The sequence below is a fragment of the Ylistrum balloti genome, unplaced genomic scaffold (assembly GCF_031769215.1).
Source record: "Ylistrum balloti isolate Yb309-2 unplaced genomic scaffold, AGI_CSIRO_Ybal_v1 Utg370386, whole genome shotgun sequence".
Lineage (NCBI taxonomy): Eukaryota > Metazoa > Mollusca > Bivalvia > Pectinida > Pectinidae > Ylistrum > Ylistrum balloti.
This window is the reverse complement of record NW_026782268.1, coordinates 63,779-135,867: the sequence shown is the minus strand read 5'-3', so window position 1 is coordinate 135,867 and position 72,089 is coordinate 63,779. Positions and strand designations below refer to the sequence as shown.

The 72,089-nt window shown below is 34.6% G+C and overlaps 2 protein-coding genes across 2 annotated transcripts; one reads left to right on the top strand and one right to left on the bottom strand.

Moving 5' to 3' along the window:
- Positions 1-23,291: 23,291 nt before the first annotated feature.
- LOC132554144 (uncharacterized) lies at positions 23,292-25,367 on the top strand. Its single transcript, XM_060218446.1, has 3 exons — positions 23,292-23,306; positions 23,908-24,093; positions 24,822-25,367. Exons 1-3 carry the CDS (start codon positions 23,292-23,294, stop codon positions 25,365-25,367), a joined length of 747 nt encoding a protein of 248 aa, XP_060074429.1.
- A 17,688-nt stretch (positions 25,368-43,055) lies between these two features.
- On the bottom strand, positions 43,056-58,606 carry LOC132554138 (homeobox protein DBX1-A-like). The gene is made up of 4 exons (XM_060218439.1): positions 58,294-58,606; positions 56,181-56,369; positions 46,762-46,961; positions 43,056-43,343 (listed from the first exon to the last, which is right to left on the bottom strand). Exons 1-4 carry the CDS (start codon positions 58,604-58,606, stop codon positions 43,056-43,058), a joined length of 990 nt encoding a protein of 329 aa, XP_060074422.1.
- Between the last annotated feature and the right edge of the window lie 13,483 nt (positions 58,607-72,089).

Sequence of the window (72,089 nt, the reverse complement as noted above, 5' to 3'; positions counted from 1 at the left end):
GTAAATAAGAGACAAGAAGGGAAATTAAACTAGTATTTAAATTGTACATACATTATCAGTTTTGCAAAAACATAACTCTTTTAGCATATGGATTATAGAAAATTACATACATGTCTTTCTGTCTGAAAACAAGTACAGTTAATGCCAGGCATAGCTTGAATGGCGTAAAAAGCACGACAGAAGTTGAAAAGAAACAGCCGGAAGTACTTCAATGCAATTACAGGTAATTAATGTCCATATTTGCTATCTATTATGCTTTACTACTGGACGTATGCTTTGTGTCTGACCTGTTGATCAGACCTTCACTGATAAACTGTGAGGGCTGACGTTTCTGTACTCGTGTTTCTTACAGAATATATCGCTCCATCTACAGTTCCTAAAATACGGGATCAACTCTATGAAATACAGCAATGTGTTCTCTTATAACCGCCCAATATTCTAAACAACGTGGATTCTCGATCTGTTAATGATATAAAAATAATTTTAGATTGACTTTTTATTTATACTGTTGGAAGTATTTATTATGCAGTATATTTGATCCTATGTGATTTAAATGAGCGAGGCATAATCCTGCAAGAAAGTGTAACTAATTAACTCATTAAGCGTTATCATCATAGCTTAAAAAATGAATATTAAACTATCGACCAACAAACAATACGGATTCAGTTGTGTCTCGCTCAATTAATGCGCGACAGGTCGTACATATGGTGTATAAGCTATAGCTTTCTTTATTGAATCAATAACAAATTTTTTAAAAGAAATTCACACCAATCTGGAGTTAGAGGTGTAAAACATGTACATTTTGTTTATGTAGATTTGATACGAGCAACCGAAACCAGCAATATTCTGGAATCATTAAAACTAGTCAAAGATATCAATGTATTCATAAATGGGTTGGTAGGTTTTGTTTGCTTTGAAGCGTTTTCTGCATATGGTGTTATTCACGCGTGCTTTGTGAATAAAACATTCTAAATATAAATGCAAAGTTAGATACAGTGGAATCAAACAAATAATTAAACTACGTCATACAGCTGTTTGTTCCTTTCAGGATTCGTCAATGACGGTGAATGCGTAAATTTCAAAGCGTCAGCGGTGACTGCGAAACATCCGAAGAGATCGATTTTTTTTTCAACTAATAATCTGATCCATATCACTATCGGAAAGAATAAGATGAGAGATACAGTGTGTGGTATATATGCTTATTTTCATGTGTGCTTATATCAACTTAAACGTTTTAATCTGTTGAACGCATTAATGTCTATGACATTAAACAATCAGCTATATTGTCATTTGATTACTTACCTTCTCTGTGTTGACGACCTGTTAGGAATATATAAGTAAATATACTTATACCATTCTGTATATCGATTATTAAAAATATACATCAGATCATTTAATCAAGACGTGTTATCTCTATATTGAAGATTTATCCGTTTGTGCAAGCATTATAATTACGTGTTGATCTATGTAAACCGTTTAACGTTAGACATGCTTGTCAATTACCCATTTCGATCGAAATCGTTAAATGTCCTGTTATCAGAATAGTCAGAGTACAGCATTGGAAGTAATACACCCCGCTCCCACAGCGACTCAGCATGAATGACCTAGTACAACACAATAGCTGGATTACCATTACTGAATCAAAATTATTCAATACTTCGTTCAATCAAAGTTACAAAGACACCTCGTTATGACCGTGACCTGTATATAAAACTACCAGCCATAACAGTAGTGAAGTATTCTAAAAGCTTTATTATAAATCCTTTAAGTCAATTCCCTCGATGAGGGGTTCCATAGAGGATATATGTTTTTGTAGTTAAATATTAACTTCAATTTATACATATTAATTCCAATAACGTGACTGAGTGGTGATGCCAGGTGTTTGGTTCTGTCGTAGATTCAATTCATTTTTATACTTTTATTTTTCATTTATTTATCAATTTATTTTATATCTTCTATAAAGTCAGCATACATAGAAACATAAAGGGTATTTGTGTAGTTTGTGTATAGCGCTGGTATATCATAATGACACACTGCCTGCGTATTGGGTTCGCCCCTTTGATACCCCTATACAATTTGAATAACAATTATAGTCTACATTCATATCATAACAATTCAAAGATCTGATATACAATGTATATATCTAACTGACGTAAAACGAGATATCGATACCAAATACCCGGAGACGAAGCCCCTTAGTTTAATTGGAAACTATCTCGAGACAAAGTGGACACAGCATTGATAAACGAGGTGAGATGACCGTTATTTAAAGGGACTTTATTTGTCTATTTAAATGTTTATTGTTGTCACATTGTCGGCTACTGATGTGTTTGGACTATGTTTTTTGTGTGCGGACAAACAAATTTGAGTACATTTTTAAAAGTGAGCTATGATATTAAATATATATGTCTGTATGATTTTATCTAGGTAGTGTACACCGCGGTATGTGTGTATACATTACGTATGTACGAATGTTCTTACATAATGTGTCCGTATGTATGTATGTATGTATGTATGTATGTGTGTGTGTGTGTGTGTGTGTGTGTGTGTGTGTGTGTGTGTGTGTGTGTGTGTGTGTGTGTGTGTGTGTGTGTGTGTGTGTGTGTGTGTGTGTGTGTGTGTGTGTGTGTGTGTGTGTGTACGTATGTATGTATGTATGTATATATGTATTGTGTGTGTGTGTGTGTGTGTGTGTGTGTGTGTGTGTGTGTGCGTACGTATGTATGTATGTATGTATGTATGTATGTATGTATGTATGTATGTATGTATGTATGTATATATGTATTGTATGTATGTGTGTGTGTGTGTGTGTGTGTGTGTGTGTGTGTGTGTGTGTGTGTGTGTGTGTGTGTGTGTGTGTGTGTGTATGTTTGTGTGCGCGCGCAAGTGAACTGAGTCTCAATGAAAACTCCATGACACATTTGTCTTTGACAGAGGCAGATAACAGTTTAAATCTCGAAGCTAAATGTAATTCATATCTGGCAAATCTCTTTCGCTGCTAATTTAAGTGATAATTTATGTATTATTACATGTACTGGATCCTGATTAAAACTGATTTTCACGAGTCAAACAACAGAAAGCATCAATCCGTATCATTCAAAGTAACTTATCTTTTACCAATCTAGTATTGTTAGTAATTTGAGTAATTTTTCAATAGTGAGCTATGGTATATAGCTCTTCACCAATCGGTTTTATTTAATCCGCCGCTGCACCTACATTTCTTTCAGATGTCTCAACGAGAAGCTCGTCCAGACTCACTAATTAGCACTTCATCACACCATTCATCTGTTCAGCTACCCATGGGGCATGCCAATGCCATGGGTCCATCCTCCAAATCCGCCTCCTCAGGTCATCAAATGTGGACAGCATATCAGGGCCCCGTGCTTTTCACAGGTAACTTCCTATATAAGGGTATATTTTATACTTATGTAAACATTAAAACAAAACAACAAAAACAGACAAATAGAAGAAAAATTAGATCTTGAAATGTAACATTCACTTGAATGTATTAAAAAATGTAAGTCCGATTCCTTGTGACATGTAGGAAATATTGTGTGTGAAGATGCAAGACATTTACGAAGTTCAAATGCATTTGTCTTTCACTGTTTACTGTTTTCTTACTTGCCACAAATTATCTAAACTTGTCATGACCATTTAACATTTAAACCTGCCATCTCTTATTCCCACTGATATGTACTAACACAGATTTATTTTGTAACATTTAATCATCAGGACCAGATGGAAATCGTCACCACCGTACAACGACATTTGAAAAATTTCAAATGGTTGGAGAAGGTGACCGTTCATCGGAGGTAACGAGTCAGATGAATTACCTCAACAGACCCCCTCCTGGTCAGTCATTTCCAAAGGCTAAAAACGGACAGATCGGGGAAATCGGATGGCCTGTTGAAACATTTAAACTATATAATGGGATTTAACTTAAGGATGAATGTATTCTAAGTATATTATCATCATTATTGCAGTTTTTTGTCAAGAAAAACCCCACTATAGAGGTCCAGGGCTCGATAAAGGGGTTGATTCGGAAGTACCACCGTCAGATATAGTACTTGTACTACTAATACTTGAAAATGACGGGAAAACATTTATTTTGAAAGGCATTGAGGACAGGCAGACTACGCAACACGTCGTATAAGCGTATTCTCGGACCTCAACAAAATGAAGATATTTTTAAAGGGACTTTATGGTTAGATTTCGTTATTAGTTTCATGTGTTTGATTTTGTGCAAGCTTTGTAACACTTGAAATTATACTATTCATCAAACATTAAAGTAGCCCTTTTTGAGAAAAACTGATAAAAATATTCAGCTTCAAACTAACTCTGGTGAATAATCGTTATTGTGTCTACCGTCATTCGTTGTTCTGATCGGAGATAGCCGAGTTCATCACATGACCTTTCGTTTTAGATTTTATAATTAACAGAAAGTGGACAATATTAAAAGACATTTAATTGTTAAAATGAATTTTATTTGCTATGAAATGAAAATCTAACCATTTCGTATCTTTAGATGCGATGTGACATGCGTATGTCCTTGTTTTGGAAGACTTGTTCTCACATATTTATCAAATTTGCTAAATTTGGTGTTCGATTCGCTTTACACAAAAGGAAGACGTCTTTCCTTGATTTATCATAAAACTTTGTGTGCTCCATCAAATCAAGTATGATTTATCATAAATGAACATGTACTATTTACTTGGATTAAATCATTTTGTATAAATACCATATTGTCTTTTTAAGATTATTAATACCAGCATCGTTAAACAAGTATCCGTAAAAGGGTTTTAACTTTGGGTAAGAATTTCTAGAATGTACATGGGATAAGTGTTGTGAGCATGAATATAACGATATATCCTTGTTACTATAAAATAGGGATTTTTCATGAAGCTCAATTTTCGTGTCAATTCAAAGATTACTAATCCATGGATATCTTATTTCATGGATAATAAGAGCTGTATAAATCTTCTTATAATTAATTTCAATGTTCATGGGGATATTAATTCGTTAATTAAGAGTACCCAAGAATGAATGAAAATAACCAACCCCAAGATTTCACATGTTAATAACATTTGAATGTGACAGCACTTTGTGTTACTTGTCGTTCAGCATCAAAATTTGATTTATAAGGAATATCTGTATAGTGTAACTAAATGAGGTTCCTGGTCACAATTGCATTGACACTGTAAAAGTGTCCATGTGTAGGTCCTATCATTATTGGAAAAGCTCTCATTTGAACAATAACTACAAAGTTCCAACTAGAAAGTCATGTGTTGATAGTTTTAAACGAACATTAGGTTTGAAATGATACAAAAAAATTCGAAGTTACAGGTATCAATGGACATGTTCAATTTGATAATTAACCAAAAAGCCTAGAAATATGAGATAAGGATGAAGGTTTAACTGTAAGCATAACGTTGTTTAAGGGGTTATATATACAGTATACCCAAGTATAGTAGCACTATACAGTCATATCTGTTCCGTGTTATCAAAAGAAGGTTTACATGACCATATCACAGTCTCCCCAAAACGCGCACATTCAACATATGCATGCACTCACCTCTTAGATGATCAGATACAGTCGAACTTCGCTATCTCGGACTAATTAAACTCGAAGACTCGGTTTAATTCGAAGCATTTCGTCGGTCCCTGCCATAACTTTACACAAAAATTTACTTCATTTAAATCGAATACTCGGTTATCTCGAAGATTTGCCATGGTCCCGCCGATTTCGAGATAAGAAAGTTAGACTGTATAGTCATTTGGTAGAATTTGGATATTGTATCGTAATTTTGCAGTATTAGATATTAATACATTTCATTTGCACATAAATACGAGCACAAAGGATCGTTTAGAAGTACAATGTTTTTTACCGTTTTAATATATTCCCAGTGTGTGTAGCAATTTCATTGCAACGAAATGATATCGATAATGTGGTCACTGAGCCGATTAGGCTAAATGTAGTCTGTCCTGAAAGTAATGTGTCTTATTTCGTATGTCTGGAGTCCAGTAGCACACTGGGATAGAATTAGGAAAATATCTGCTCACCAGACATTATCGAAATGAAAGTTATTTTTTGAAAACATGTATCTTTTTGTGCTGTAAAGTAAAAACAGTCTGTGTATTTCTTTGTTGACGATTACTTTGTGATTCCCGTTTATTGAACAACAATGACTTGGTCTGTTTTGACCAATCATGATGGTTCACAAGTATTACGCGAGCTGCTGTTTCGTTTACGCACAGTTCGTCATTCTTTGATTGTAAAGTAAACACTAATTTAATTCTAAAACTATCCATATGCGCATGTCTGGAATATACATACCAATAGTCAAACAGCCGGGTTTCCAGAAATCGTTATAAAAGGCGAAACGTGTTTTACTTCTGTGTAGAATAGCGACAAGAATAGACGTATTCAAGCATCTGTAGAGCGTAAGGTGCGGTCTTCCGGAATATCGGGTATACTGATAAGTCAGTCAGTACTTTGAATCATTGTGACAGCGTGTATTGATCTCGGGTAAGGAGGAAACTATCTCTGATCGTCAACTTTGAAGATGCGTCAACATGTCATTGTGCTGATCTGCGTTGCTTTATTCACATGCATGACTTCTGCCAGGTCAACATCAGTGAAAACACGACAAATATATCGAACGATTAGAGGTATGTGAAGTGTTTATTTACACTGTTAATATTGCTATTTAAAGATCGTTAAAGATGTCAAACTAAAACTATAGCAATGCATATATATATCAAATATTTCTACTATTAGCTCGAGAACAGCGACTTTTTACTAAATGTTATCAAATTCTCGACAAGCCTCGTGTAATTTTTATACCGTAAGTTTATATTTATTTTACAATTATACTAACATACAATTTCTTGTTGTTAGTTCACTGTAGAAACTTTGGAAGGGTCTTGACGAAACCGATATACACTGTAACACAATACCTTACCGGTCGGAGAATCTAACCCCGGCCAACTAAAGAGTTGGAATAATAATCCGAAAGGTTAATAAGATCATTGATAAAGTAAAAGCTTCGTTTCAATTGTATCAAATATTTCGAAACTTTGTCTTTTTATAATTAGAACATTAGATTTTCTATTGATAATTATCGTTCAAAAATGACGTATGGTTCATACAACTTACTGAAATTATTATCTTATAATCTATAAACCTTATTTGTCGGAAAGATGCTTGTTGGCTACGTTGTTGTTCTCATACTTACATGAATTGACAAAAGCTTACATGGCGAGTGTCGTCGATGAAGCAGAAGACGTTTACTCTTCTGGAATATCTCGTGTTATACTTTTTTTCTTTCTTTTGTTAATATTTTTCATGAATTTGAGTTTAGATGAGGATTATGTTGACATGGTGGTATTCTCGTGATGTCTCGATGCACAACATACAACAATCCATTTAGAGTTAAATATATTATTAAACTGCATTGGCTTGCAGCTGCCAGAGATAAGTTTCATGAAAGAACCAGCCTATCACTTCGTTTTGAAGAGGTAAACATATTCATGATGTTAATAATATGAGACTAGCTGAAACCTGTCGGTCTATTTGTATGACCTACCTACTTTGGTGACTGTTTGTAAGTATTAGGACATTGGTCTTCAACACATTTCTTTTGTTTGATGTCGTTTAATTTTGGACTTTCTTGTCCACCATTGGTTAGCTCTAATCACAATCTTTTGTCTTGGTGGGGTGTCAAAGATTGTACACACAAGTGAATAGCACCTTTTCATAATTTAGAGTGAGATACAGTAGAGCCAAACAATGAATCAAACCTGCATCATACAGTTATTTCGTCCGTCTAGGACTCGTCATTGATGCTAAGGGTCTAAAAGTTAACAGCCTAGGAGGCGACTAAGGAAATTCCAAAGTGATCAACATAAAGTAAAAATCTACAGGGTTTGGGGTTGGATTGCAGCATCCACATGATTAGATAAAAGTATGATTCTATTCCTGGCATAAGGACGATACATGACAAAATAAAGAAAGGTGATATATCATCATATATATAACGAACATGAGCTTTCCTTCCTTACCGAAAAAAACCCAAATTAGTCGACATCTTCAGCTGTTTCACAGTTTTGGCCATGTTGTTGATATCTATCTTTAGATCTATGTCTATTAGATCCGTTGTCGTATACCTTGTTCTCATTTGAGAACAAACATGACTTTTCTTAATTGATTGACCAAGATTTACGGGTGTCGTCGATGAAACATAAGACACTTCCTTTTCCGGAACACCTGGTCGTACTCTTCTTAAACATGTGCTTCTTCAGAACTCTCGTGTTGATTTGTCTTTTGGTCATACTTTGCAATAGTGTAAATGAATCTGAGTTTGGAAAATGATTATTTTGACTAACTGATATGTTCTTCTTGGTTTTATATTGAATGATGTTCTGCTGTATACATTTTTAATTAAAATTCTTTTAAATTATAATAAAGTACTTCTGGAGAATCAATAACATGGCAATTACTTTCGGAATAACTTGAGCACTGTCTCCTGACCGAGATATATAAGAGTTAAATTTATTACTGTTGCGTGCTTAAGGTTCAACATCATGGTAGTGTAACGAATGTTCCATACGTTGTCAATGTACTTTGATCGGGCGGTGTATCCTGCTCTAGTAGGACTTCGGCAGTGTACTTCAGAGTGGTAGCACTGGGAGGGCGTCCTTGAATGACATTTGGTGTTAATAGGACGCTAAACAACGTTAACAAAACCATGATGACATGTGGACAGAACCTATAGATTTCCTCATATGGGCAGGTGCTAAATACAAAGGTAAAAAGTGAATTAGTGTCAGGAGAGACAAACCCAGATCTTGAGAAGCAAGAGAAGGATGCCATGCTTCAAGCATTATTGAATAAAGGACGAAAATGCCTTTCACTCCTTTGGGGAATCAGCTGGTTTTATTAATGTTTATTACATTTACACTGAAAATGACAATAGCTGTATCTAGGAACATCAGAAAAACAACGTTGAGATAATTAGAAATATGATTCTTTTAAATTTTATTTTCATTTTCCTTCCCTTGATGACATTTTATATCAGTGATATTTAATTTACCATTGATTTCTGTTGACGGACTGTTGTAAATGCAATGATACACTCCTCAATTCGTGGCATATTTCATTCACAATAGAATCAGATTTCTATCACAGTGACGTCAGTAGACTGTTGCGTCGAAGCTACATTACTTAATTGTTCAGATTTAGATACGAAAACAAGAAAACGCCAACATGTCATAACCAAAATTCAACGCCGAATTCACTAAGAGTAGGGCAAAATACAAACAACAGAAAGATTTACACTGAAATTCCTGAAAAGTACTAGGAGAGTAAAGCCAGGTGTCCCGAAAGAGTAAACGCCTTCTACTTCGTCTACATACCTTGCCATGTAAATTTTGGCCAATCCAAGTAGTAATTTTTATAGTTTATTTCTATAAATAATTGTACATTTAAAAAAAAAAAAAAAAGAAGTTTATTTTCGAAGTAAATCAAGATATGGAACACCAACAAATTTGAATGAACACATATATGATATAAACTACAAGGAAGACATTACAGTACGTTTGTCGTTTCAGAATGCCAGTGCCCTTTGCGGTGTATCAGGACACTCCGTCAGTGTTTAATAAGTGGGATGTGTCGATTGTGTTCGCTCCCTAACTACGGTAAACGACAGGTAAGTGTAATTCTTTGAAATCAGGTCACTGAAAATGATCTATTTACAAAATGTAGATAATAAGTGTAATATTATTTTAAAATATAGGTTATTGAAAGTTATCGGTCTGTATGACTTACAGTGACCGCTTTGTTCTTTTAAACATAATTTGGTCCTTTAACCTTTCTTGTTTGTTTGATGTCGTTTGGTTCCGTTTTTGTCCGACATTACCTAGGACTAATGACCTTCTCTGTGTTGATATTCCGTTCCTATAATAAACAATTCAAGATGTATTTTTTACGATGATTTGTGCTTTTATATTACCGATCTTACATCTGGTCATAATGAGATAAAACAAATTAAACTGCACCAGATATTTGTACAAAATAAGGATATCGTTCTGAATATTATAGTTTCGTTAATTTTACAAGGTCTTCGTAAAGATTAGAAAATTCCTTATCAATATCACAAAGTAAAACTTTTTTTTCATGCATTAAGTTTGCCTTAGTTTGATTTATACACAGAATAAAGTCACTCTTATTCCTACAACCCATTAAATTATGCCGAATAAAATTGAAAGTCAACAATAATTAACAGGCATACACTGCTGCAGTAAAGATATGAAACTAATTTTGAATGTTATAATACTAACATGGTCAAATCATATTTGATCTCTATACACAATTTCCTAACCCAAAACAGCCATCTACATTTTAATATATATTTATGCCAATAACTTTTTTATTATCAAATTTAAAATGCGTAAGTCGGATAATGCATTTGAATGTTTCCATACCATAAGGATCGTGTGAACACATGAAAAAGGCAAATAGATTAATGCATTTGAAGTCTCTTTTTAACAAGCAACAACGACCTCTTTCCAGTAGAAGATAAATGAGTTGATAGGAAATAGGTAGTTGTTGTACTGCAGAATGAAACTTTGATACGAAAGGAAGAAGGTAGAGAGAAACTTTCGCCCCGTTTTTTTTTTTTTTTCCCGCCCTTTTTGTCCATGGGAGGGCGAATTTAAAATGGGGAAGAAATTTTTTTACACTTATATCACCCTTAAGAGCGAAATGACCTTGAGGCGAAATAATGTTTACAAGAGCGAAAATAACCTGTGGCAAAAACATCCCGATATTCATATACTTTGAAAATAATAATAATCAAGTTTATACCAGAACTATATTTGATAGAACCTATATGATTGTCTCGGATGATGAAGGGGTGAATTGTTACAGTTTAAGTATACGATACACACAACCTGATATTATACGGTTGAGCTACTTGATCTTATTTATGGATTGTCTATTTCAGGAAGATGAGCACGATGATCATCTGTTCGATGGTAGATATGACGAAGGACATGCCTCTGCCTTGCTCAATATGTAACTGAATATGTTGTGGTCGGAAACAACATACCATCCACGTCCGGAATCCAGCAGATTCAGAAGTTAAACTCAGATATATTGATACATATTTTTTCCGTATTGACAAAATATGCTGTTATATTGTGCGGGATGCAATATCACGCTCTATTGTAGTGGGTACTCGTGATGAAAGATGTAAAAACAAAATTCTATCAAATACAATTTTTACAGTTATTCTTCTACGTGTCTAGTCTGTTTTTATGTATACAAATAAGTTTAACAATATCTATTTCTGCTTTATTCCCGAATTCGTTGATACAGCTTTGTTAAGTTGTTAAGTTCTCAGATGTTGAAAATGAATTAAATAGTTCTTCGTTAAAAACAAAAATACGACCAGGTTGGTATCATCGCTAATAGTTGTAAAATAGCTACAGCTAACGAAAAATAATTTTATATATCAAGAATATGTCCAGATTGATACCATCCTCGATATTCCAGGGGTTACGCCCACTATCTTGTCGTGGCAAATTGAAGGTATTATGAGTATCATGTGTTTATCTAGCTTGTTCCTTTAATGTACATCAAGCGAATCTCGAGGTCTCATAGCGGTATATTGTAATGGCTCTGAAGTTGAATGTTGCTCCTTTGTAATCTTTAAAGAAGCGCAACGACCTGTCGTTGGTCATTTTTCTCCCGTAATCCGTTCTAGACCAATCAAATTACTTTGCCTGTGCCTTCAATTAAGCCATGACATGTTCTAGGGGTGCGAAGAGGGAAAGTGAGCGTAATTCTGAAGCCTCGAGGATGGATTAGTACCAAGTATGTTTAGTTTTTAGAGTGCATGTGGTTATCAAGTACAAATGTTGAGGAACTCTATGTTGTTACAAACAGTAGTTGAAATTTCAGATATGTGTGATTTGGATACAAAAAATAACAGGGAGACAACAACTATTACTAGTCTTTCATTTAAAACAAATAAACTTCCTACATAATCCATAACATAGTTTGTTGGCAACGGATATCAGTATCAAACCTTCATGCGACCGTTTTATTCAGATAGCATACAGAATTTAATTTCTAGTATCCTTTCATTTCTAATTTCAAGAATAGAAAGACTGTAGGAATATTTTCGTTGACTATGGTAGAAGATATCAATGGTAACGAGTAGTGCCCCTCTTGCTAAGTTATTTTTGTTTTCATGTGAAAATGAATTTCTTGTCGAAGAGTTTATCAAAATATTTTTTAAATTGTAAAGTTCATAAACTTCAGTTTCTGGTATACAATATATATGAGGTATGTGGTGTATATCTTGTTTGTGAGTATTAAAATATTCACTGGCCATAACCATTATCTACAGCTACCAGATATGCCCTTTGTAAGTATATTGTCTTCCATAGATTTACCAGGGCCCACATTTTTACTTCTCGTGCAGCCCGTCTAATATTGTCGGATCATCTTCGGTATCGGTTTCGTCCTGCATTCGAAACAGCAAGGGTTTTGTTTGGTCGACAGGTAAGCAGCCATACCGTCCGTAACAGGCTGAAACGTGTGCCATGATGCTTTACATTGGCCTATTGTTAAGCGACACCATCGCACTTTTCGCCTTGATTAGGCTCATTAGCGACGGCTATTACAGCAGAACAGTGTCCAAGTGTTGGAATAGTCTGCAAAATACCCAGATCTGAACCCAAAAGTGCATATCTGGTATGTTCAAGGAAGACGAGTATCGGCCCTCCAACTTACAAGAACTAGCGCAGGAATTGAACAAGGGTTGGAATGCCGTCCCTGATCACCCTTTTAACGATATACAGGCTCTTTGCGCCGGCGTGGTAATACTGTGGTCGTGACCGATGCTGGCCATACAAGTTACTTTCATCGTTCGGAGAGACATGACCACAACATGTCTTGTACACCACATAAAATCGTCAAAATATAGCAGATTTTGGTCGCCATTTAACCATCAGAAAACAGACATACTATGAAATCACTTGACTTGTCATTTATCGTGGTTCACTGAAACCTGACGTAGCTGTCGCCGAAATAAATCTGGATAACCTTTTCTTACTTGTAAAGTATATGACATAAACACATAGATAAATTATTGAATCAAGAGTAACTGTATGTGTGGTATCTCTCTTCTTATCTGTTCTATAAATTCTTAACAACTGAAATCTGAAGGATTGAAAATGCTAACAACTCTTAAATCTTAAACTACATTTTACAAATTTTAAACATCTTTAATGTCATTTTCTGTCAGTGTCGAAATTATTAGAACAATTATGTAGAAATTCAACTTCGTTCTATAAACCGAAATCCGGAAATGGTTTTTATCAAACTATAGTGAAAAGTGACAAGACGGGGATTGCCTAGCCCGTCACCTAAAGTGTCATTCATACGAGCATACTTGGCATATTCCTATGTACCGAAGATTGTACAAAAGTTATGCAAGTGAATAGCAAGTTTCACTACGCAATTAGATGCAGTAGAGCTAAAACAAATAATTAAAATGTTTTATTTAAAAGCATTAACTTACAAATAATTGTGGGTTACTGGAGAGGTGATGGTTGGTTTCACAAGAAAGAAAAAGGGACGTAATCTTTTCGAGCAGTAGTAGAAGAATTTGGAAATGTTAGTAGACGTTTAACTATCAATAAACATGAAGGAAATACCAACATGGCAATATAATCATAATCTAAACTCGAATTCCATAACATTAGGACAAAATAGTAAAAGCAGAAAGATTAGCATGGAGACACCTGAAAAAGTACAAGGAGAATAAGACCAGGCGTTCCGGAAGATTAAGCGTCTTCTGCTTCATGGACGACACCCTTGATGCAAAACTTGGTCAATCCAGGAGGTAGACACTGCTGGAAATCTTATGTTGAGCGTATTTTCCAGTGTTGTCGATAAACGACTAATTCACGAAGGGCCGAGAACCCATACAACCCATCGACACAGTCGCTGGCCTTTTTGCCCCTGTATGCCATGTTTTTATTCATAGTAGCACTATTCTTTTGAAATCGTCAGAAATATGATAATTACGAAATCTATTTAATTATGGGGCTAATGTTCCTCCTCATCTACAGTTATCCCTTTCTTCCGATCAATTTCAGTTTCCTTCTAAGGTGTTTAATATTTAGGTCCATAGCATCACTGATGAGTCCTAGAAGAACGGAACAGCTGTTTTATGCAGTTTCTTCATTAGATAGTTCGAAAGTCTCTGATTTTTAATTTGTATTGAAAAAGTGATATCCACATGTTTCTTTTATACAAAATTATGACTGTTCTGCCAAACACCCACATTTTTTTCGTTTTGAACTTTTTTACATATTGTACTATTCTATCCACAAATTGTGACAAAATAACGGAAAGCGGGCAGATTTTATGTAGATAACAGAAAGGGTCGAATATGGCTGAAAAAAGTAAAATTCAAGTTAATGTATGACCGTCAACACATTTACTCATTTTTTTCAAAGCTGATAAATATCAAGAACTACATTCAAATTTACGTTTATCACGGTATTCAGTAAAAAAAATTGTTTATCCACCGTGTATTCGGTATAATCTCTTCTCATGTTTCTTTCTACTCTGAACATGTCTTCTGAGTATCTATAAAATAACACAGCTCCTACTTCATTCAGATTTTGACAAGAGGGATCATGATTTTTTATATTATTATATTTCATATTTATGAACTTTCTACTGGTTTCATTTGTCGGTGAGAAGGGCATATCAGGATATAATATCAATTGCCTTTTAATCTAGTAATCTAGTATCATCCTGGCGCCATCTAGTTTAGTATTGTCATTCCTGATGAGAGGACTGCCAGCAATCGAATGGTCTACCAAATAAAGGACACTTCTGTCCCTGAGGACGGCGTCATGATATTTTTGACCAGTAAAGTTACCGTCTGGAACATGAATGCCCTACTTAGTCATTAGAAAAGCAGAACTAGACCGTTACTGACTCGCCTCCAAATGTTTGAAATGTTTCTCTGGTGATATGCCGCTTTCGTGCGACGCCAAACATGCAATCTACCAACGACGTGATGCAACAAAACCTTTCATCTAGCCAAAGGACATATTGCATTTATATCTTTAAACAAAGAAAGTTAAATGTGTATGGTTTTTGTTGTTTCACTTTTTATATACGTATAGTGTTAAAGTTCTTGCGTCACTGTTTCGTTGACAAATCAACCCAATAAGATTGTACGTAATGCTGTTTACGGGGACTAATAATGAGCACGCACTTCCTGTTACATGTTGTACACTGTCTAACGTAAACCATGGAGTTATAAATACTCTGCTTGGTAAGTATGTGATAATGTATATGTTTATTCCACTTCTATTTGCACATGCTCACAGTAACTTCTATTTGCACATACTCACAGTAACTAGCCTATCGTTAACCACGGAGGAAATTCGGAAATGTCAAGCAAGGATTAATAACGAAGGAAACATAAAAGGCTTGCTGTAAAACTGAAGTCAGAGGAAATTAAAATGATCATATACATGATAAATAAATGAGGTTCTGAATGACAAGAAAAGTAATCGGATATTTGTTATTTTAATTTATATTACCAGTCATAATACAAAGTATCAAGTACCCTTCATATAATCGGTCAAGATTGTATTGTAACATTGGAAATATTCGCAGGGGTTAATTTCGCGATTTCTATGGGTAAATTATACGCGTAGGGAATATTTTCGCTGTCAATTTTCTTATTTCGTCTGTAAAATTTAAGAACGCCACGACATATTACGAAAGGGATTTTCGCGATCTAACAATCTTCACGTAAATAACTTAAATCCCCCCTCCCCACCTCGCTTAAATTTCCACGTTTACAGTAATTCTAACGAATGATTAACATTTATTTAAACAAGTCTTATATTAATTAATTTTCATAAAAATGTAAACATTTGTCAATCTGAGTACGTAATGTCACGTTCTCAAATGAGAACGAAAAAAAAATACTTCTCAATGCGATTTATATGACGACAATTAAACAGTCTCAAAATTTTCCGCTAGGTCCATCGCTTAAAATCCTTTGTTATGACTTTGTGAGTTGACGACATCTTGCACAAATATTATGCTTTTGGGAACAGGTCCTGGAAAATCGAATAAACTACTAAATGTAAACGCATAGCCTGAGGAGGCAGGCTTGTTGCTATTCAGAAATAGAAAATTCATCATAATGGAAATTGAGGTCATCATGCTTATCACACAATTTGTTGGAAAGCAGTTGATTTCTTTGTGGGAATATATCGAGATAAAAGACTGATGTAATAGAATCTGTTGTATCCTTGGTTTCGATTCTGGTGGGTATATACAACTCAGGTGGTCAATAAATCTCGTTTTATTTAAAGACAAGACGTCATTGATTTCGTCAATTTTACCCAAGTACCATGACATCATCTGCGTAGGCAAGCCAATCTCTTCCAGTTAGGACTCAAAGTACTGAGCCTATGAATCGTCGCTATTGCAAAGACCGAAAGGCAATCTTACAAGCCTTGGTTATAAAGGCATATCATGGAAGGGGAAAGGTGTCCTTAACATTAGCCTGATTCCTTTCTCAAACATCTTGTGAATGTGATGTGATCCTCTTCTTCACATCCAACCGGGGTACGTCTCGTTCTCAAGCGTATAGGTTTTTAGTCTCAGAATCGATCCGTTGTTCGATGTCCCTATTGAAAAGCCCCAGGTCTAGGTCGTCCCTGGCAAAACCTCCCTAGTAACTCAGCAACATTGACAGACTTCTAGATTGTCAATTTCTTAGTGCATCGACGGCAAAAATCTTGGTTAATGTCCTCCTGGTCCTTTAAAAGATATCCTGTTTACTTTTGGCCTGGATTTATTACCATAAAATGTTTTTGATTCGTTACAGCACTACATGTATATACATGCTCAACGGATTCATCCAGCAAATTCTTTTCTTTTGCAGGAAAAACAGCATGTTTGTCCTGAATACTTTCAAGAAATCATCGATTGGGCCCTGTCTGAATGTCATCTTCTGTAAACTTGGAATACCCTGAGGCCAGTTCCTGTGCTCTCTTTGCGTACTTCTGGATGGACTCCTCCATATATAAAGAAGGATGTGAGAGAGGCCAGTCTTACCGAACTCTTGTTCGTCTTCTGGCCAAGGAAAATGAAGTTGGTCATGATAGAAACCGAACGAAAATAAACAAAAAAGACCTTTAAACTTTCCCCCATCAGACACTCCACAAGTATGTCCAACAAGCGTTAAACCAACTCTTAAACCCTTAGTAATGTGCTGAATGGAATGAAATATGGTTACCATTCATTTTTCGATCATATGGGGCCACCGTTGCACGCAAGTTCCTCTCTGTGTCGCACCCATCGGAATCCTGGTCCTTAGCATTAGGCTGGTCCTGCCTGTCCATCGTTCATTTTTACCTTGTTGGACTCCCCACTATCTTGGTCAACAGGCGCCACTTCTTATATCCTGAACAGGATATTTGCTTGTAACGTCTTATCTTCGTCTGTAAGCGGGGGCACATAACGCATCCTTAATCCGGGTCCAAAATTCTTTCTCCATGTGTTCTTTTTTTCTTGGAAATTTTCCTTTGCCTTTGCCATCTCCTATTGTTGCCGGTCCACTAATTTCACCTTATTTGCGAGTGTCCCTTTTAATCTAATCACTTCAGCCGGGACCTCCCTCTGTTTCCTCTTCCATCGGAACAAGTATCCACCCTTCCTTTGCTAACGTAACCCTGGTAAAATACCAGTCGCAAAATACCGCTTGGCTTAATGGAACTTCTCTTCAGCTCGATCGTTGAGCGTCAGACTAGTAAGGCAGGGGTCCCGGATTCGATTCCTAGAGGAGGCATTGAGATTAATAATGACCTCTGTTACACTAATATATCCCAAGTGGTACAAGGACACTCTCTGAATTTGTTCGAGTTCTGATAAGTTTAACCCACCAAGTTCTAATCACTTCACGTTAAGTTCTGCCTGTGTTGTGCCATTTGAATGAATGTTTACTAGCTGTGTCTCTGACGCTTTGTTCATATCCTGGTCTCTGATAACTAATCATTCACGAATTTAAAGACATTTTAGATCGGCGTTCACGAAATCAAGTATTCGCAAATATGTCTGAACCGATAAGTTCGCGAAATTCGCGAAAATCATATTGATTTACAATAAATCCCAACATTATTATCTGGCTGTGTTATTGCTATCAGAGTGTCTGACATTCAAAACGAAATGCGAAAGTACGAAACAGAGGCTACAAATCTCATTTACACTGAATGACATGAAAATGAGATATTAGAGAGTTCGACTATACCAATACACACCTTCTTTCCTAATTACTGTCCCTACTGCAAAACCCAATACACTTAAATCAGTTAAACAGGTACACAGGTTGTACACACATAGCAGGCAACATAGTCACATATAAGCAGATAGACAAAATACAAATCTGAATATTAATATGAAAACAAATACAAGTATAACAATGATATAAGTACACAGTAATGAGTCCTAGATGACTATCCCTACGTCAGATTTCACGACATAACGGGCAGCTCATGGCTCAATGAACTATATCTATATATAAACACGTGACAGATGTTGATAACATATCTTCAAAGACCACTATATATACATTGTATTATCGATTACCTTTAACCTTATGGTGTCGCATAATAGATACAGATTCCTGTGTGCTTATAAGTGTCTATAAATGGTTCAGCATAATTGTCCTCCAAGTCTGCAAGCTAAAGGACTTGGAAGTATAAAGTCGATTAGAAAGTGGTTTCCTGGGCTGTCCTTTTTCACCGACTTCTGACACCAATGTAACGCTGGTAAAATACCAGCCGCAATATATCGCTCGGCTAGAGAGAACTTCTCTTTAGCTCGATTGGTTGAACTCATGTAGGAACTCGGAGACAATCTTAGCGTTTCTATCACAAGAATCGCTGACACCAGTGGAAATTCGAGGGCGAGTTATTTCCAAAAGGAGGAGTAGCTTACGATGTCAAAATACCAGCCTCAATGTGCCGCTCGGCTAGCGGGAACTTTCTCTTCGTCTCGATCGGTTGAGCGTCAGACTAGAAAGCAAGGGGTCACGGGTTCGATTCCTAGAGGAGGCATTGAGATTAATAATGACCTCTGTTACACTAATATGTCCCAAATGGTACAAGGACACTCTCTGAATTTGTTCGAGGTCTGATAGGTTTAAGAAAGAGAAAATTACTCTTTCGCTCGATCGGTTGAACGTCAGACTAGTATACCAGAGGTCCCGCGTTCGAATCCTGGAGGAGGCATTGAAATAGATAATGAGTGAATACATTCCGGATCTGGACAGCTCCGCTGGTTGCAAGTACGACACGTCATGTCAGTCCTGGATCCATTCGGAACCACTCGGAAGTCATCGGATTATGTTTACTAATCGCCGAAACGTATTTCCTCGGGCTGAAAACCACTACAGCATGTTTAATCTTAAAATATAATTTTCTCTCTCATACTCCATAGGGTGATTCTGAGGTTGCTAAGAAAGGCATGAATAGGATATTTCCCTATCTTAATGGTAGGACAGAGAAATCTCTTCCTGTGGCCTTGCCGACATTGGGACATTGGGGATTGTGCGATGAATAGGTTTCACAACAAAGTCTAACTTGTTAATCATGATTTGCTCACTCTCTCCGAAGGACCAGTAAGCTTATGCCGTGGTGCGGCGTCCGGCGGCGTCCGGCGGCGTCCGGTGGCAGTCCGTCAACTTTTTACTAAAAATCGCTACAAAACAGATTTTGCCCAAATTCTTCTGTAGGAATGATTGTACTCTGTCCAATTCTAGTCTGAAGCATTCCTACGTGATCTCAAGCATTCTAACGTAATCAACTTAATATGAACGGTATATCTCGATCCCTTGGGTGCGGTCAAATAGGGGAAATGATCCTACTCCTCATGTAGTACCGTAATATGTAAAAATATATACATGTATATAATATACCACAAGGATTCCTCACCAACGGTCCATATCTGGACGATACGAGTAAAGTGTATAATATACCACAAGGATTCCTCACCAACGGTCCATATATGGACAGTACGAGTACGACATCATATGTATAACGGTGACAAAGGTTGCTATTCCTGAGAGGTGAAAACTGAACATGTATATTTTTTACGTTTTTTGATAATTATAAGAAACGTAGATCTTAGTAACATGTATATTTTTTACGTTTTTTGATAATTCTAAGAAACGTAGATCTTAGTAACATGTATATTTTTTACGTTTTTTTGATAATTCTAAGAAACGTAGATCTTAGTAACATGTATATTTTTTACGTTTTTTGATAATTCTAAGAAACGTAGATCTTAGTAACATGTATATTTTTTACGTTTTTGATAATTCTAAGAAACGTAGATCTTAGTAACATGTATATTTTTTACGTTTTTTGATAATTCTAAGAAACGTAGATCTTAGTAACATGTATATTTTTTACGTTTTTTGATAATTCTAAGAAACGTAGATCTTAGTAACATGTATATTTTTTACGTTTTTGATAATTCTAAGAAACGTAGATCTTAGTAACATGTATATTTTTTACGTTTTTTGATAATTCTAAGAAACGTAGATCTTAGTAACATGTATATTTTTTTTACGTTTTTTGATAATTCTAAGAAACGTAGATCTTAGTAACATGTATATTTTTTACGTTTTTGATAATTCTAAGAAACGTAGATTTTTTGATAATTCTAAGAAACGTTGTATATTTTTTACGTTTTTTGATAATTCTAAGAAACGTAGATCTTAGTAACATGTATATTTTTTACGTTTTTGATAATTCTAAGAAACGTTTTTTGTATATTTTTTACGTTTTTTGATAATTCTAAGAAACGTAGATCTTAGTAACATGTATATTTTTTACGTTTTTTGATCATTCAAAGAAACGTAGATCTTAGTAACATGTATATTTTTTACGTTTTTTGATCATTCTAAGAAACGTAGATCTTAGTGACACATCAATTAGTACCTTAAGAACAATATTTTATCTTTCCGCTGAGAGATTGATGACCGAGATTAGCCAAGTATTGACCAAGTTGTATTCAAACGAATTCATAAATATATATAGAAATGACCATGTAGATACATTTCCCAATTCGGTTGAAATCTCATTTCGTCTCTTCGCCGAAATCGCAAAATGAATGTCCTTTAATGGTATCTTATCTCGTACGATGTAAACATCCAAGAACGAAAATTCATACGAATTTCAAATTATTTTTAAAAATCCGACACTTAAAATGAATTACATTTTCTTATTTGTTTATGTTAAGGGCGTGATACATATGTAACGTCCATATCTATATCGGCCATTTGCATTTCTCGGGGTGTGAAAACTTGAACGCACAAACGTGCAGCTCTAATGAGTTCATTCTAAGTATCAGATTTTAAGTAAACTGAAATAGATTTAGAAAGAAGATTTGAAATTTATCACCGTTTAAAAAAATCTTGTCACTATAATACATAGAGAACATATGATCAGTGTCTTTAAAATTAAGCTGCATTATGGCGGACGTAAAGAAAGATTGAAGTGGTGATCCTTTTGGTGAACTACGTTTGTCTTTCTGTTCTGAACCAAAATGTATTCTTATGTATTTTAAGACACTCTCCATGTATTCTATTATCCTGCAACATTTATTGAAAATGCAGATTATCGAAATTTGAAGAATTCGTTAAGTCTTTTCAGCCTTTGTATCCCTGACGTAGATGATACGCACCTCAATGGATATTAAAAAAAATATTTTTACTGATTTTTCTTGTTTCTTACAACAAATAAAATCGCTTATCTTAATAATTGTTCTTTCAAATGAAATATTCAAGTAAATCAGAAATGAGTTCTGTCGAATGATTGCATATTCTGAAATACAGCTATCATACATCTCTTTTTTCCCCAAAGTATCTGATATGTTAGCATATAATTTTTAAACATAGAGAAGAAGATTACATTCCTCACTTTCGCCTCAGGTTTACTGTGTCTTCTTTCATACCAGTAATTTATGGTATAATTTGTCTCTGAATAAATTAAATTGCTCCACTTTGCATCAATATGAAAATTCTGTAGAAAAAATCTAAATATTCATAGGTCATTTTTTTAAGTATTTGGATTAAGGAAAGTAAACATACTACATTTTCGTATAGGTAATAATGTTAATAATCTTGATTATGAATCATTCCGTGTCAGTTTAATTGACAAACCGTCCTGTCAATTTGGTCATAATACGGAGGACGCAAAAACTTTTATTTTTCCATATATGTTCAAAAGAATACAATATCTAGACACTTAGCATAGTACACAAATATTACATATGAAAGCCTTTTGTGTGGTGATGCTTCTTAAGATATAAAATTATATTTATATTATTTTATATTATTTATATTATTTTATATTATTTATATTATTTATATTATTTTATATTTTTTTTATTATATTATTTTAAGTATATTCAGATTTTTATTTTGTTGATAGTGAAAGATTTGACTAAAATACAGGTCAATATATAGTGTCATCTGCCTTTATGTCGACTCTTAAACATTTCGGTTTCATTTCGGTCTCCTTTTTCTATTTCTTCTTCTTTTCTAAAAGTTCTAAAACATTGTAAAATGTGTTATCTATTGATTATGGTAAGGACATCGCCATGCTTTGTATTTGAATACATGTATTATGGAGACGACAGTGATATAGTTGTGATAATGTTCGTCCGATCCATTTATATATCATTATGTAATAAAACTGGTTTAAATTCAGCTGTCACAACCAAGGGTATCCGACATTAGCAGCGCAGTTTCAGGATATATATATAACATCGACTTTTGGTAGTGAAAACGTGTCTAGCCCCTGTGTAACAGACAGGGAGATGAAAGCAGTTTCTCGCTGCTGTAACGTTCCTTGTTTTGATGGATGTTTTTGTCAAACGTTTAACATGTGTCCAGTGAGACATCGATTGAGACAATACCGCGAGATATGATAAAAATTTAGTAAGTTATCGAGTGGAACAGACACATTGTACATACATGTACATACATGTTGTTTATTTATTTACCGCAGTCTGTTAAGTCAGCACAATATGTGCTATATTTAGACATTACTCGTCTGGACGGGTCGTTGTGACGTAGACAGGTAAATATTGCATATAAAAGCACAGAGCGGATGAAAGAGGACCATACTATACTCCACGAATGCAGGAGATATTTACCTGATCAAGTGAAATGCGGTCACGACAGGTAACTCACAATTTGTACTGATAAATACATATATACATATATATTGATCACTGTGTGTTTATGTAAAATATGCCGGGATATGTGAAAGGAAACCGTAAACGTGACCTTAAAAAGTAAAGACAAATCACCACATTTCTCTCACAAGTTATGTTAAATACGAATTTAAATTCAATGCGTCTTTGATCTTTATGAACGTCTGATATTTTATTTTCAGTACAATAACTGCATCTTCCTTACACTGTGATTTTACCCACTCACACATCCGCTCAATTTTTATATATGTATTTTTTCTATTTTTTTTTTCTCTCTTTCCCCCGACCATTTTGGATGTTCATCTCTCCGCCTAGGTTTCAGCAATATAGCTTTTTCAACTGAAGATTCTCAAAAGAACGCAACCGCTGTAATTTGGTCTTACCTTATCTCATTCGAAATTTATATTGAAAGGCGATATGTTTAATTTCCCTGAGTATCTTTGGTACAAATCTGCATTAGCTTTTCAGTAAATATTAATATGATAAAGTTTTATCGTTTCGTTTTTTTTTTTTTTTTTTTTTTTTTTTTTTTTTTTTTTTTTTGTTTTTTAACTTGTTGTTTGTTTCAGAAAAAGTCATCTGAAAAGATGGCGAGAAACATTTCAAGATACAATTTCCGAAAGTATCGTCAAACAAATTGGGAGGTATATTTTGATACGTCCTATGACAAAATGCAGGCAAGACAACGTCCCACTGTCCCTTACGGATTGAAAACACACAACTTCCGACGGATTATCACAAGCAAAATTATAAAGGTAATTTCATTTATACAGATATACTCGTAAATGTCATTGTTAATATCACATGGTAGTTTTGTTTGTAAAGTTAATGTATAAACCGGAAGAGACGGTGCTGAACTTACGCCCAATTGTTTTGTCGATATTTCACGGTGACGAACAAGTACTTAAACTTAATAAGCATACTTTATTCGAGATTAAATGACATATGTTTTTCCAGGATATCAAACACTTGTAACAATATCAAAGTTTTCTCAATTACTTTAGTCAAACCAATAACGTATAATACAGAGAGATAAAAATTCTGCCTATATCCCTTTATAAAAATTTAGCGACGAAATTCTAGTTAATAAGCTTCGCTGTTTTGATAAATGAATTTTCTCCAAAAGCATAAATATCAAGTATAAATAAACAGTGTAAGAAAGCTTAATAATCTTCAAATTTATTGTGCTAACTTTTGTGACATATCTTTTGATATTTGTAAAACAAAATTCAATTTCAAGCGGTTTACAATTGAAATACCATTTTCAGCCCCAAATACGGAGTTAAAGATATCATTAGATTGATGGCAGCAAACAGCTTAGTATTTTTTCAATTGACTCGTGTAAGTTTTGTGATATTTTCATTGATTTTCGTTATTTTCATATTATTTTCTTAACATTCTGTATTATACGTCCTTGATCAAAGAATTGCAGCATTAATTGTGGTTTATGTTAATCTTTATTTTTTACTTTTTTAATCAAAAGAACAAAATGATGTACCTGATGGAATGGGAAAATTTTGAATTATCTGAAGCAACCTGGGAACCACAGTCGATACTGCCGAAGCATATCGATAGCTTATATTACCGTCCGGAAGTCAGTTACGAGGCGCTCGTGGTTGTCGCGCGCCAGTTTGAATCTGCTATACAGCGTTGCCTGGCACGCCGAATCAAAGAAACTTCAACAGACTGTACACAGTCATTCTGTGTTAACTTTCCATTGGATATGTTCCGTTATGTATTTGGTAGTAGTGATCCCGGTCGACAATACAACATTAGTAATATCGACAGTTTTAGTAAGCTACCAATGTGCAGCGGTTGGTGGTATTACATAGATAAACAGTACACCAGAAGCCAGCTCTCCTTCCCAGTGTGTGTTGAACCCAGACTTACAATGCGCAAAGTGTTTAAGAACATTAATGGCAAGTTTGAATGGAGAAAACAACCAGTGGAGAAGGTTCGAGTTACTCTCAGCTTTCTAAAACTGGAGTCATTTACAAAGTCTGATGTGACACCTAAAGTGATGGACTAGCCCGGGGACGCGGTTGTCCTTGATCAGCTGTAGACCATGACCTGTGTATATCTACACGCGAGTCCAGTCTTGTACTCATAGAATTTTGATTGGACTCCCAGAAACTGCATCAGTTTTACATTGTGGAACCCATTGTTTTCAGCAATGAAAAGGACACCTGAAAATAGGTGCCGTTTCCGGATTGGTTTCAGGATTAGTGATACGTGTGTGAATGTAACTATCTAAACTATCACGGATATTTATGAATGTCAGTAAATAGTGTACCATTGTTGTTATATTGTTGATAAAATGATTTTTTTTCAAAAGATTATTGTTTTAGTGTTGTTTGTTTGGAAGAAAAACAAAAACAAAACAAAAAACACGAGAAAAAGACTACTAAATGACCATTTTGATAGCACACCCCTGATCAGCCCCCATCCCTCTCTGGCTGATATCTGGACTCTCGAGCTGATATGGGGCGTGCTATCAAAATATTTCTAAATATATATAATTCAGTCAAAACTCGTCAGCTTTGCAGTGTATCATTTACAAAATTATCGAATTTAATTTCTAAGGACAAGTATCATAAGACTAATATACAAATAAAACAAGAATAAAGTCGCTTATCTTGTATCCTGTTCACAGATTTCTTCAGAATTTTTCGAATTTTTGATAAAAGTCAAATAGTAGAGATATTATTTTTTTTATAGTTTTCAAAAATGCATTTTTTATCCTCTTTAAAATAAATTTTGATAAAAAGGCAAATATCAGTAATACAAGATGTTCTTCACGAGCGAATTTTTTTAATTTGCTTGAACTGAAAATCACGCAGCAATTTAATATAACTTTTATTGAAATTATGTCAGCATTAATTCGTCAAGAAAACAAACACAAACACAAATAAAAAAAAATACGTGACTTTTAGAAGGGAAGTAACCGCGTTGAAACTATTATTTTTATCTTGATATCTTGAGTAGCCTCCCTTCTACCAGTGAATCTAGTATCACTTGGTATTAGACACCAGTTCAAAAATTTGGATATAAGCTATCTATTTAGGAACCGAGACTATTCCACAAGAATCGAATGTTTCAAGGGTGTCATGAGCCTTTGCACCAGATGTCATTAAAAATCAAGTTTAATGAAATTACAAATTGTGATATTTCCGTCGGATTTGTAGGGCATTCGCAAAACCTTCCTAAGTATATCACTATTTCACCAGTACTTAATGAATATTTCAAAGTTCAAAGCACATTTTAAAATCAGTTTTTTTTTAGTTTCATAATCAAAAAGCAGGCTGGCTCTATTGCACAACCTGCAGGCTACAAAATTATACAAAATTGATTACGGTTTACTTTAGAAAAATGAATATATTTAAACAAAACAGAAGTAAATTTGCGTTTGTTATTAACCTATTATTATAGTTACAAATACTATGGTCATTCTTTAATTTTAAGCCATGAATTTCTCTAAAAATATATGTTTTGAAATTCTAAAATGTAAAAAATTTGTCATTATAGAATCGAATTTTGAAATAGAAGGAAAATAAATTTTAATTTATAATTAAACTCAAGGGGGATAATTCAAGTTTGCTTGTTCTGAATATCATGAGATATTATAAAAATAGCTTTTCATATCTTTTTTTAAATCTTTAAAGACTTTCTTTCGGTGACATTATGATTGTGAATGATAGCATGTACTTTATCAAAACTATATTTTAAGATTTGTTTTGGTTTACAACACGAAAAGTCTAAATTTGAATGCACGGTGAAAAATATGTCAGATCTTTAAGCCTACTGTAATCATGTTCTATCGTGATATCTCGAGTTGTCTCCCTTCTACCAGACTCGCTGATCTCTCGTTCGTCAGAGGAGGGCAATCGATCCACGAACAAAAAAAATCGAAATAAAGCTATGATATGTTAAGAACCTTCAGAAACTGGAAGATAAAATATAAACAAAAAAGGATTAACAAGAGACCAAAGGCAAAACACCTTGAGTATAAGACCAGGGATTCAGATACAGTTAGCGTCATTTGCTTTGACGAAAAGATGTTATTAAAATATTACAATCAACAGTTTCTGACGCATACAATCATTTCTTCAATCAGTTATGTAAAATCAATATCCGTTTATACCTTGTTGAAGATACTGAAGGGAATTCTTAAGTACATTACGAATATCTAACAGCCAACAGTTATCCTGAAAGAAAAACTCCATACCAGATTATTTTCGCTCGAGCAGATTTAAAAAGAGAAAGAAATCCTTCGCTTGATCCACAAAAATGACAAGATTTCACACAATTTTAATCCACGTCGTGTACATGAGAAAATATGCGATGTATTTCGACAAGTTTAAATCGGGAAACCCTTGTATAAGGTTTACAGAGAAATATGGATGCCGTGAACTTCTCGGATAATTATGAAGATAAGACACTACATATATGGAGCTTCAGAGAAATTAATAAATAAAAACTAAATAAATAACTAACAGCGAAGATGATGGTGACTGGGTAAGTACAACAATGTTGAAATTGTTTCAGGAATAATCGACACGTGCTAGGAAAATTTGAAGACATTTGGAGACATATTTAGGAAGAACAAAATTAGCTCATTGTAAAAATTCCAAGGCGACGACGATTTAAAGTAAAATTGAACATGATTTGTGAATTGCTTAACGTTTTAGGTATTATGACGACATTCTTATCGGCCCGTCGACACATAAAAGGTCATTAGGGCCATCAACCGATAAAACATACAGCGATCCAAAAGGAAATAACATAAAACAAACTAAAAGTTAAAAGACAAATGTTAAAAATTTAAAATGGTTATGTTATCACAAAAATTTAAAATGGTACGTCATAGTCTATAATATAGACCAACAATTTTACAAATCCCAAACAGTTTCAAAAAGGGCCTCTTGACTTGTAACGTTAAGATACAAGTTTCTCGAGTAGACAGAAAGTCAATGCAGTCCAATAAAAATGTTTAACGGCGAATGGCTCATCACATTTTATGCACAAAGGATTATCTTCGCCTTTCAACATATATAAATGCGTAAGATACGAATGCTTAATGTTATAGATAGAATTCATTCATATATTAGATCCGAAAGATAATTGATAATTATTGATATTAAAAAAAATAAGGAGACAAGAGGTAGATTCTTGTGACAATAATGTAGACAGACATCAAGTTCCATTAGGATAAGCACTGTGGTAGTGGAGCGTATGAAAAAAATATCTAGGACAACAACTTAGACAAAAAAAATTTTAGCAGGAAAGACAATTAAAGACTTTGCATTGTTAAAGGATGTGGAGACCTTTTATAGAGTAAACAACACGAGACATCCTATATCTTAATTGTTATTCTATATTTAGTAACGTTATATCTGAGACGACTCAGTTTCTAAAAAAAATTACAAATAAAACCAATCAAATTAACAAAACCAAGGAGCTAGATAAACTTTTTTTTAATTAAAAATGATCAAACAACTAAAATGGGAATGCCGTTAATGTCATTTAAAAGTTGAATTGCACCAGATGACATAAAATAAAAATTGGTTATATATCAAAACTTTATATTTCATCCTACGTAAATCTTCATACACCATGTGGTTAACATAATAAATCTTCATCATTCGTTACTGGATACGTTTGTTAAAAATCAAACCATCTTGTGTTGTGATATCCAATCGTTAACTCATTTAAAACGTTTGATAAGAAAATAGATAATAATCAAGGTCATTTGGTATTTGATTATTAATACAATGAATTTCTTTAGATAAAAACGATTAAAAGATCATGATTACCAAGCGTATATATGTTTATTGATAGACGCCGTGTCTATCCAATACAGCATCTGATCTCGTTTGTGGCAAGTCGTAATAGCGTAACATTTGGCAACGTGATTAAAGGCACTATCGTGGGTATAGATATAGAAATAGTTTGTATTAATTTAAATTATGTCCTTTTGTGATTAAGTGTTTGAAATACACTCTCCGAAATAACATAATAGATGTTGTTAATTATATCCCCATCTGGCTCTCCCTGGATTGTTATCGGGGAGCGATAATTCCTCGTTACATACTGTAACAGCTGACGAAACAATTGTAGCCTCGTCGTGGACGACAATAACACGAATTTTACTAATCGATTGTTTGTTATTGCGGACTATTTGATCATAATAAACACAATCATATTGTATGTAACATTAATATTTATTTCCGTACAAATCGGTATAAATTTCCAGCGAGGACTTAAAACCCCAGCATGACCAGTCTATACTGTTAATACATATCATCAGTTCCTTCCCGAATTGGAAAACCTAAAGATGCAACATATGTCTTTTACTTTACAAATATTGTCAATGTGTTCAACCAACCGCTATCATCAAAAGAAAATGATAAAAAAAACCCCATACAAACATTTCAAGAAACGCCCAAGAATGGTTAACACTGCGTACCGTTAATAGCGAATTATATACTCTATGAGTTTATGACGATGAAAAGCTACACACGATCAATACACTGATTATCGCAATTCAAAGAAGGACAGGAGCACCTACTTTGTGAGATGTGATCAATATAAATAGACGATCGATTATTGTCAATCAATACATTAAATTGTTATGTGAAAACATCTAGTTCGTGAAAAATAATTTCTGCGGAATGGTCCGTCCTTGCCTTAGGGGGAAATATGTTTTGTCTTCAAATGTTTTTCGCGTTTCTTTGAACCAAAATGATATTTAATTGACAAATCAAATTTATCTTCTTATGTTCAAAAATCATTATACGTCATATTTTATATCACATATTGATATTTCTAACAGCAAAATAGTTTTTAGCTGTATATCTTTCGTTCTGTATGTTGTAATTTATTATTTATTAATTTATTTATAATTTCATGGGTAACGTACACGTTTTACTATAGCCTTTTCTGTATAAATTTGTTTGTACCTTCAGTAAAGTACGCATTACGCAGAATTATCAAAATTAGATCTAAAACTTTTTCAAATGTTCTGATTATCTTTGTTTACTTACATTTATGTTGTGAAGCCATCTAATTAATGCATTGTTTAATACAAGATATGATAAAATCTTACATAAAACGAAAATCGATTTGATATTTCACATATCATTGTGGGTGTTTGTTATCAAAGTTTACATAGTGTGTCCTCGGGTATCTCTAATTTATCGGCATATACGTGAATCATTTCAGTAAAATTCACGAAAAATGAAGATATGGAATGTAAGTTTAGAGTAACCATAAAATAAGTAATATTCCATCTACATTCACGTGCGAATGGATCAGCTGCGAGATTTCAATGCCGATGATAAACCATAGACGTTCCTGGTAAACCGATTTGATCCTATCTCTGTTATCGCTCCCACGGGAAACAATCATTTGATTGTAAAATTTCTAAACAACAAATGAAAATAACTAGGAGATATGTATGATAAGACTGACTTTTATTCAAACGTTTCTTTGAGACATTTAACCTTAAGAGTCGTTATTCAACAACAAACATCGAATTGATGTGATTTACTTAACGGTATGTTAATGTGTACTGGCTTTGACGAGTCAATTACTTGTCTAATAGCACTACTTACGACAACAAATTGAATGGTCAGTGAGTGGTCAGTGAATGGTCAGACAACAATCTAGGAAGGGATCAGTACTAATATTAGTTGGCTTTCAACGCTTATTCGTATACGTGGCGCGCACTTATTGTCCGAAGAATGCAATACATTCTAATTGTCATTGGATTAAATCACAACCATTTAAGATATTACTTCAGCAATTGTCCCTCGGGGCCTCTCAACATTCCTAAGCTTTCACTAGAGTTCTTTAGGAGTAAGTTACTAGTGCTAACACAGCACGTGCTATACTTATTAACAACGTCCACTAAGGTCTATAAATACTACCCTATAGTAAACTATATTGATAACAAACATCAACTTACGGATTTTATCATTATTATTACAGTCGAACTTCGTTATTTCGAAGTCGACGGGACTGTTTAAAAATATTGATATATTTATCAAAATTGATATTCTATGTAATAGAATTAGGAATTAAAATGGGTATTCGTTAATTCGAAGTAGGCGGGACTATAGCAAAACGTTCTGGTTATCCGAGTATTCGAGTTAAGCGAGATCGAATGTTTGGTGGAAAGTGTGTTCGGGACAGATTATATACTTCGAATTTAACGAGATCTCCGAATTATACGACTTCGTGACAACGAGGTGCGACTGTATATACGATAAACCACGGTCCTGACGCTCACACACACTGCTTGGGGATCTGGACGGTGGGTTAATACATCGTCGTTAAACCACGGTCCTGACGCTCACACACACTGCTTGGGGGTCTGTACGGTGGGTTAGTACATCGTGGGTAAACCACGATCCTGACGCTCTCACACACTGCTTGGGGGTATGGACGGTGGGTTAGTACATCGTCGGTAAACCACGATCCTGACGTTCACACACCCTGCTTGGGGATCTGGACGGTGGGTTAGTACATCGTCGTTAAACCACGGTCCTGACGCTCACACACACTGCTTGGGGGTCTGGACGGTGGGTTAGTACATCGTCGTTAAACCACGGTCCTGACGCTCACACACACTGCTTGGGGGTCTGGACGGTGAGTTAGTACATTGTGGGTAAACCACGGTCCTGATGCTCACACACACTGCTTGGGGGTCTGGACGGTGGGTTAGTACATCGTCGGCAAACCACGATCCTAACGCTGGCGCGCGCTGCATGGGGGTCTGGACGGTGGGTTAGTACATCGTCGGCAAACCACGATCCTGACGCTGGCGCGCGCTGCATGGGGGTCTGGACGGTGGGTTAGTACATCGTCGGCAAACCACGATCCTGACGCTGGCGCGCGCTACATGGGGGTCTGGACGGTGGGTTAGTACATCGTCGGCAAACCACGATCCTGACGCTGGCGCGCGCTGCATGGGGGTCTGGATCGTGGGTTAGCGATGATGGGGTTAACAGTACCTTATCCTATATCACACTGTTACCTTCTTGGAGTTTCATGATTCACTTGATAATGTATTCGTATGTCAAATTATATTATGAAGCAGAGGACACCTACTCTACCAGACTACCTGGTCCTATTTACACACGTGTCCTTGTACTTTTCCATTGATCTCGATGCAAAGCTTTACATTGTGCATATTGTGTCTCTGTTTTATTGATCGTGTGTTTCAAGTAAAAATTAATTGAGACTCTGGAAGCGATAATGACAAATTATAGTTGGTATGTACATGAAGTATATTTCGTAAACTGGACTTGCAAACCAGATCAACCAGAAAACCGATCTGTCTGGATTTTTGTTGCAAATTTGGGATTGACCACCAAAATGGCATGGTTTACTTCTATGTGTGAATTTAACTCGGTTTATTTAGAACACACAGTTTTCTCGGGTAATTACTTTGCTTAGGTCACAAGGAACGTTTTTCATTAGCAATGCCGGTCAGGTATCAATTGTGATGACGTAAAATAGATAATGACCTCAAGTCATTGAATGAAAAGCTGCAACAAAACGGCTGTTTCCGTTTGATCTTGTCCTCAACATTTCGACATTTTAAAACCAGTCTTTTAAGAGGACATTGGTGAGCCTTATAATAGGGTCTGCTGTATTTCGCGGCGTGGATGCAAGAGGCAACTAAAGTGGAACTAGTACAGAATCTGACTTTTATTCCATGTCTGCAATCACTTGAGATCTTGATTGTTCCTCCATCTTCCACGTCTTTCGTTCTATGCTGTATTATTGGTGTTACTCTGGAAACACATTCATATCAGATTTTGGCTTTTGCCCCCACCACAACTCCCCATCAACAAACACCCTTCGCCGCCCCCATCCACACACACCCTTCCCCGCTCCTACCCACACACACCCTTCTCCGCCCCTACAACTGAAAGATGATATGATTTGACACGTTGTAATAGATAATTCTATCAAATGATATAGGACGAAAGAGTTTTAAAATATGTTTCACGAATAAATCGGGACAGCTGTGACGCTTTCAAATTGAAAGCTAGCTTAAAGAAACTTTGTACATCTTAGCAAGACTGCTATTTGGCTCTATTCAGAAAGTTTTGTGTGTGTTTGTCATCAATTATATAACTTCATCTCATAACTTTCTTTGAACCTAACAATAAAGTATATTTGTAACTACATTATACCCTAATGCAGAGGTACCGAACATCATGTTTGAAAACATATGTGGCCACATATTTGTGTTGAAATAAAGACTTTTGTAAAGAAGTTGGTATTGTGGATTTTTTTTATAATTCCACGCGCTTTGTGTAAATAAAGATCTTATCAAATACATGATAAAACTAACAATAAATCAGGTTTTCAAACATTTACATGAAATAATTTATCTGAAACATGATTTTGTGCTCTATATATCATTTCAATAGTAATTTCTATTCATAACAATCAATTATATTTTCTGTAAATCGCTATTTCATCTTGTATTTAAACTGGACCTAAGTCGTTTTAAAATCGTTCCCCCAAGTCATTTTCATTAAATTTCAAATGACTATTCATCTTAGGAAAACATAGAAAGTTTAGGATACTCCCACTTAGTAAAACAAACATACCAATTATTTGCTTTTTTTCTTTCATAGGTTGTTTTCTATAAGAAAATCCCTTCTTTAAACAGGTTATATACTGTGGACGTTTTTCTTTCGGATTGGTAACTGATTATCCGAACCTGATCAGGAGTGCTTGTTGATACCCTGTTGAATAAATCCAAGATATATTAAGCACTTTTAACAAATCGATGGTAAAACGATCGAGCCACTTCTGGAAGAACTGACTTTAATGATTGTAATATAATGAGATTAAGCTTTTAAACAAACGCCCGAGGTAACAAGGTGTATTTTAAATAGTTTTATTTTAGCTGAGAAATACAAATTTAAAACGTATTAAAAAGATTCGTTTACAATAAATCCTCAGATCGCAAAACAGGAAATATTCGTAGCGCCGCTGGCAACGGTCAGTATCATAATGAACGGTGATACATGAACGAAAGTGATTTTATCATGTATATTCTGACCAGTTGCACTGCCGCCATCACAAGTAAACCGGCCAAGACAGTGATTCTATCTAAAATGGAGATCGATTATGCGCAGAAAATGCTAAATGATAATTTTCTGATATCTTATATAGATAATATTTTTAGATTGCATATATAATTATATCCAGTGCATTATTCGCAATAAGTTATATATTCTCCCGTGGTTTATCTCAGAATATCATGATGGAAGCCTGAAGTTGGTTAACAGTTTCCAGATTTTATGAAAAAGGGAAGTGGGAACCAGACCTCATTTCCGATTGTGAAAAACGGAACTGGAAACGAGATCCTAGATCCGTTTAAGTGAAAAAAAAAAAAAAAACGCGAACCAAATCCTACTTCCGTTTAGGAACTAAAGTGAGTTTATAATATGTAGATAAGAAAAGATAGGTATGATTTATAACATTGTATTATTTGAAGGGTGTACGGACACTTGTATAATAGTCTACAGTTATCATTCATGGTGTAAATCAAAAAGGAATATTAAAATTCGATTTAATTTTGACATCATATAAAAAAGAAAGATTTACATAGAGACTCGTGGACAAAGACAACGTAGAATGAGACCGGATGTTCCGGAAGAGCAATCGCCTTCTGTTTCAACGACAACACCTGTTATATCAATTTTGGTAAATCCAAAAAAGTAATGCCAGGTTCCAGAATGAGAATAAGATAAAACAAATGTCGGAAATACCAGGCAAATTCATATTTCATAAGAAAATAGAAAATTTCCCGATGAAATAATTCGACGACCGTCAAACTTTTTCATCAACCTGCATTTTATCTCGAAAAACCCGTGTTGTGAACTCGTCATTTTTCTACTTCTTTCACATTCAGTCAACCAAGCCCTTGAATATCGAATCAACTGTTACATGTGAGCACAATCAGTTAGGAATGCAGCTTGTCGCTTTTCAGAAATGGTAAATTCACAATAAAGACATTAAAAGCATTATGTTTAAAATATAAACTTTATTTATTTTACAACAATTGCGAAACAAGTTATGTCAACTTATACTAATCACTCTTTTTGGCCCGGATATAAGCGCGCGATGGATCTTATTATGGGAGGAAACCGGAGTATCCGGGGAAAATCCACGTGGTCGGGCAGGTGACCCCTTACCTTTTCACGTCCGTTCCGGGAATCGAACCCCGGTCGGCTAGGTGTTTATCATACAGCTTGGTGGAAAGCTGTACACGCTACGTTCGTTGTAATAAAAAAATCTAGTTATATGATTAATGAAGATTTGATTATGTGATGGGAGAAATTTGGTTACATATCTGATCAAACATTTGTTTGTGATAATAATCGCATAGAGAGATTCCTTCGATGAAATAATTTTTATACGGGTATTTGGCAACAAAGACATGTATAACGAATTAATCATTCAGAAAAGTGATATTTTCGCGAAAAAGCGCATGCATGCATATACTCTGGTAAATAAGCGATCATTTATATCCCCCGGCAAAGTCCTAACCTTTACCGGTTCACCATTCAGCATAAGTACTACAATAGTTTTATCCTATTGTTAATAAGTCATAGCTGACGTCAAACTATGAAATTTGCAGGCGTTACGTTAATGAAAAGGTGAGATCAAGTCTTAGGTTTTACAAATATGTGTGATAGACAATTTTGTCAGATTATAATAAGATAACAATCATGGCACTTATTTACTAGTGCACGAGCTAGACACATAATTGTTGTTTTAAACCAATCAACCTTTTAAAAAAATGATTGCTATACATGTATTTGCAGTAGAATGAAACAAGATATTTCATTACTCTCTCTCTCTCTCTCTCTCTCTCTCTCTCTCTCTCTCTCTCTCTCTCTCTCTCTCTCTCTCTCTCTCTCTCTCTCTCTCTCTCTCTCTCTCCTGCAGTAAAACCAGCAAAGGCCATGTAACACATATCAACATCATGAATATTTGTCCTTATTTACACTCATCTATTCTATGAATTACATCATGAAAACGGTTTTTTTTAATTGATCTTTTTTTTAATTTCTGGTAGCTATATTTTCAATACTTGTTAAAATTCTTTCATATTAATGAAACACTAACGTTCCCCGTTGTTTTCCTTAAAAGGATTCCAACACACGGAATTTAGGTAACGTGGTGGTGTAGTCTCTTAATTAGCGTCTTGAATATTCAAGGCTGTAGTTTGTCTCTGAGGGGTAGGGAGAAAGGAAAGAATTTGTGTAGCCGTACTCGCCTTTTTAATCAGATTTGTAAACACTACTGCGAATAACTACTCCATACCGTTTTAAACACCAGCGGTTACCAACGCTTGTGTTTGTATCTCTTTTTATTGACTTTAAGTGGCCATTTGAAATACTTTAAATGTATTTCTTTTTATGTCTGTAAACTGGTGTGGACAAATACTTAAAATAAGTATTGATAGAGAGTGTTATTGAGGATAAATTAGCCTGTGGGCCAGAGGGCAGCCTTCAACAGGCACATAAGCCTTCGAATACAGTCATTTTTTTCCAAAGACAAACATTAAGCTAAGTACCTGTGACCCTTCTTCCTGCTTTGTGCTTTAACGTTAAGGAAGACAATTCGAATCACGTCCTAAGACATTGCTACGTATGGCACGAAAAGACTGGGAATTTGGATTTAAAGATATTATAAGGAGAAGATCTAAAGTAACGACTACAGTGTACAAATATCTTAAACAATTTTTCTATCAGTGCATCTCAGTTTAGTTATCTGTCTGAAGTACAACCGTTCTGATCAGTTTACAATAAAAAATTAGCAGATATCTGTAATGACGCAAACATACGTCATGTATTTTTTCAGTACAAAAGAGTTTAAACGTTAAATGGATCCTAAGCTGTTACAAAATGTATCGTTTACCGCTCGTCAGTTTAAATGATGGGTAAGATATCAATAATCAATTTGCTGTTTCAAATGAAAAAAAAAATACTCAGTTACAAAACTGAATAGTTTGAAAAAACAAAAGATGACTACTGCTTTGAAATATAAATCATCCTATTTTTTATGTACGTTGTTTTTTATATTGCGTCCATGTGAGTCTTTCTTTAACGAAAGGCGGAAGGAGTGCAAAACAAAAAGATGATAATTACGTCTGGCGGTGAGAAAATACAACCGAATATAGGAATCGCATGTACTTCTAGGACTCGTCAGTAACCCTACGCCATACAGCTGTTTCGTCCTTCTAGGGCTCGTCAGTAATGCTACATCATACAGCTGTTTTGTCCTTCTAGGACTCGTCAGTAACGCTACATCATACAGCTGTTTCGTCCTTCTAGGACTCGTCAGTAATGCTACATCATATAGCTGTTTCGTCCTTCTAGGACTCGTCAGTAACGCTACATTATACAATTGTTTCGTCCTTCTAGGACTCGTCAGTAATGCTACATCATACAATTGTTTCGTCCTTCTAGGACTCGTCAGTAATGCTACATCATACAGATATTTCGTCCTTCTAGGATTCTTCAGTAACTCTACATCATACAACTGTTTTGTCCTTCTAGGACTCGTCAGTAACGCCACATCATACAGCTGTTTCGTCCTTCTAGGACTCGTCAGTGATGCTACATCATACAACTGTTTCGTCCTTCTAGGACTCGTCAGTAACGCTACATCATACAGCTGTTTCGTCCTTCTAGGACTCGTCAGTGATGCTAAGGGCCTACATGTATTTATTGACACTAAGTTGTATGTTGAAAGCATTTTTGCTACTAAAGAAGATTTCTACATCGACTTCATAGTAAACCTCCAGGTACAAAACAGGTTCCTCACTGGACTGGATTGATTTTCACTCCTGAGCTTTAGTTTTGTTTGTTTGTTTGTTGTTGGGAACATATGACAACAAGTCACAATTACTTTAACCCTGTAATATCATTTTATTTCAATCTGAAACATAACACTGATGTGTTGTTAATCTCGATCATAACTTCAATAATGTCAAACAAAAAACTGAATTCCCGATCTTTGATAACTACATAAACAACATTAAAAATACACAAACAATCGAAAATGTACACACGTTCGAGAGAAACTGGGCACGATTCATTCTTTAATTTTCAAGAATTTTATTTACCAGTTGAAAACATAGCACTTGGTTTTCCTCGTCGTCTTTTCGGTTTCAAAATGTTCGCCCTTATCTTATTCGCAGTGTACCTATTTTAAAATTTGTGAATTATATGTAAGTTGATCTCATAAATAAATATTCTATTGCTTTATGTACAATGAAGCTGGATGCGTTTGATGCTCGTTAGTTTGCGTGTTGGTTCCGTTGTTGTATACCTTGTTCTCATTTGAGAATGTGACATTAACTACTTGGATTGACCTATGTTTACATATTGAGAGTCGCCGATGAAGCAGAAAACGCTAGATCTTCCGGAACACCTGGTCTTATTCTCCGTCTACTTTTTCAAGAGTCTACTTGTAAATCATTCTTTTGTTCATATTTTGCCCTAGCTTTATTGAATTTTAGTTTGGATTATGATGATGATGATGATGACATGTTGATATTTTCTTGTTTTGGGGTTTTTTCTTTGGGTTGTTGTTGTTGTTGTTGTTGTTGTTGTTGTTGTTGTTGTTGTTGTTGTTGTTGTTGTTGTTGTTGTTGTTGTTGTTGTTGTTGTTGTTGTATTGAAATGTGTTATTAAGCGTTGATTCTTTTGTACGACCATAAAGCATAAAACAACATACGTGCAGCAACACATTTCCTAACAGTTCGTATTGTGTACGAGACGATGTTTACATACGCGAGGTACTATTGTGTAAGCCATACTTAAATACGTGTCACTAGAAATGCTTGATGCTGTACTCACACGGAAAAAAAATCTCCGACATCTGATCCATTGAAAATAGCGCCATCATTAACTTCCCGTGCATCATATTTAGACTTAAATCATGAAGTTAGGATGACAATCATTTACTCTGCAATCTGCGAAAGGAAATGTGATCTAACGTAATCAAGACTGGTAAACAATTCCTCATAGCGTTATTCATCCAAGTATTGTACCAATGCAGGTGTACGGATGTTAACCTCAGCTGTCAAACATCCTGTGATAGTTAGAATATTGGTCAATGTGATTTCTGTATATCCTAAATGGTCTGTCATTGTTGTTCTTACGACGCCTTTTGTTTTGAAATTTGAAATCATGTAAACTATATTTTGTACAAAACAGAAAATTGGTTCATACCTTCAACAAACCATTGCCCGTTGTACGGAAATAAAACCATGGAAACGATGAAAGAGACGTTGTACACCCTTTAAACCGTGTGTGTAAGTTTTTTTTTCAATAAAAACTCGCAAAAGCAATTGTCACATTTGGAAAGTTGTCCAGGGGGCATCGACAGAGATAACTTATGTACACAAAGAAGAAGAAAATAGATTATGGCAACAGACAGTTCTGATCATCTCGGTGTTCTATTCGTTGAGCACACTCGAGAAAATTTCCGGTTCTTCAAGGAGCTCACTTTGGTTATTGTATATATTTAGTACAGTATGCATTTGAAATGAACGATGTTATTTGAGTTATAAATTTCATTTGCTTTAGTAGACAATTTATTAAAATATTTCATCAGAATATTTATTGCCATTTCGTCTTAACTTGTAAAATAAACTTATTGTATCCATTCCAACTATTTTAGTCTCCTTGTTATTGTAGATTTCAGAATTCACCATGACAACTCAATCGAAAACATATAAACATTGAAATCTATCTCAAGGGTTATTCTGCACAAGTTGACAACTTTCTGACTGTTTTTGTTCTTTTTTAGAACTCTATTAATGACTGTTTTAACTATTCTCCGCATTCGAATATCTTTTACAGGTTCAGTTCCGACAGGTAAAATTGTTAGAAATATTCACTGCCATAATAAAACTAGACTCTCTAAATATAGCACATTGGGGAGTCATATACTTCATGCAAAGTAACATGGCCTAGCTAATGTTTGTCAATCGATTCAGCTAGATGTATATAGAATTCTTACAAATTAAATATTACATGTTTAGTTATATGGTGAATTGAGGAGTAGAATTTCTTTAGGAAAATAAACAGATAATTTGCTATTTCTTTTCTACACGCTAAGATCCTTACTAGTGCTGAACATCAAACTATTCAACATCACGTGATGGTTATATGTGTACAAGAATGAAATAGTTTCGGGCGGTTTATTAAAACACATAATAAAATAACACTGCATAATATTAAAACAATGTGTTATAGATATTGTGCCAAACATTTAAATTCCAGTTTTATTTCAGACAACCGGTCACAGACTTGTAAATAAAATATATATACATGTAATACATATATATCACAATTAGATCTCTAGTATGTTCTATAAATGTGTTTTCGGTGGTCCAAATTTTCACGAGTTTACTAAAACTTTAAATCAAAAAGAAAAAAAAATGCATTCTTCGCGGAAATCTGGATACGGAGACGTTTTTCGTGAGTGAAATCGAAACCCGCGGAAATAACTTTACAGTATATAAATTTGTTCAGCACTTATAAAGATACATTCACGAACTATGAGGTATTTCTGTGACTATACTTACTTGGATTGACCAAGATTTACACGCCAGGTATCGCCGATGAAGCAGAGGACGCTTAACTCCTTCGGAACTCCTGGTCTTATTCTTCGTGTGCTATTTCAGGAGTGTCATTGTAAATCTTTCGTTCACATTTTGCCATAGTTTTATTGAATTTTTGTTTGGTTTATGTTGACATGTCGGTATTTGCTTGCTGTTTTTGTTACCGTTAACGCAATTTATTTTGCGCAATCAAATTTTAGCGTCCTAATTTTAGCGCGAAAAGCGTTAAACTGTACCTTTACTGTAATTTCCATGTACATTTTCACGAAAATCCCTGTAAATCTTCCTTCAGTTATTATTTTGTCCTCAGATTATTGAGTTTTGGTTTGGATTATGATTCCCTTGACATATCGGTATTTTTCATTGTTGCAGAAATATGATATGATAAGTAGCTGACACGATAAAGTTTTTTTGCACATCGAGCAATACAGCATAACATTACGATTAAATATACTGTATATTTACATTACAACAATAGCGTTTTTATGTGTTGTATCAAAATATTCATTATTTAATATGTAGATCAATTATCATAATTTGATCCTAACCAGGTTGTACATGAATGATTCAAAGCTCTGACGTTTATCTATCACGTCCCTAGCGAATTTACGCCGGCAACAGATGTCTTATATCTATATAAATATATCACTTCCCAACACCAATAACCCGCAAATAAACGCATTGATTGTTGCCAAGTGACGCATATGTGTACATACAGATAAAATGAAATTTTATACAACACATTTTTTATGCCCGAGGCAATATTGAAATGCAAATAGAATCTTTTATAACTTTATGAGTATCAATTTCTTACCACGAGAATCAGATCTGTATATGTTTGAATTAACGCCACGTGAATATATTAAATATTTCAAATTTAAACAGTGAAATCATCTATTTTAGTAACTTTATTGCTGGCAAAAACAATGTTATTGATAGTACAGAAATACAAACAGCAACATGCTACTAGTAATTTATTTATTTTAAAAGCACACAAATATATTTATACCTTGAAGTAGCGCCTCCGCGACTTTTTCTTACTTGAACCTAACTTATATTACGTTTTATTGAAACAAAAACGCCGCGCTTCCCAAACAAACCAGCTCATCGCGTTCACTTTTATAGTGCGTTTCTTTTGAAAGAATATCTTAAAACGGATGTGTTCGACCAGTAGTTATTGTTACTTGTTAGAAATTTTCAATGATAAATAACTCATCGGTACATTTCGAGAAAAAGTTTTTTTAAAAAAAAACTTCAACATACACTTCACAAAACAAAATTATAGAAAATAATATCGTGGATACAAATGCCTCATTATGTTGTCGAACAGAAAATTTAATTATATAAATTCTGTCATGTAAATTTTTATCTGTCAAATGAAATGTAATATCTCAATACCAATACGTGTAAGATATTAATTGTAATCTTCCTCCATCGTTTCTGTTTTGAATAAAATGAGAAAAAAAAATAGATTTGATCTCTGTATGTACATGAACACTGTTAATGCTTAAACATAAAAGTCCTAAATTTCTATATTTTGATTTCTGATATGGCCACGAAATCAACAGCCAGATTTCGAAGCCAATAATTTTCATCAAGTACGATATATACATAAATAAATACAATCTATCATCAATGGTTTACAAATACATTTATTTTACGACTATAAATGAATTGGACTAGTAACATATTTTAAATAAAATGTCTTCTAGCATCATTACGATGTCACATCAAACATCATGGTGTCACATCGAACACTACGGTGTCACATCGCACAGCATAATGTCACTTCGAACATCTTTAAAGTGTCACATCGGACATAACGATGTCACATCGCACATTATGACAGTGTCATATTGCACAGCATTGCAATGTCACATCGAACATCGTCACGACGTCACATCGAACATAATTACGACGTCACATCGAACATCGTCACGACGTCACATCGAACATCATCGCGGTATCACATCGAACATCATCACGATGTACAACGACGATCATTTCATTTTCGTTTCATTTCATTAGCATGCACACCAATCGTTAGGACACATCTATCAAATCATCGTCGTCATCTGACGAATCCGCCGGGTCGCTTCCCTCTTCTCTTTTAGAGATTTCTGATGACAAGTCCAAAGCACTGTTGTTATCTGTGTTCACTGAAGCGTGCATGAGATCATCCTCGTCGTCCTTTGGAGGTTGGTCGAAATGAGAGTCTGTTTCCTCGTCTTTGCTGTTTAGAGCTGAATCTCGAGATCCACCGGACGACAAAAGTTCTCTTTCTTTGGAATTTCGCCATTTCATTCGTCTGTTTTGAAACCATATTTTCACCTGCAGAAATATACAAGAAAAATATATACCTTCTGATGACTAAAAGTACCATTACAAAAATGGATCAGAACAAAATCACAACAAAGACACAGATAAATATACAGTGTAACACTAAAACTATATGTGAAACCGGAGATTAAGATTTTCGATTTTAATTTTTGATATGCTATTCAAAATTAACATTTAATGTAATAGTATTATATAAGTATTATAATGGAACTTCGTTATATCGAAGTGGGCTAGACTGTCGGAAAAAGTTCTAGTTATCCGAGTATTCGATTTAACCGACTTCGAATATTTGGTGAAAAGTTTGACCGGGACCATCGAAATACTTCGAATTAAATGAAGTCTTTGAGTTATACGAGTTCGAGGTAACGAAGTTCGACTGTATATCGAGATATTTGTATTGAATTGTCAACATTAATGAAAGAACATTTACTGGTATATATAATTACTCCTAACTTTTCAACAATTTACCTAGTTATCAATTATGTTTCATCAAAGAATTTCATGTCAACATTGCCGATGTATTTTAATGACTTAAGATTATACAAAAGACACAAGTGAATAACCCCTTTTAATAATCTAGAGTTAGAGCCAAACAGTAAATTAAACTGCGTCATGTATCTGTTTCATCCTTCAAGGATGCGTCAGTGATGCTAAGGGCCTAAATTTTAAATCTTAAGAGGCAACTGAGGAAAATCGAAATTGATCATAAGAAAATTTAAAAAATCACGACATGTAGATGCAGCAGCCCCATTATTAAATTTATTTCCTTATTTTCATATAATTTTATAACTTATTATATTAACAAATCGTATTAAAAATATATAAATGGTATAGAAACACGCTTCCTTCTTCACAACACCCTCAATTTATGCTTATTTTTCCATTTGAATTATCATATAAATGTTCTGTGTTAAATGTCTCTATAGAGAAATGACGCACCTACTTTCCAAAACATTAACACCGGTAGTGAAAGCATTGTTGTTTATTTAAGATACGGCGTTTGTCCACGAATTTGATGATGTATCAAATTGTAATGATAATACAATCCTAATCGATTGCTTTCTCGTGTAGCCCAACACATTTTATAAGAAATCAAATAATACACAAGGGATGTTTTATGAAAAGGATGTTGGGTATATCATAGGAAAATGGTTGTCCTCGACACATGCTATTGAACTGTCTCTGTTTAACAGTCATATCGACGTATATATCATCACGCGAGATGAACACAGTCGGCGCGCTGATAATAGAATAGAGTCTCCATTACTTGACGATTTTCATTATCCAAGTATTTAATTTGCTTTCTTATTACTTGCTATCTCTTTTCGCACGTCAGCCACAGCTGTTAGTTGACTGAGGACGGGTTGCCCCGCAAGATATATTCGCAATTGATTTTGTTTTCCAGCCCTTACGAATTCACCGTTTGCTTAAATTGTTCTAATCAAACTCTAGCAAATGACATCTCAATGTATTAGCCCGTCTCGAGTCTCACACGAAAATGCGCCAAACTGCGAAACAATATTTGCAAGGGCATTCGATCGAAAAGAAGAATTATTCTATTTAACTAAAGGCACTTATAGGGCAATATCGAACATCTGCATTTGACACTATATTACATGGGTACCGGAGCCACGGCGCCAAAATGAGTGTTAATTAACGGTTTTGATTTCATAAACCTCTCAGATACTTTAACTGGAAGTGACATAAATGTTATTGCTTATTGTCATGGTTACATTCCATACTACCGGGGCCTCGGTGGAAAGTCTCAAAGTATGGAAATGTTACTGTAGTTTACCAAGATAGGAACCTATCATTTGAAATTCAGTGAAAAAAAAATAAGAGAAAATTTAAAATTTATCAAACCGTAATTTTCCTCATCAGCTTCACAGTCAAAATTTCTTGATAAAATTTGATCTTTATTAATATCTGATATATTGATGAAATATCTTGGCATTTTTGTCTGAATAATGAAAAAGATTTGGTTCAAGACAGAAAACGCAAAATTACTTAGTTTTTTTATTGGGTGGGGGTGTGGGTAGTCTTTGAACGGAATGCTGACTGAAATTAAAAAATATTTTTAAAGAGAAATTAAAATGTGACATTTATTTCTTATCAACTAATTACAATTTTTAAAACGTTTATAATGAGTTTGATATAGTAAACAGTTTAGTATTTGAGCTTCAATACTGGTTCAAGTTTGATTACAACTTTAGGCCTTAGGCCCTACATGTTACATATACCTTACACGACACAATGTAGAGGAGGAAGACTATTGTTACACAATTTATATAATTAGGGAATTTGCAATTTTAAGCTTCATAAATAAATTTACCTAATATTCAAAGTTCTTTAATATTGTGGATACCCAATAGTTCAACTAACTTAAAGACTGAAGTTTTTCTCCATTAATCTCTCTTAATAAAAACAGCTCGTATGGTTTTGAATTGTCCACATATTAGCAAAAAATGGACTCCACCCTCAACTTCAATAACAGAGTTACACTGTTTACAATATATGTGTGCCTTTGGAATATTTCTATGTCTTCCTGTCGATATCACAAGGGAATGACATGACGTACGGATTCTAGTCACATATATACGGTATTTCATTGGTATATATTTAATAACGTAAAACTGCAAAGAAAATGTTTGATTTAAGAGATATTTACACTAAAATTTGGTAATTTTTTTAACAAACGCTTTCAGTAAGATTTTAGAAAAACTATAGATACTGTTGTAGTAGTAACACATATTTATTTTGTTATGAAGTCCATGTTCGCCATTTATTGTGTGAAATATCAGTGTTAGTGGAACTTTCAGACTTATCTTGACCTCTAAAAATGTAAAAAAAAAGTCTGTTGTTGTTGTTGTTGTTGTTGTTGTTGTTGTTGTTGTTGTTGTTGTTGTTGTTGTTGTTGTTGTTGTTGTTGTTGTTGTTAAGAACATTGTGCTTGATTTTTTTGTGTTTTTTTGTTTGCTAGACGGAAAAAAATCTTAAAAACAATTAAAATTAGATTGATCACTTCAAATTCTTGTAATATTGGTGAGAGTACATTATATGATAGAATTACATTGATGAAATATCCCGTCTCTGATTTTAACATAGGACAAAATTGCCAGAAAAAAAAATTGTTTGAGGTCAAGCTCTTTTGGTGTCTTGGGGCGTCAACAGGCCAAGCAGGATAATTTCGTTATTCAGTATACTGTCTAACCACGGACTTTGATCTTTATCTAAATCCGTGATCCGACTTGAAGGAGTACTGATAAAAATTCTATAACATAAAATCAATCTTCGTTCCACCGTATGTGACAACTTTTAGAATATCTCGTTTTATCAATAATATTTCTGTTATTTGGCGGCGAAGTTCTATATTGATGACGTTCCGACAGCAATACCATTGAGTCCTTACCTGTGAATCCTTCAGTCCTAATTTCGCCGCTAACTTTTTCCTATCTGGCTTGCTGATATATTTCTGTTTCTGGAACATTTTTTCCAGGCCTTTCCTCTGCATGTCTGAGAAAACAGCTCGCCGTAACATCCCTCTCCTTGGCTTTCCCCGCATGTTAGTCAGAAATGAAAAGGCGTTCGGCACCGGCAGGAGAGGAGGAGCTAGGAAAATATAACGTTATAACAGAGAAACATATCTTCTCAAAATTAAACATATTATTTATAAATATTTTTAAAAAATCATAAGTTATTTAACCCTTTGTCAAAATTCGATATTTTGAGAAGTCAAAGGCAAATGCTTAACATTAAAAAATGACACAAATTTATTTTGGCTTTCGAAAACTCTCGAGTAAATAGAGAAACAACACAATGCCAACATGTCAACAGCATATTTACATAAACTCAAATTCAACGAAACACGGGCAAAATAGAAAGAACAGACAGCTTTATAATAGGTTTAATAACCATAATAAGGGATGCGGTATTCCAATACTTTAAAACAAATAATAAAAAATATGATATATAAATGTGATAAGCAGAGAATGAACAATCTACCATTGATATATATAGTCCGTTAGGGTTATGGAGTCTCGGGGACAAAATATTAACAAGCCTCGAACTTTTTCTTCTGATATTACACAGTCGCTTTATAAAATATTTTAAGTTGCGGTGAAATTCCATTTCATCATGTCTACAATTGATAAGTGATTAAATGGAGACATATTTAAATATGCTATCCTAACTTGTTTCCAGATCTTTTTGCCTTTGTTTATTTGTTTTTTGGATTGTTTTTTTTTTTTAATTTTTTTTGGGGGGGGGGGGAGGGGGTATTTTTTTGTTTTTTTTTGTTTTGTTTTTTGTTTTATGTTTTTTGGGGGGGAGGGGTTAGGAGGGCATTTTTGTATTTGTTTTCTATTATTTGTCTTTTTATTTATTTATTTATTTTGTTTTTCTATCTAGTACCTGTTTTACTCAACTTTATTACAAGTCATGATGAAAATATCCCACAAGCTGCTACATTTTGTATTTTTGTTTAAAATAAATACTACGTAAGTACATTCCGCTATTAAGATGATGTTTGTTTACCTGGGGATAAACATTAATATAACAGCATTTTCATATTATAGATATTTATAGTTTCCTTTGATAATTCTTAAATAAAGCATACAACATATTTGTGTAATGCTGTCAAGTTTTCTCTCTTTATCTACTTCCTCTGTCTATTTGTATAGTAATTATATAATTTTGTTCTTAAAATACATTAAACGCGTGGCGTTATCTGAAATATGTCTTTTTTAAAACAAAAGAATGCAAAAACGGAGATACATCTATTACGTAACAACCTATTGTTTGTGTATAAACACCAATAACTTAACTAAAATGTTTCAGTGTAAAAACATTTATAACGCAATTACCATGTTTTAATGTAATAACATCAATAACGTAATTACCATGTTTTAGTGTAAAAACATTCATTACGCAATTACCATGTTTTAGAGTAAAACATTCATTACGTAATTACCATGTTTTAATGTAATAACATCAATCACATAATTACCATGTTTTAGTGTAAAAACATTAATGTAGTCACACATATGTAATATGACCTAACAGATCTCTGAGTGGCTGAAGGTTTCCATTGCTTCAATTGTCACGTCATTGCCTCATGACGTCATATGCATTGTGAAGTCCATGTTTTGTATCAGCCTGATAAAAGGATGTTTTCGCAAACATTTACAAAAGTATTTAAGTTATATGATGAACAGAATCTTGCATTTGTTTCCTTTTCATATGAGATTTATGAAACGAATCTTGAATGTTATGTCATCGCTCCTCTGGCGAAGTAAATTGAAAAAATCCAACATGACTTTTATAAATCTCGTATGAAAAGAAACACATATGAAATTCTCTATATAATATTACTGTCAGCTTTTGAAGCATATAAAGTCAGAAGAGGAGATACCAAGTCTCGAATCAAGAACAGACACCACTCAGCAGTACGGAGATAAACGAAGATGAAGTCAACAAGTTACTTAAAGGACTCGAACCAGATAAATCTTCGGATCCAGATGTGTCCTAGGCTTATGAAGGAGACAGGAGACAAAGCTCCAATTACAAGATTATTCAGGCAATCATTAAAACAGAAAATATCCTAACAGTTTGGCGGAGTGCAAACATCAGTGTCATACACAAAAAAGGAAACCTCTCCCATGCAAGAAGCAATAGACCCTTAAGATTCACGTTAGTGGTATGTAAAACAATTGGAAATCTTATCAGATCACACATTACCAAGCACATGCTCATTAACTCCCTATATACCAATACGCAGTATGGCTTCATGTCAGGACGTTCAACAGTCTTGCAACTCTTAAATGTTTTAGAAGAATGGACAGAAACCCTTGATAATGCCCTAGGTGTGGAATGTATATACTTAGACTTTAGAAAGTCTTCGACACAGTCCCTCACCACAGACTGATGAACAAATGAAGGGCATAGGGGATCAACAGAACAGTTCTCACTTGGGTAAAAGACTTTTTGTACAACAGGCAGCAACGAGTAATCGTCATTGGACCAACATCTGATTGAGGCATGGTAACATCTGACATATCCCAAGGTTTGCTGCTAGGAATCTCTTGTTTGTTATATACATAAATGACTCGACAGAAGTTGTGGATCCAACTGTATACTTATTTGCAGACAACACAAAAATGTTCCAAGTTATTAAATCTGAAGTAAATGAGACATCTGTGCAGGAAGACCTGCTCAGCCTATCTCAGTTGAACAAGACTTGGCTGCTCACATTTAATGAAGACAAGTGGAAGTTCGGGCATATTGGAAAGCACAAAAAAGGAAATACTGCTTATGTACTTAATAACACAACCCTTGAAATCCGGTTGAAGAAGAAAAAGTTCTTGGAGTCACTTTCGACAAAGAACTTACTTTTTGACAAACATATCAGTCAAAAAGGTACAAAAGGCAACATCAATATTTGGCGTGATCAGAAGAACATTCAAGGTTATGGACTGTAGATTATTTATCCCACTTAACAAATCACTAGCAATAACGGACCTCGAATACGTCAGTGCTGTTTGGAAATCCTGCAAAATGAAACATATTGAACAACTGGAAGGTGTACAAAGGAAGGAAACAAAACAACTACCCGGAATGGAAACCCTGACAAATCCAGAAAGACTGTTGAAACTGTCGACCCTTAACTACAGGTTTACAAAACAGTGAGAGGAAAATACGACGAGGGGGCAACACAATTTGTAAGGTCTGATACCTCAGAAAGACTAGCACTAGGACAAGACTCCCCAACTAGGAGATTTGGAAATATCCCCAAAACATGCAAAAACATCACCACGAAAAAAAATCTCTTTAAGAAGAACAGCAGTATGGAACTGTTTGCCTGATCACATAGTAACTGCAAACACACTAGACAGCTTCAAAAATTAAACTGGATGGCCGCTGGAGTGGACAGGAAATAAAGCACAACCACTACGAGGGGACAATTCGTATAGCAACCGGAAGTGAAATTTATAAATATATTAATAACTCATTTGATGTCAGCGAAGAGGATCCCTAAAGGGACCTGTGCTGGAAAACATCATTAAATATGGTATAACAGCCTTATCTGATTACAATTGTCAACTTGATATGTAACATAAAGCGTTCGACATATTTATGATCTGAGTTGGCGTATAAGGTGTTATCAAAATTGCCGTTATAGAATTAGAGGCGGTGAATTAGGGAGTAACATCTGTTACTAAGACTGCGATATATCATTAAAGCCTATCATGAGTTCGTTATCGTTCATGTTTCATTTGTGGTTGCTAGTTTCTTTCCATATTTAAAGTGTCGTTTTAACCAAGTGAATGAGGATTTAAAGTCCATTGCCCTTTTTTTAAACGACTGAAGGATATTTTGCTAAACAAAATTAGATACGTCTACTTTTTTGGTTTTTAATGTTTGTCATGATAAATGCACGTGCGCATGCCATTTCAGCTGGCTTAGAATCCATCAATAGATAGGAATTGTCTGCTTTCCTAAACATCTTTAGTGCACATTGTGATATGTTAACACCTCACTCCCTCTTTCGAGCATTTCTCCATTTCTCGCGTTCTGCTACAGTGAGCACCTAATTTCATCTATTGATTATTTTTCTTGAATTACCCGATATCTAAAGCTAGTTCATAGTTCAAAAGTTGAACTTTTTTTTTATAAACATGTAAAACATCTCTCTTCTTCATTTAAAATATTAGGATGTGCTGACATCAGGATTCCCAGAAAGATTAAGAGTAATTTATTGCCAATATATGAATGTGTAATTTTAATTGCATTTCTAATTTTATATGTACATGTAATTTTAAATGCATGTGTAATTTTAAATGCATTTGTAATTTTACATGTGTGTGTTTGTGTAATTTTAAATGCATGTGAAATTTTAATTTTACATGTGTGTGTCTGTGTAGTTTTAAATATATGTGTAAGTTTACATATATGCGTAATTTTAAATGTATGTGTACATGTAATTTACATGTATTTCTGAAACAAACTAATAGTAAATTTCTACACTTTTTTTGGTTCGATGTAATATGTTTATATATATATTGCTTTTGATCTTGTAATGCACTAAAACATACCTATGTGATTTTAATGGTGGCACATAATTTGTCCAAAAATGTGGCACCATCGTAAATCACAATGATACAAGTACCTCGACAACCTACTCCTTGGAGAAAGTATAGTAACTTATCATATCCTTCAGAATTTAGGTTTACTTGCCAATTTTTCTGAACCTGAAAATGGTTTGTATTGCACAGTGTATAATCAATGGAGGACGTTCATGATACTTTTAAAACGCTCAGCTGATATCAGAAAAACAGTAACCATTGGCATAGAATTAAATATATGCGAACATTTTAACTAATACATTTGTGCGGGTGTGGACGGGGAAACAGGATGGAATTTATAATAACGAATTCTAAACAATGTCATGGTAATCAATCAACTTTGTGTTTATTTTTTGTTGTTTTTTTCATTATTAATTTTTTTTTTTTTTGCTCTGTTTCGTTTTTTCCTTTGTTTGGGTTTTGTTTGTTTGTTTGTTTTTTGTTCTTGTTGACTTATGGGTTTTTTTTTATTTAGAAGTTAATACACTGGTGCTGTTGACTGTGTATAAGACCTGTAGTAAAAATAAGACAAGCTATTGCACTTTACACTTTACACTGCTCATAACGCAGATTTCCATTACGTATTTGATAAGTGTTACACGAATTTCGACATGATATTCGGATGTCCACAGCTTGTTGTCACCAGCTTTTTGTATGTTTGTAGGGAATCTGCCAATAGCTTTCATTTTGTCATGCCAGCTTTCATGTAATTCATTTGTTTAAGCAGGGACGAATAAAAAGGCCTTAAATTTTTAAGATCATTTTATTTTTATCTGGATTTACAAAATATCTTAACAAACACTTGTGAAGTGCTTTTGCAGTACATCGTGAAATGTTCTGCCTGTGAAATGCGGTGATTCACGAAGACCTCGGTTACCCTGAAATAATATACAAGTGGTCACCAAGGTCTCTTAAGGCAAAACACGTGTACATGTGGGCGTGGCAACCATAAGCTTTACAAGACAGGAAGACACACCCCCTGTTTGAAGTTTTACAAGTCCGGCGCGTGATTACAGAGACCGTTAGTGGAGGGAAGACTAGAACGAATAATTTGCATGAATAAATGAGTAACGGAGATAGGTAAAAGGCGATAAATAAACATATATAAATGTAAATAAGCCATATAGACTTATGTATAACGAATGAGTCCTAATCCGGATCATCGTAAAACATTTTAATGTACACTTGTGGAAATCAGCAGTGATTAAATGTCGGGACAAGTCTTAAATGGTTAACACCTTCAACACGATTTTTAAATAGTCCGTCCCCATTCTGCGTCTGTCTCAGCATATATAGATATCACAGTTTCTGAATGATCAAAACACTTCCAAAACAGTCAAATAATTTAAAACGATGAAAGGGCTAACAAGTTTACGCAGATTCCCTCCATTACTTAAAATATCATTAAGTGTACAAACGATTCCTAATCACTTTTTTAAGCACGTGCATGAGAAGATATTTGTAATTAAATGTTATCAAGGACCGAATAAAATCAATATATCTAATTTGTAATGGAAATTCATGAATTTCACTTCATGTAAATTACAAAAAAAGGTACTGGTAGACTGAAGCTTGTCTACTGTTACAGTCTGGTACAACTACTGACTACACAAAGTCTCTCTACTGATACAGCCCGGTACAACGCAAAGTCTCTCTACTGATACAGCACGGTACAACACAAAGTCTCTCTACTGATACAGCCCGGTACAACTACTGACTACACAAAGTCTCTCTACTGATACAGTCTCTCTACTGATACAGCCCGGTACAACTACTGACTACACAAAGTCTCTCTACTGATATAGCCCGGTACAACTACTGACTACACAAAGTCTCTCTACTGATACAGCCCGGTACAACACAAAGTCTCTCTACTGATACAGCCCGGTACAACACAAAGCCTCTCTACTGATACAGCCCGTATCAGCCCGGTACAACACAAAGTCTCTCTACTGATACAGCCCGGTACAACAAAGTCTCTCTACTGATACAGCCCGGTACAACAAAAAGTCTCTCTACTGATACAGTCCGGTACAACACAAAGTCTCTCTACTGATACAGTCCGGTACAACACAAAGTCTCTCTACTGATACAGCCCGGTACAACACAAAGTCTCTCTACTGATACAGCCCGGTACAACACAAAGTCTCTCTACTGATACAGCCCTGTAAAAATACTGACTACACAAAGTCTCTCTACTGATACAGTCTGGTACAACTACTGACTACACAAAGTCTCTCTACTGATACAGCACGGTACAACACAAAGTCTCTCTACTGATACAGCCCGGTACAACACAAAGTCTCTCTACTGATACAGCACGGTACAACACAAAGTCTCTCTACTGATACAGCCCTGTAAAAATACTGACTACACAAAGTCTCTCTACTGTAAATATTTTTCTTCCATTGTATTTTGTTTTCTTTTGTGTTTTACAAATGTCTTTAAGTTTACCTCTCTTGGAAAAAAGCAAAAGGGCGACAACTCGTTCTCATTACAAAGCTCCTTATTAACTTTCTCGTGTACTTATCCCTCGAAAGTACGATGTAGATTGCAACATTTGGCCAACTTCACCGATAATTTAAAAATTTCACCCGGAAAACAAATTGGATTTTAATGTCGAATAACTGACATGTTTGTTAAAAACCTCTACCGTACTGTTAAAACAACCTCGTCGTCGTCAGGACTAACACATCAATAGATTTGAATCAAATATGCAGTAAGATGTTACCTGGTATTTAACATAATCAAATATACCTTCAACGAAATAAACTATCGAGTCAAGGCTATGAATTAATTATGCGATTTTTAATAATTGTTTGTTACCGGCGGATGCATTTATTGAATTTTCCATTTAAACGCAATTAGAGATAAATCACAGGATAGTTTTTTATGTGAACAGCTGTTGGCTAGTAGGGGAAACAACTCTACATCTTTTCTTTATTTTTATTAATTTTTTCCCTTCTTATTATGATAATTGATTTAAAAAGAAAATTTGAGAGAATGCCGTCTGATTTTTTCTCTCTTTTTTTTTTTTTTTTTTTTGATGTTTGTGGAATTCAGCATTGACATTATTTTAAAAATAAAAGATCGTTTTTGCTTTCACGCTTTTCAATGAGTCACTTTGGCTATTATTTAATCAATAAGTTTAGAAGTTACCTCATTTCCTGTTAACAGTGTTGGTCCCATAACGCCATTCTTATTTCGATCTCCCAGAGTTACTTCCCTTCCTTTCATTCTATGAATGACCATCTCCCCCCCCCCTCCCCCTCCCCATTTCCCAGCCCCTATCGGGTGTCAAGTTTATCGCTATACCACTAACAGAGCGAAATAAAGGAAGTAACACACTGCACGTATGATTGATTTCAAAAAGACTAGATTTCAAATACTTTTAATCGTTGCTATTTCTGATATAATCCTTTATTTTTTGTATAATTGTTTTTAAAAATGTAATAATATCACGATCACATTAACCCTAGGAAAGCAATTTAAAAGATGAGAGAATAAAAAAAATGCTCTCACATTTTAGCTCTCATTTGGATATGTACAGAAAAATATTTGCTTAAATGTTTGTATATCAAAAATAAACCAAATTCTTTTGAAATTATCAGGGTTTGTGAATGAATTCAATATCTGATTTTTTTAAAATTCTATAGTCATAACAATTTGATATCACGTTTTATTCAAAATGAATATTTTCAGTTTAACAAAACGCATGGTATGCATTCCTTTATCACGTCACAACATAGTTATGTAATGAATATTTTAGTCAGGAATTGAAAATCACATGCGATGTACGAGATAGCGGAGGACGATTCCACATAAATACCTACCGGCTTAATAAGTTGGAAAAACTTGTGCCCAATCCAATTGTACAAAGTTTTGCAATAAAATAATTATTAAATCAAATCATAAATACCTACATTTCACTTACACGTGTTCATTTACGGTCCCTTCAAAAAATCCATCTGCATTCGATTACATTTCAATCACAACAAGATACGGTTACGATAAAAAGGACATATACATATATATACATATATATATATTCTGAAACTTTTTTATTCAAACATACAATTATTTGTATTGAATAAATACATTGGGTCGGACACAAATTTCCCGCTTTATATCAAGCTATTTTTAGAACATTTGTTACTTCAATGATTAGAGGTTCAGAATACTTTTTCAGATAAAGCCGACATTTTTTCAAAAAAAGGAAAAAGAAACATTTGGTGAACTTATTTTATCATTCAAAGTGCGTTTTTATTATCATTATATCTGAATGACAATTTCAAAAGCTTTGTGTGTTGTGACGTCACAGCTCCCCTCGCGTTAGAATATAACGAACTAATTCACGACGAGGATACTATTGAAGCCGGATACTGGTATAACATCGTCGTGTTAATTAAACCTTGAACACTTAACAAATATGTATATCAGAGGCAGCATAGAAGATAATTATTTCACACATATAAAAAGATGATAATAATGAGACAAGAAAGAGTTTGTGATACATGCAACACCTGGCAAGTAAAAAATAAAGAGGGCACCTTTTTATAAGTCCTTGTTTACTCACGCTTTATTTGCGTGGCCTCCACACCTCCCTCTTCCCCACGCCCCCCTCTTTACCCACAGCATTGCATTAAATAGGTCTTTACTTGAGAATCGTTCAACAATACTAAGATGCAGTGTTATCTGTTTAACTCACCAGCGAGGTAGGGATGGCGAAGAAAACCGGAAAAGTGATTGTCATATACGGACGGGTGACGGACGGAACATCCTTGGCAGCCGAAATGTTGACCGCCATACCCCGAACTTTTCACGCACGTTGTAGGGGGCGTGGAGGAGGCAGATCCAGGATTGCTTACCATTCCCGGGGTCAACGGCGTCTTGTCACCTGTCAAATGAAAACGAAATAAAGACTTTTAAATTCATACAGCGCACCTGACAACTTCATTTTATTGTTAATACAGAATCTGGGATATCGATATCAAAAATGTATGCACATATTGAAATAAAAAAAAATTCTGCTCAACTACCGTATCAAGCAAAAAACATTTGATTTATCGTAAAAGAGACACTATAACTCACGACAGCGGCTGATAGGTTTGGTGTTTTGTGTTCCGTCAGACATATAGAGGACATTATGAAAAAAAATGATATTCAGAAGGAGGTTCTTTGATGGTTTTTCATTAGGTGTGAATTATATTAAGAGATTTTGAATGCAGAGTTTAAAAAAACTGATTTCACAAAGAAGCCATTTGTATCATATGTTCTGATTATATAATAGTGTTCGTCAGGAATAACATGTACAAAACCCCATCACGTCAGTATTTATACGCTCGAAATCGCACGATTTCCGCGTTTTTATCAATATCTAAGCCCATGGTGGTTTTAGTATTGAATTCATTAGAATCAACCCAAGATCGTTTAAAAAACAAAAACAAAAACAAAAACAAAAACAAAAAAAAAAAAAATAAAAAACCTATAAAAAAAAAATTTAATCAATATTTTTGCTGTTGAAGTATCTATACGAGTAAATTACATTTGGATTTGTTGTGACGCTACAAAAATGATTTTAAAATTGACAAAACAAAAATAAACAAAAAGAAAACAACAACAAAACCTTTTTTTTTTTTTTTTTTGAAAAAAACCTATACGTGTTGAAACATTAACATCATGAATTTAAACAGAAAATTTAATTAAATTTATCAATGTTAAGCGTCATTATCTTATTTCTTGAAACATATTTCAAAAAAGACCCTTACCATAGTGAAGATTAGTGTAAATATATCCCATTACATCACTATTGTAACTACATAACGATATGTTCGTCGCTGAGAAAATGTCAAGAATATTAGTGACCGTGAGTTTATTTGCCAGTGGTACAGGGACTCTTCAAACCTAATTAGTTTCGTCTAGGACTTTCTCGGACAATAAGGTATCTTTTTTTTCGCGTTACAATGTTTGATATGTGGAAAAGTACGGGATTTAATCCACTTCGTGTAACCTGTAAATCTTTGACGAGTCTCAAATATTTTCTTTTCTCATTTCGTTGGTAACTCTTTAAAAATTTAGGTTTATACCTCGCTAACCTACAATTTCGACCTTAAGCATCACTGATGAATCCCAGTATGTGGAAATAACTGTATGACGAAGTTCATTCATTTGTGAGACTTTTTTTATCTCCTCATTTTTTAGTCTTTATACATGGAACTCGAACGTTATTGTGTTGATAACTCATTAAAGTGTTGATAATCCATTAACGATAAGTGTTGATAACTCATTAAAGTGTTGATAATCCATTAACGATATGTGTTAATAACTCATTAAAGAGTTGATAATACATGAACGATAATTGTTGAAAATTCATTAAAGTGTTGATAATACATTAACGATATGTGTTGATAACTCATTAAAGTGTTGATAATCCATCAACGATATTTGTTGACAACACATTAAAATGTTATAACACATTAACACGTGTATCAATGATTCATACACTACATGTGTTAAAAACCTGTTCACACGATAGATGCTGTAACTACTGTTGAGTGCTAACATATTTGGTTTCGTGGTCAGTTTCTGAACAGCTATCTAACTACAATGTGATGAACCAAATGACCATTAATTAAACAATTCTAGAGTTCGATTCTTAATCAATAAACATTTATTTCTTGTACTTTATTAATACAGTGTAGCGTTCTTTCTATATGACATAACAATTGAAAATACGATAACAATTACGTGCCATCAAAATTGATAAAAGTACATCACTAAAATGATTAAATTGTCTACTGATTAAAAAATGATTGACTTACTTAATTTTGTCGTTTGTTCTCCTCCAGCACCGAGTATAGCGTTTACTCCGAACTTCAGATAGGGTGTCGGATTTTGGCTACTGATTGAGGACGGTACGATGTGTTCATCCTGGCTTTGTCCTGTCCCGGGATGGGAAACTATCCCTGCACTTCCCGGCCCATTTCGTGATAATAGGGCATGTCCTCTGTCTCTTAAAAGGTTCTCCACAAGAAAAGAAGCTGACGCAGCGGTAGCGTTAGGCTGTCCTGCTAAATGTGCCGTCCGGAAAAAAGTATGGTACAGAGGAGATGGCGAAATCATGTTGGGAAACATCTTTTAGGAATATATTCAAACGTCTGTGACAGTTCAACTATTATCCTAGCACAGCTTTGGATTCTTGGAAGATGTGCTAAATACCTATATCACTTCTCTATTTCATAGTATTTGTTTTCGGTTAAAATAATAATAATAATATGAATATTCCGTATATATATATATATATCAGTTACTATGTCCGGCGAGTTTGGTGAATTTCAGTCCAGATGTTGTATAAGATGTTATAAGCAATAGATCCATGGCTTGATAACCCAGATTCAAACGCTAAACATGCTGTAAAAATATCAATCTTATCTCATCAAAATCACCATCAGCTCTCCTTAAGGAAATTATTGAAAGTGTTGGCTTTAAGAACACGAGACACAATTATAACCGATCATGAATATAATACCTATCTGTCTGTCCTTTCACGGCAGTATATTCCGTATTGGAAATAACACGATAAAAGGATACGTCACATGACTAAATTAGCCAATTGAATATCAATAAATGGGCAAAGGGATTAGAAAAGAAATCGATAGTCACGGTGCAGCGGCTAGATAGCTGTCAATTACTGATTGCTTGCGAAAGCTCTCTGCCCGCCCTCAAATAGACCCCGCCCACAATATGTGAAAGACACGCCTACTTTCCCCCTTAACTCAAGCTGGTGTTGATGTATGTGACAGAGCGACCGCGTTAAGCTCTAATTGGGATTTCAAACGCTCTATGATCGATGATCGATGATCGTTAAGAGGATAATGGAGGTTTAAATGCAACTAATCAGAATACGGAGAGGTTAAATGACAACAAACACACAAACAATCAGACTTACACTAAACTTGTTACGATCTGACTATGAACGGCGAAAATGCAATTTTACATTATATATATAACTAATTAATTAGATTGACTAGATATCTCATTGTAGGGTTTCACAGTGGTCTGTTAAGTACTGTGAAGTAGTTCACAGATTTCTTGATAAGGAAAAAGTTACAAATCTATTTAGTTCGATCTTGATTAAATGCCCAAGATTGTGTAAATTGTAAGTAGGTAGTTAGAGTTATATACTGAAAATGTATCTTTACACGTGAATACGGAGCTCGAGCCCCCCCCCCCCCTCTCTCTCCCCATATCTCTCTCTCTCTCTCTCTCTCTCTCTCTCTCTCTCTCTCTCTCTCTCTCTCTCTCTCTCTCTCTCTCTCTCTCTCTCTCTCTCTCAATGTCAAGGTTTCCTGTATAAAATTGTAGTTAAGCCATCTTATGCCATATATATGCGTGTATTCATATAAATAGATAATTGCGTTTATAATATTCTGGTAACTTGTGTTAAATCCCTTTTGCTTATTTTGGCAATGAATTATGTTTGAAGTAACATATATTGACTATATATATAACAAAACGGCTATATTAGAAAAAAGAACATATTCAAAGATCCCGACAGCTATTATCCGGGTCCACTGTTTAATTCATGTTTACTTAAGTATTGCCCTTTCGTTAAAATTAATATCATTGTTTTTAAACAAAAGAATTGGTAGCAATTTACTTCAGCTCATCAAGTCCTATCCTTAATGACTAATTAAGGTAACGATTTTCTTAATCTAGATCACGTGGAAACAATAATATATGCTAATGTTTTTTGGGTTTTTTTTTAAGAACTGGAAATGAAGCAGTGAACATATATTTTTGTTGAGTTAAAACCAGAAACGTATAAATACGTCCTTTGGTAAAATTAGAGAATGTCTTTTTTAAAGTTATTGATAATATATCGCATTGGTTAAACTATAAGTAAGTTTTTTCATGAATATAAAAGTTATATGCATAGTGTCTATCTAATGTCAAAACTCTGACACACTATGGGAAACTGAACCTGTTGGCATGTCACACTGTTAGTCGATACCTCACACACCCTCCATCAATTCCTTATCTCAATATTACCTTACGTCTTTGTCCTATCTCATTAAATCTACTTCTCGCAACAATGATAAGTACTTGTGTAACCAATAAAGTATAATCTGTATTTGGATGTGTGTTGACGCTGTCACACTGTGGAATATGTTATCATAACTTGTGTCCAATCCTCTTCCTTATCTCAGAAATTAGAAACTATTAAAATGTTTGAATTTGATTTTAAAAATAAATCTGAAAGCCTGAGATATTTACTGAAAAACCAAACGAAAGGCAATATATTTTTCGAAGTCTCAATATATCGAGGTATTTTTTATTTGCTATTCCCTTGAACTTCGAAATATCGAAGTTTGACAGCATACTGAAAGATTTTAGTAGCTATACTATTACTATGGTGGTTATGTTACCGGTATACCTATGGATGTCGTTAATCCTGTAACTGTTTAAACTCTGAAATAACAAAGGTAGAAAGAGCTACAAGAATTCATCAGGACACCGAAAAACAAGACATGCTCCTATAATTAAATCCAAAATTAGCATATCAAATATACTTCCACAGAAATGAGCGACATATATGTCGAAGTGTTTGATTTTATTTTGGATTTTTTCCAGCTAAATGACTTGTCGTCTATATTGTTCTGATGGGTTTTTTAAATACAGGTTCGCCAATTGAGATAAAAAAAAAGCTAAAGGCCAATTAGTGACCACGGTTATCTATTTTGGAAAGATGTTAACATTTTTATACTTCATTTTCTTAGCCAATTCGAAAGAGACGATGAAAAGTATTTGTGTGCGTGTGTGTGTGTGTGTGCGTGTGTGTGTATGTGTGTGTGTGAGGGTGTGTGTGTGTGTGTGTGTGTGTGTTCACTGATTTTGAGAAAATTTTTGAATGTGACGTAGAGGATTGTGAAATAAAATGTTGATATCTGGAATTAGAAGAAAAATATTTACATTTTTTATACATGTATCATGGTATTAGGTCAAATATATCTTTTAAGTGTGAATTTCCTAGTTAAATATTGTAGAGAGTGGAATTTTTCTTTCTTTCTTTCTTTCTTTCTTCCTCTTTCTTTCTGTCTTCCTCTTTCTTTCTGTCTTTCTCTTTCTTTCTCTTTCTTTCTTTCTTTTGTTTTTTCTTTCTTTCTTTCTTTAAACATGAAGAGATAGAGATACGGAGCAGCTCAACCTGTATGTACAAAATTTAGTCACATTAATTTAAAACCAAAAAAAAAACACAATATTTTTTTAAAAAGCTAGAAAACTACGATGTCATAAGGAAATCTAGCAAACAACCTGCCAGGCCATTGTATGTTTTATTCGTTAGAAGTATGGAACCAATATTGCTGAAGACAGAAAGTAGAAAGAACAGTACATTCTATAAAACTCTTTCATATGTCGGGATGTAGGATACAGCTATTCCACCCGAGTGGTCACAAAATGTCGTAAAACCCGAGGTTTTGCCGAGATTTTCACCACATTACCTCGATTCTGAAAGAACAAAATCGATTAAACTAAATAGGAAATTTGATTATCACTATACCTATAGTGTGGGCGATAGTGGGTCTGTGTGGTCACAGCAAAACACCTTACCTGTGAACAAGATCTGTGACAGCGCGTTGTTAGTATCTCGGAACGCCGATATTGTATATTTAGGCTTTTAGAAAGGTGTTGTGTGAAGCACAGGTAAATCTCAGGTAACAATGCAGGTGAAAAAATGCACCCTTAATATGAAAGAATATATAAGTGACTTGCCATTGTTTTCTGAAATAACACCTTCCTATTGTCTAGGGGGAAAATACTGGCGCTCAGGGAACACCCGTTTCGCGGTAGGGAGAGGTTCGGTTTTCTGACGAGGTGCCATAATAATGTACCTAGTTTTATCAAGAAATGCATTTATTTATGTTGTCTATTGTTATTTACTTAAAATCTGTATTTGACAGGTGATAAATCGAGACTGTCAACAAGTCATGTATTTTGCCCATCCTACCGTCAATATTACAATTTAAGTAGAAGAAACAACACATGTCATTCTGTTTTTACGTCACTATGATAGTTTACAACATGTAATTGCAAACTGGTATGGAAAATTGACATCATGAACTTTATATTCATGTATATAAGCTTGCAACCCCCTCCCCTACTACAAAACATAAATAATGATTGATAAATGAAAAAATAAAAAATTAAAAAATTAAAAAAAACAAGAGCCAAAACAAAACAATAAAGAGCACAAATAAAACGAAACCAAAAAATAAAAAAATAATAATTAAAAAAAAAATAAACCCACAAAATACATAAAAGGCACTTTTGATATAGGATATTAGGATATGTTGATATTACGAACACTCATTGTAACAAATAACTCCACCTGTGTATGTCAGCATGGTGCTGTACCATGACAGAGTACACCACTCACAGTTTTCTAACACAAGTATTGTAGTATCAGATGTACGCTAAACACGCTTTCACAAGACAATAAAATGATATCTGTACCGTTATCAACAGACTGCGTACTGTTACGTTATAGTATTACTCATCCTGTGAATTCTGATAGAGATTGGTGTATTGATGTCATAATAATATATAGCAACAATAAGATATAGATATAGGGTCACTCTATATAGATATAACACTGTATAGATATATGGTTACTCTGTATAGATAAATGGTTACTCTGTATAGATATATGGTTACTCTGTATAGATAAATGGTTACTCTATATAGATATGTGGTTACTCTGTATAGATATAACTCTGTATAGATACTTGGTTATTCTGTATAGATATATGGTTACTCTGTATAGATATATGGTTACTCTGTATAGATATAACTCTCTATAGATAAATGGTTACTCTATATAGATATGTGGTTACTACTGTATAGATATAACTCTCTATAGATAAATGGTTACTCTATATAGATATATATGGGTTACTCTGTATAGATATAACTCTCTATAGATAAATGGTTACTCTATATAGATATGTGGTTACTCTGTATAGATATAACTCTCTATAGATAAATGGTTACTCTATATAGATATGTGGTTACTCTGTATAGATATAACTCTCTATAGATAAATGGTTACTCTATATAGATATAGGGTTACTCTGTATAGATATAACTCTGTATAGATATATGGCTACTCTGTATAGATATTTGGTTACTCTGTATAGATATAACTCTGTATAAATATATGGTTACTCTTTATAGATATAGCTCTGTATAGGGATATGGTGGCTTTTTGCCGATGTATGGTTATTCTTTATGGCGATATAAATATATGGTTCCACTCAGGTAGGGTTTGTCGGTCGTCCCTGTTAATAAGCCAATGTCATTTTGATGCTGGAATTCCATATACTGTAGTAACTGCTGGCTACTTCACTGGAAAAGAAATGCGGGAGGTCCGTCGCACGTCTTTCAGAGTTTTGTGTCGTGACCAAGGTCACAACCATGAGCATGAGAAACACAAACCACCACGGGGAGTCGAACGACGCACCTCGGATCTTCAGATGAGGTTACATAGGCCAGCACCCCATCATTACTTTAAAACTGAGAAATGATTCCACTGAATACATTCAGGATTTTTAAAGGGACGATTTGGTTATGTTTGGAATCTTAACATATATTACAAAACCTTTAAAATATATTCTTACTAAAATTCTGTCGGGAAAATAAAATAAATTCTAAACATTTTTATGTGATAACAAATGGGATTCCAAACTGTTTGGCAAAACGATTGAGCTATGTACACAAACAATGGCGGCACTGAATGACCCAATGAATCTCAGATGCAATTAACATGGTTAACATTGGTTATTCTGCTCTTTCTGTTACCTTTTGTAAGTAAGTTACAACTTGGTAACGATGTTTCAGTCTGGCAAGAAAATATTCTTCATGTTAAAATAATTTATACCATAGTAAAGCTTGTTTATTCTTCTACCTAGCTATATGCGGGCATAAGGTAAAAAACTATCAGTTAGTTTAATAATTTAACTTTAGTGCACCACTTTCGCGCTTCTCATACAGTATCTTATATGGTACCGTCACTCGGTTAACAGCGGACATAGCACACAGTGTTATCGAGTCGCGGGTATAAGGTGAGGAGAAAAGTTGCCCATGAACCGTTTTAATACCCGTGTTGCGCACTATTTTCAAAGTCAACACATCAGCTTACACATTCACCTCATCTATGGATTGTCTGAAGCCTGCTGTCCAGGTCTGCATTTGTGCAAAACTTACTAAAATACAGGAAAAACAACCTATTTACATAAAAATATCTTCCAACAAATCAAATTATCTTGTGAAACTTCAGTTTTGAGTCGACACATTAGCATCTTTTTTATCTTACATTTCTAATAAATGATACGAATTTTCTGTATCGCCATCGATCCCGGCTCGGTTATTGGTAAATTCAGGAAGTAAATAAAAATGATGACCGAATTCCTGATGAAATTCACAGACCACGGTTAGGGTCTTCTATAAATAGTCCCATCTTCAACTTTGGAAAATCATAAGGACCAAGGATTAGGATTTTTACAGGAAGTTTTCAAAATCCTTAGTTATCTTTCAACAGAGAAAATGGAAACGCCACAATAATTTGTTTATAATTAGCAACAATATTGACGTCATAGTGAAATGAAAAAGCTAAATAAAAGAGACATATGAAGAACGGAGTCGACATTCGTGGGGAAGTCTTTTTTACAGTAAAACTAAATTGTAATGAACAAAATTCCAAACAATTTTTTTTATCATGAAGTCTAGTTAAGCCAAGGGGAACGAAAACTGTTCATCCGTAAACTTTTGCTAAATATATAACCTTTATAAATTTCTGATAGTGTTGTAATATCATGTCTTAACTTAATTTTGCCGGATAATGTGACCCGCACCGAAACATGGTACATATCCCTAATTCCTGATTATCCACTGTTTGTATATACGATGACGTAAACGAGTAATGAAATACACAGATCTACAAGACTGAACCACGTTTTGATTGTTTTCAATCTTTTCTTTCACACATGTTTGTAACTTATGGCAATTATACACCACATCGTGTTTACACCCACCATGACCTTTCTCATTGTGATCTTTATACAAAGCCTTAAATCATCATCATCACCATCGTCGTCGTCGTCGTCGTCGTCGTCGTCGGCGGAGGTGGAGGCGGCTTCTCCCTCTTTGACGTCATCGTGTCTCATAAATATCATAACTTTTATGAATTTGCAGCAAGGTAAATTTGGGCCAGTTGGAATAAAAGACCAGACCGAGAGAATAAACTGTTAAAGCGTTAAGTATAAAGGTAAACAAAAGAATGATTGAAATTTATTCAAAGCGGTTCTAATGATATGACCTCCGACCAACTAACTTGATGTAAAGAATTCAAGCGTCCAGCACTCCAAATCTAGTCACTGACACATGTAGCATCATTAATCATGTGTTTCCATTTAATCACATCGTTATTTTGCAAGTCAATTTGTTTTCTGATTCTTAGTAAAAACAAAGTGAATGCTTCACACACAAGTTGATGACACTTAGCCCGGCCGCCACCTCAACAACAGCGTCTTAGCTGTAACGGTGACAAGCTCTGTACAATGACACGAGTCGGACAATCCAACGGGAAGTGGATTGGAGTGAATGTTACCGGACATTGGGTTAACGGTGAGCCGTTGTCCACTAGGAGCATAATAGCCGCCATTGGGTGGACAATGGTCAGTGTGATTCCTATTGAACAAAGCCCAAGAGAGCTGACATTGTTGACTTTCTGTATCACGCTAATCCACTCATTGGTAAGCATAAGGGTTGTTCGCAAACACCTTGCCGAAGCACTTAAATTACACTACAGATATTGCTGGTGATTTTACTACCATAAAATAATCATTCCTCATTATTTCCTAATTAAGATCCAATTTATCTGTAGGCATGATTCGCTATATACATTATACACTGGTCAGTTTCTCTGCGGCCGAGATCCGGTCATTTTGCTCATAAATTTACGGACACAATTTGGTTTAGGAAAGCCAACTGCCATCAGATGACCACACCTGACCTCTGTATAGAACATGGGCGATGACCTTACTAATTGTCTCTGACCTCAACAAAGTCGCATGTCCGGACAATGGTGTCGTGGTCTAGTTATAAATAAGCGTAAAATTTGACCACTAAGAGTGCCCAGACAATTTGGCCAAATGTAACATTGAAGTTTGGATTTAAGGTCCTAACATCCATATGGGTCAGGTGACACGAGAAGGATTAAATTTCACACGAAAATTGATGAGTATTTCCCTGTCTGGTCAGCCATTTCATTTGGATCTCAAAGGTTTTTACTTTGATGAGTTGGCGGCGATATAAATGTCACAGCAATGATGTGTTCACGTCTATACATTGGGAATCGTGTGTCCGCGAGACTGCATTTTGTCACAGTGGTAGAGCAGCCCGTATTAAGTGTACAAATCTATCTGATTAATTGTACATTTGTACAGATTTTTTGTACGATGCAAATTTTATCAATATAGATAAACCATTCTTTCTCATTGTCAAAGATCGACTTCCTGGTCTTATTGTGGGATAAAGATTAGAGAAGATACCAAAAGAATGGTGCCGGTTATCATTGTGACGTTTTATGTCTGTTCAGAGAAAACTAAATTCTATCTCGACCTTTGACCGTCTTGAGGAAAGGCGCAAGCGTCACTATCAGATACTATAGATGACATTGCTGCGATTAATCCGAAGTCACTGCTCACTTCTCCGAAAATTTAAAAAAAAAACAGTTATCTACTTTTTGTTTACATTATAATGTTATTTTTAAAAAAAAAACAAATAAAACGAAAAAAATGGTGTCCAACGAATCTAGATAACTTTGTGATATTGCAACCAAGCAAGGACTGTTACAGACATTATTACACAATTAGTGACCGGAGTTTGGAATGCTATACTCATATAATTAAGACGAATATACAACGTATTTGTAATCTGTCAAAGGTTGATAAATCGTGTATTGACCTCAATGCAGGTTAATCAAGGTTTAAATGTGTGAAACTCGTAGATATGAAATACAGAAGACTGTCTAATAGGTCATAATTGCATTCGGTTATTAAAGAAAAAAAAAGCTTTAAGAATAATAAATGTTTTTAAATTCATTTTTCTATTTAATATTTTAAAAGTACTTTGTAGTATTCCGAGTAAATTTTGAAGAAGCCGTCGTTTGTGCTGTCATTGAATCAAACTCACTCGTGATGATAATGTATCTTGATGTTGATAAAACATCACCAAGTAAATAAATAAATAAATATAAATAAACAAACACATTAAAGAATAACTCCCCAGAAAAGTAACGTTACAAGATTGCAGACGTTTATAATTACTATGAAGCACAGATAAGGAACACCGTGACACAACTGACGAACGAAGGAAGACGATTTTAGACTTGTGTCCGGTGTGGGCGTCGAATTGACGAGCTAAAGCCCTAAATCGCTAAGAAATTCTTCAACTGCCTAACCATTACGGCAACACGGCATCAAAGCAGAGCCCGTGCATCATCACCATTACGTCAACACGGCATCAAATCAGAGCCCGTGCATCATCACCATTACGTCAATACGTCATCAAATCAGAGCCCGTGCATCATCACCATTACGGCAATACGGCAACAAATCAGAGCCCGTGCATCATTACCATTACGTCAACACGGCAACAAATCAGAGCCCGTGCTTCATCACCATAACGGCAAATGTCTGTTCTTCGAAATCTGATTGACAATTCTTGCACTGTTTTACTCCTTTTCAAACTCGTTTATGCGGAGAAACATCCGAAAGGTTCTAGATCTAATTGCGTCGATTTATTTCTTTCTTCTTATTGAGTTTATGAAAAAAAAACACAAATGGAATTCCATTTCTAGCTTTGATAATCCTTAACTCAGCGATTCCCTAAAAGTTCCCGTTTGTGATGTTGTCGTGTATCCGTTTCGACTTAATCGGATAACTTTTCAAAACTAATATCGGAAGTTTTAATCCCTAAATACAAAATAATATGGTATGGTCTATTACGTGTGCTGATTCAAGCGTGTGGCGACATTTGTATGTGTTAGTCGATCTGTCACGCTGGTTTGTCCAGGCGTGGACTAGTACCGTGATACAGCCAAGCTTCATCGACTTCACAAAATGAAAAAAACGCTACACCAAATTTCTCGTATCATATCTTCAGCTGATAAAAGTCCCGCGACAGATGGACTGTTTTGGTAAATATTAAAGACTATTCAATTTAAAGAAATTTGATGAAATTCTTTCAGTTGGTGTGAAATTTCGTCGCTGGATGATTGATTGATAAGGTATTTTATTAATCTAATTAGACAATTTTAAATAGAAGCTTATTTTCACGAGGTCAAAGTGTAACCATTCAAGTATTTTATCAAAATTCCTTTCCTTAATAATTAAATTATCGTTTATCGAACAATTGAAATTCTAGCAATAAATATTTATCAAGATATACCAGTCCCTAACAATGTTTATTTACCAGGATCTACTAAAGAACTGGTTATCCTATTGAACTACTAGTTGTTTATTGATTTATTTGATATTGAGCGATTTCTAGGCAGAGTAGGAGAGTTGTACATTTGAAACTCATTGTCTCGAAATCGCTCGAATCGAAATCCGTTTGAGTCGAAATCCGTTTGAGTCGCAATAATTTCCAAGTCCTGATTTTTTTCCTTCTGTATTTATGGTAATTTAAGTTCGGATGAGTCGGATTTCATTGAGTTGAAATTTCGGTTAAGTCGAAGTGATTTTCAGTCCTTTCAATTATAAAGCAAGGGACAGGTCATTCGGTTGTCTCAAAATGTTTTTTATATGTCATCTAAATGTTCAAATTAGGTATATGATTCCTAATGTACTTATACAGAAAACACGCAGGCGTCTGTGATCTAATAATCGATATTAATTTATTGATGCATGCATCAAATGAAGACATCTCTATGGCTAATCCTTCTTTTCGTTTTTGAGAAAAATATTGAGTTTGTTTTTGTTAAGAAATACCGGCATATCAACAAAGTCTAAATTCATTCTCAATTTAGATGAAACTTGGGGAAAATATGAACAATAGAAGACTGTACTCGGAGACTCTTGAAAAATCATACGAAAATTAAGACCAGGCGTCCCGAAAGTGTAAGCGTCTTCTACTTCATCGACGACACCCGCCATGTAAATTTTGGTCAACCCAAGTAATGTCATGTTTCCAAAATGAGAACAAAGTAAACCACGAGGCAAACTTATGAGGATCAAACGTGTTCAACTTCATATCGCACAAGAAAATGGAATTATTTTCGAAAATTTTGACAACCGTAAAACTTCCCTATGATCATCAAATTGTTTTTAAGTTGCCGAAATCCTGCATGAAGATCATGATAATGAGAACAGGCCCTTGGATAGCGAATCATTTTCGACTTGCAGATACCATAGGCTGGGGACATAGTCATGTTGCTATACAGAGATGGAAAATTCACAAAAAGGTATATTGGAATCATTATGTTTATCATACAGCTTGTAAAAAGCTGTTCTTGTCGGTTTTATAGTTCGAGGTAAGCGGCTGATGTAGAAAAGTCCTGATTTCGATTTCTGGTGGGTATTGACGATGACCGTGGTAACTAAATCTGACATTTAATAACTAGTCGTTATTTATGTATCTGAAAGTGAAATGAAGGGACTTCGGAATGTCTTTGTGACCTGCTTTGATAAGCTCTTCGATAAAGTCAGTCTTGTTTGTAAACAAATCTTTTCCGTAAAGGAGAGGCTCTGGGGAATTGGTTTTTAGTGTTAATGCATACACGTTGACAACTAGAGATATCTCTTATGACAAAACAAGTTGTTAAAACCAAGACCAATATTCAACATTACACAACCATTTATTTGTTTGTTTGTTTTTGTTTTTAGTATTTACATTTTTCTTTGATGATACAGGTAAATTCATGAAAAAATTCCTGGACGTCAAATAACTAAAAACACTTCGTATACATAGTTTATAAAATAACAATTTGAAGTAGTTAAACCTGATACAGTGATAATTGACACGATTCTAACGATTTGTGACGAAGATAACCCATTAAGCCGTCAGTCAACATGACTTTATACCAGTTCCTTATTTCATTTTATTGAAAAAAGAATGAAATTTCAGGTAGTTTTATTTTTTAAAAAAAATGTCCCGATTCAGTCGATTAGACAAAGCAATGGCGGATAATTGATGATTCTTTCTCATAACCTTTGAGCAAATTGAAACATTAAAGGAAATACCGACATTTTAACAGAATCATAATCCAAACTCAAAATTGATCAAAAGAAGGATTTACACGGAGACTCTTTAAAAAAACAATAGGAGAACAAATGATTGATTGGACGGGACAGCAATTCTGACGATGTGACATCGCCGAAATTTACCTGGACCTGACAGTTTGATTAGGGGGATCAAAAGCCATTTTAACAGTCATGGCGTCATGAAGATTCACCGCTTACATACATATTCAACGAGGTACCATGAAGGTTATCAGCTTGACTTTCAATTAAAATATTTACATTTTTTCGAAGCTATGTCCACGTTCTTATCAGAAGATTGTGTTTTATCATGACCAAGATTTACATGGCAGTCTTGTCAATGAAGCAGAAGACGCTTTTCCTTCAAGAACACTTTGGATTATTCTCTTCGTACATTTTTCATGAGTCACCGTGTAAACATTTCTTTTGCTAATTTCTGTAAACATCTGACCTTGTAACTGCTGTATATAAGTCATATTTAAACTTGATGATATCAGAACTCAGTGCTATCATTCCTTCTATATAATTATAAATAAAAAAATATTCCATTTTGGATAGTGTCTATCTCTGATGCTTCAGCAACATTCTTAGTACATTGTAAGCCTGATATATAATAAGCGTGTATGGACCGCATTGGCCCATTGTTTAAGGTGTCTACCGTCTTGGCCGCAGGGTGGTACTTTTTCTCCTAGAACTCTGGCTTTCCTTCAACACCCAAACCTGGCACGTCCTTAAATGACCGTAGCTGTTCATAGGACGTAGAACAGCAATAACATTAGGATTCTACAATATCCTATGGCATACAGTCATCAAGGTTATACCCTTGACCGCTGTAATTTCGAGGTCAGTTTTGGATGAAATGATATTTCTGGTAACTTGTTCTCTTTCCTTCCTTGTTTACGTAACATTCTAATTTACACCCAGAATGTCTAAAAACGCAATATCGACCTCCGTCGTTTGTTTGTTTTCTTTGTTGGTACAGCATTTTTTATGGTTTTCTATTGGTTGTCGTCTCGTGTCAACAACAACAATTTGGCATTATAGTTTTACTGACAAACTGCAATTTTCATTCCGTCCTTCATAATATTGATACTACTTCCGGGAGATAGTTGGCATTTAGTTCAAAAGCGAGGTGGCCTTTATTGGCAAGTATTTGCCTGTTTGTGTCCAATAAACTGCTTGTCTGTCTGTAGAAAAAAAAATCGGTAATTTATTATTTCCGGTTTCGTATTTCTTTTACTTCCGACTGTAATTTGATTCTCATATTTGTCATTTCCCAGTTTGATTAAAAACCAATT

Excerpts from the sequence above, each read along its gene's own strand:
- LOC132554138 (XM_060218439.1), bottom strand. The coding sequence starts at position 58,606 with ATGTTTCCCAACATGATTTCGCCATCTCCTCTGTACCATACTTTTTTC. Across the intron at positions 46,962-56,180 it reads TCGCCATCCCTACCTCGCTG|CTCCTCCTCTCCTGCCGGTG; the intron begins GTGAGTTAAACA and ends ATATTTTCCTAG. Across the intron at positions 43,344-46,761 it reads TAGGACTGAAGGATTCACAG|GTGAAAATATGGTTTCAAAA; the intron begins GTAAGGACTCAA and ends ATATTTCTGCAG.
- LOC132554144 (XM_060218446.1), top strand. Across the intron at positions 24,094-24,821 it reads TCACAAGCAAAATTATAAAG|AACAAAATGATGTACCTGAT; the intron begins GTAATTTCATTT and ends TTTAATCAAAAG.